We start from the raw sequence: 72,089 nt of genomic DNA on the forward strand, positions 1-72,089 counted from the left end.
GCTGTATATAATGACACTTCACTAATTAACGATGTTGCCACTAAAGCATATGATCTGGACCACACAGACTCAAAGGAGACCTGTGCCTGGTGGAACCTACTGTGTCAGCTGTTGGGATGGCTAAAGTCTATTGGGCTGGACATTCTCTCCATTCTGGCCATCATTCTTGGCATTTGTATTAGTATCCGAATCGCTTGGGCCCTTATTAAGAGAAGTTGTCAAACTTGTCCCGCATGACGCCGATGTAGAAAGGAGACAAGCCCAATATGGACACAGGAGGAAGGATTGACACCTACACTTTTGACTGATGGCAATTTAGATGTAGAAACAGAAAAAGAGTTTGCTCGACTTCAACGTATTAATATTTGAAGGTTATCATAAAATGATAAAAAGGGAGGAATGATAAGTTGGAAATAGATATAGTGACCATATAGAAAATGGAGCTTAGAATGTTAACTAAAATGGCTGAAGCACATTGGCTGTATTGCCCAGCATGCTGAGCAAAACAAATTGCTAACACAGCAACTTGTAAGGATCCTTGCACAGGCTGGGTAAACATGTCCAATCCCACAGATCTGAGAATGACATAGTACATAGCACTAGGTCAAAGGGCAGCCATCAGAGGAGTACTGGTGCCTTACGGTCTAGCTGTAACACAGTAATGAGGTTTGAATGTTTACATTTAAAAGCATCTCTGAGATTTGACTGTTATTTTGAAAAGCAAGAGAAAATAATGGGGACTAATGTCTGACTTTAAAGATAGTGTTAATATCTTAACCAGATGGCTGCTGGTGTCTGTGTGTTAGATTTAGAGCATTTTTGATGTGTAAGCTTACAATTAAGTATACTTTGATTAATATGCTTTGCGATAGCTTAATGACACGGGACTCTGTATTGCGTGAGAAGTTATGTATAAATGTAACAACTTTCCCTATCAACGGTGAGAGAATCCACTCTTTAGTACCCAGCGTGGTCTAAGTGGCTTTTCTCCCAGGATTGTTTGTATATTCGTATACTGACAGTCTTGAATAAAAACAGTGCTGTTGAAATGTGTTAATCAAGTGGTGGTTCTCTGTTCTTGGACAGGCGTTCACAGGAAGCCAGGTAACGTGGCTGAGCTTTCACACAACCAGCACCCACCCAGACCCATTCCCCCTAACACAACGGGCAATTTAGCATGGCCAATTCACCTGACCTGCACATCTTTGGACTGTGGGAGGAAACCGGAGCACGCGGAGAAAACCCACGCAGACACGGGGAGAACATGCAAACTCCACACAGTCTGTCACCTGAGGTGGGAATTGAACCTGGGTCTCTAGCGCTGTGAGGCAGCAGTGCTAACCACTGTGCCACTGTGCCGCCCACTCTCCAGACTTCCTTTACAAAGGCATATTCCAGAGGGGATGTCTCTACCCACTGCAGCGCCTTCGAGGGCAGCATGTGATGGTGCATAGAGTCAAGGTGTACATGAAGGATCTCACAAGTAAAGCCCTTCTCACCACCAGCCAAGTGATGTCTTGGCACTTGTTCAAAAGTTCTGGCGCTGAGGCATTCTGTCAAGTGACTGACAGTCTGCTCAGGTAACAACCCAACAGTATCCACCATCTCCTTTTCACATAGGGTCTCAAGGATGCTACATGCTACCACTTCCTGATGGACTTGTGGTCAAAGGTGTTTTTCTTTGAAAATTTCTCCACAAAGAACAGGTTTGACATGCCGCTGAGCACAGTCCCACCCTTTGCAACAACGGGCAGGTAGAGCCTTAGTACGTAGTGACACCTGTGTACCCAGGATCTGCGTTCAGCTTAATGCAACCACACAAAGGTGTCCATCAGGATAAGGGCAGCATTTGGATTCTGTGTGTATGTTCTCCCCCTCCCCCCATCCATCTTAACCCTCCACATGAAGTGGAAGATGGCTCAGATGACTGCAATGGCACAGGTTCAAAGAATGGGCCAGACCTGTGCCACATCCAACAATCAAAAGTATCTCATACCTGATGATCAGGTTTTTATTTGCAATGGGAAAGGGAAAGGAAGTTCTTACTCCTGATCCTAATGGCCTAAAGGATGGATTAAAGTGGGAAAAATACACCCTATGGAGAATTTGCGATCAATTTTAATTAGCACCTTGTTATAGCTTGTCTGAATGAACCTTTGCTCCTTTACATGACCCCTCATCCCTTTTGCTCTTTAATCTCTCCTGCCCTCCATCTGAACACACATGGTGGGAGAGGACAGCAATAGGTGAAGTGTAAACATAAAAACAGAAACAGAAAATGCTGGATATACTCAGCAGAGACTAAAAAATGCAGGTGCGGGTATCCAAGGTAGACAGGCAGAGGCCGGAAGAACACACGAAGCCAGGCAGCATCAGGAGGTGGAGAAGTTAATGTTTTGAGTATAACCCTTCTTCAAAACTGGGGATAGGTGTGGGGGAGAGGCTGGTGAGGTGGGAATAGGTGAACACAGGTAGAGGGTATAACCTGGTTGGTCAATGGGAAGAATGAATCCAGTCACCGCCCATTTTAATTCCCCTTCCCACTCCCTTACCAACATGACCACCCTTTGCCTCCTCCATTGCCACAACGAATCAGACCGCAAATTGGAGGAACAACACCTCATCTTCCACCTGGGCAGCCTACAGCGGAGGACTCAACACTGAGTTCTCCAATTTCACATAACCTCTCCCCCGACTCCCTTCCCAGCCCCTTCCCCTCCATTCCATTCCATTCCTCTGATCGATCTTTCCTTCCTGCCACAACCAGATTCGTTCCTCCCATTAACCAAACAGGTCGTACCCTCTACCTGTCTCCACCTATTGTAGCGGGTCCTGTTCCTGCTTTACTCCGCGCTGAGTCGGTATCTGACAGGGTGGCCACCTGCGCGTGTCTCGCACCAGCTGGTTCTAGGAACCGGGGAAATCCCACACTATGGGATTCCCTCTGGGGCGAGCGCTGAGTCAAAACTGCTGCAGGCTGCACAGCAAGTCTGACCCTTATATCACCCAGGTAACCCACTGCCACCAATACTCAGGCGATTCTCCCTTCCGTCAGTGGATTAATGGCCACCCCGTTGTCTACCCACTCGGGCAGTTTCCCCGGAAGAGAGAAAAGGACTGGGCTGTTTATGCCTGACCAGACCCAGTCCTGAGTGGACGGCTTCGAGGTGTCCCAGGAAAAACCCTAGATTCTTGACTCCGGAATTATGGCAAAGCCTTTTGAAACACCGTGACTTTACCAGAGGTCCGTGGTGAGGGTGCAATGGAGCAAACAAGACGCAGAGGGACAGTCCAACACCATTTTATTATCAACACCCACCAGAACCCGTAAGAAAGACAAACATTAGACACTATACAGTTTACTATGACTATGGGAACAAGATGCTAACGCACACAACGTAAGGCCTTACTTTACACAAGTTAGCAATGCTTATAACTATGACAGTGGAGAACCCCCTTTCCCACAAAGCCTCAACCACTGATATGGTTCTCGGAAAACGCCACGCTTCTGGGTAAGAAACTTACAGCCAGGCTTGAAATTGAGTGTGAGGGTGAACAGCAGACCTGTCCCAGCAGCCAGCGAAGAGAGAGGGAGAGAGAGATCTGTTCCAGCAGTCAGGAGAGCCCCCCGGAGAGAGCCCAGGTACCTCTGCAGTTATAGTCTGGAAATGCCCCCAGGGCACTGGCCATGTCCGATGTGTTTTCCACCTCCCTACTGTGCAGGTGAGATGACCTCCGTGGCTGTGTCCATTGTTTCATAATCTCTCCGTTTGCTAACACGGAGGTGCTAATGGCTCTCTTCTGTTCTCCTGAGCCTAGCCCAGACATCGTGACTCCAGGCTTTGTTGGCTTATCAGGCCTGCATAGTGGCCACTTCCCCCCTCCAATACACTTAGGTGTCTGGCTGATTCCTGCCAGAACACCTTGGGGGCTGGGCTCTCTTTTGTACAGGCACAGAGATAGCAGCCAGCTGAGCCTGCTGGGAAATCATGTCAAGCTTTCAGAAAAAGGTGGCTGCTCTGTCCATTTTAGCTGCTTTTCCCAGGTTCCACTGCTTGCTCCCTGCTTCTGTGTTGCCCGAAATTGCTACACTATCCCCACCTCACCACCCTGCCTCTCACACACATTATCTGCAGCACCCCCCACACCTACCCCCAGTCCTGAAGAAGTGTTACTCCCGAAACGTTGACTTCTCCACTTCCGGATGTATTCAGCAGGCCTGGCAGCATTAGTGGAGAGACATTGAGAGTTTATGATCTCCTCTTCTGGTGTTCCCAGTAGAATAAAAGTAGCAGTAAAGGTGGTAAGGTTGGAAAGGTGTACTGTTGGAGGCGTATAGAGTCGAGAGTGTAGTGCTGGAAAAGCACAGAAGGTAAAAACAATGACTGCAGATGCTGGAAACCAGATTCTGGATTAGTGGTGCTGGAAAAGCACAGCAGTTCAGGCAGCATCCGAAAAGCACAGCAGGTCAGGCCGCATCTGAGGAGCAGGAGAATTGACATTTTGGGCATAAGCCCTTCATCAGAAAGGGTTTATGCCTGAAACATCGATTCTCTTGCTCCTCTGATGCTGAGTGACCTGCTGTGCTTTTCCAGAACCACACACTCCACTCTGATCTCCAGCATCTGCAGTCCTCACTTTCTCTTGGAGGTGTTGAGTACAAATATAGGGATATGATGATGAAACTGGATAAGCCATTGGTGAGGCCACAGCTGGAGTATTGTGTGCAGTTCTGGTCACATTAGAGAGAGGACATAATTGATCTGGAGAGAGTGTAGTTAAGATTTACTAGACTGTTGCCAGGTTGGAGAATTGTTGCTATGAGGAGAGATTGGAAAGTTTGGCGTTGTTTTCTTTGAAACAAAGATGACTGAGGGGTGACATAAAGTCATAGAGATGCACAGCACAGAAACAATCCCTTCAGTCCAATCCATCCATGCCGACCAGATATCCCAACCCAATCTAGTCCCACCTGCCAGCACCCAACCCATATCCCTCCAAACCCTTCCTATTCATATATCCATCCAAATGCCTTTTAAATGTTGTAATTGTACCAGCCTCCACCACTTCCTCTGGCAGCTCATTCCGTACATGTACCACCCTCTGTGTGAAAAAGTTGCCCCTTAGGTCTCTTTTATATCTTTTCCCTCTCACTATAAACCTATGTCCTAGTTCTGGACTCCCCCACCCCAGGGAAAAGACCTTGTGTATTTACCCTATCCATGCCCCTCATGATTTTATAAACCTCTACAAGGTCACCCCTCAGCCTCTGACGCTCCAGGGAAAACAGCCCCAGCATGTTCAGCCTCTCCCTATAGCTCAAATCTTCCAACACTGGCAACACCCTTACAAATCTTTTCTGAACCCATTCAAGTTTCACAATACCCTTCCGACAGGAAGGAGACTAGAATTGTACGCAATATTCCAAAAGTGGCCTAATCAATGTTCTGTACAGCCGCAACATGACCTCCCAATGTCTGTACTCAATACTCTGACCAATACAGAAAAGCATACCAAACGCCTTCTTCACTAGTCTATTTACCTGAGACTCTACTTTCAAGGAGCTATGAACCTGCACTCCAAGGTCTCTTTGTTCAGCAACACTCCCTAGGACCTTACCATGAAGTGTATAAGTCCTGTTAAGATTTGTTTTCCCAAAATGCAGCACCTCTCATTTATCTAAATTAAACCCATCTGCTACTTCTCAGCCCATTGGCCCACCTGATCAAGAACCCATCGTAATCTGAGATAACCTTCTTCACTGTCCACTACACCCACAAGTTTAGTGTCATCTGCAAACTTACTAACTATACCTCTTCTGCTCACATCCAGATCATTTATATAAATGACGAAAAGTAGTGAACCCAGCACCGATCCTTGTGGCACTCCACTGGTCACAGGCCTCCAGTCTGAAAAGTAACCATTCACCACCACCCTCTATTGTCTACCTTCAAGCCAGTCCTGTACCCAAATGGCTTGTACTCCCCGTATTCCATGAGATCTAACCTTGCTAACCAGTCTCCCATGGAGAATCTTGTCGAACGCCTTACTGATGTCCATCTAGAACACATCTACTGTTCTATCCTCATCAATTTTCTTTGTTACTTGTTCAAAAAATGACTGAGATATACAAAATTGTGAGGGGTGAAGATACACGGAGGAATGTGTTTCCCTTAGCTGAAAGTTCAAAAACCAGGGATCATAGATTCACGCAAAGTGGCAAAAGGACGAGGTCATGTGAGGAAAAACGTTTTTACACAGTTGGTGGTGGGTGTCTGGAATTCACTACTCCTGAGTTGGTGATGGAGACAGAAACCTCAAATAATACCTGGATCTGCACCTTGAGTGCTGGAAGCTGCAGGGCTGTATGCATGAAGGAAGGGCATTGGGGTGTCTTTGGGTCAGCATGACAAGATTGGTCAAACGGCCACCTTCTTTGCTGGATCATTTCGATGGTTCTATGAAGTGTAGGTATTAAAGGTGTGTGTAAACAGCAGAAAATGCGGCAGCTCTCCTGAGACATTCCTGATGAAGGGCTCATGCCCGAAACCTCGATTTCCCTGCTCCTTGACCTGCTGGCTTTTCCAGCGCCACACTTTTCAATCCCGATCTCCAGCATCTGCAGTCCCCACTTTCTCAGAGCTCTCCTGAGACCAAACCCATGAGATATGTCTGGCAAATGAGGTGGAGCTTAGGGTTAATTGAGATGGAGGAAACAGTTCAGAGAACACTCTCATGCCCCAGGGTGCACCTCCATACCCAGGGTACACCCCCATGCCCCAGGGTGCACCTCCATACCCAGGGTACACCCCCATGCCCCAGGGTATAGCCCCCATGCCCCAGTGTACATGTCCGTGCTCCAGGTTACACTTACCTAGGATACACCCCCAAGCACCAGGATACACTCACCCAGGGCACACCCTCATGTCCCAGGTGACACTCACCCAGTGTACAATGTCATGCCCCTGGGTTCACTCATACAGAGTGCACCACCATTACACCTGGAACACCCAGACAGGGATACCTCCATCCCCTGGGCACACTCACCAGGGTACAACCCCATGCCCTATGGTACACTCACCCAGGATACATCCTCATGGTCCACGGTACACCCCAATGCCACATGGTACTCTTACCCAGGGTACGCCTCCATGCCCCAGGGTACACTCACCCAGGGTTCACTCCCATGACTCAGGTGACACTCACCCAGCGTACAATGTCATGCCTCTGGGTACACTCATACAGAGTGCACCACCATGACACCTGAACACCCATGCAGGGATACACCCATGCCCCTGGGTACACTCATACAGAGTGCACCACCATGACCCCTGGAACACCCACACAGGGATACCTTCATCCCCTGGGCACACTCACCAGGGTACAACCCCATGCCCTATGGTATACTCACCCAGGATACATCCTCATGGTCCAGGGTACACCCCAATGCCACATGGTACTCTTACCCAGGGTACCCCTCCATGCCCCAGGGTACACTCACCCAGGGTTCACCCCCATGCTCCATGGTACACTCACCCAGGGCACACCCTCATGACTCAGGTGACACTCACCCAGCGTACAATGTCACCCTGGGTACACTCATACAGAGTACACCTCCATGACACCTGAACACCCATGCAGGGATACACCCATGTCCCTGGGCACACTCATCCAGGGTACATCCTTATGGTCCCCGTGTACCCTCACCCAGGGTACACCCTCATAGCCCTGTGTACACTCACCCAGGGTACACCCTCATAGCCCTGTGTACACTCACCCAGGGTACACCCCCATGCTCCATGGTGCACTCACCCAGGGTACACCCCCATGCTCCATGGTACACTCCCATGTCCCAGGGTACACCCCCATGCTCCATGGTGCACTCACCCAGGGTGCACCCCCATGCTCCATGGTGCACCCCCATGTCCCATGGTGCACCCCCATGTCCCAGGGCACAGCCCCAATGCTGCTCAGTCTCAGGACTACATCTCCCAGAATCCGCCGCGCGGCGCATGTGCGGAGTGTCTCCGGGAGGAAGATGGCGGCGGAAAGCGAGGCCGAAAGCAGTTTCCGAGACTTGGTACCGGGGGGAGAGACAGCGGGGGGGGGGGGGTTAGTGGGGGACGAACACCAGCACCGGGAGGAGGGAGGCCTCACTGGGGGCAGTGCACCCCCCAGCCCAGGCCGAGCCGTGTCCCCCCCCCGGGATGGTGTTGGCCGGGGGCCCCGCTCTGGAAGCTCGTGCTCCCCAATAAACCCGTGAGACTATACCCGGGGGCGGCGTGATATTTACCTTGTACCCCCCAGTGATGAGGGTGTTTACCCCAACCCCCCCCCCCGGGCGGTGAGGGTGTTCCCCCCCCGGGCGGGGGGGGTGTTCCCCCCCCCCCCCCGGGCGGTGAGGGTGTTCCCCCCCCCCCCCGGGCGGTGAGGGTGTTCCCCCCCCCGGGCGGTGAGGGTGTTCCCCCCCCCCCCCGGGCGGTGAGGGTGTTCCCCCCCCCCCCCGGGCGGTGAGGGTGTTCCCCCCCCCCCCCGGGCGGTGAGGGTGTTCCCCCCCCCCCCCCCCGGGCGGTGAGGGTGTTCCCCCCCCCCCCGGGCGGTGAGGGTGTTCTCCCCCCCCCCCCCGGGCGGTGAGGGTGTTCCCCCCCCCCGGGCGGTGAGGGTGTTCCCCCCCCCCCCCCCCCCCGGGCGGTGAGGGTGTTCCCCCCCGGGCGGTGAGGGTGTTCCCCCCCCCCCCCCCCCCGGGCGGTGAGGGTGTTTCCCCCCCCCCCCCCCCGGGCGGTGAGGGTGTTCTCTCCCCCCCCCCCCCCCGGGCGGTGAGGGTGTTCCCCCCCGGGCGGTGAGGGTGTTCCCCCCCCCCCCCCCGGGCGGTGAGGGTGTTCCCCCCCGGGCGGTGAGGGTGTTCCCATGCCGTGTGACCATGTGACGGTGTATAATCTGTGTCTGTTCCCCCAGGGAGTCACCGAGGTTCTCTGTGAGGCCTGTGAGCAGCTGGGATGGAAATGCCCCACCAGAATCCAGAAGGAAGCTCTGCCCGTCGCTCTGCAAGGTGGGTCCCATTGCTTCATCTCTACACGGTCACATCACACCCGCTTCCTAATTGCTTCATGTTTACATATTTGAACTCTCCATTTGCTTCTTTAAGTGAACACTAATGATCCTGTGTTTTTTCTCTGAAATCAGGGATGATTTTATTTGGTGTTCCTGGCCCAATATTAATTAATATTATTGAAACATTTAGCCATTCATTGTGAAATTGCTCCTTCTAGGCTCTGGCTGTGCACCACTGACTGCTCCGTCCCGACCTTAACAACAGTTGACTCCACCTTGGCTGGAAAGAAGCTGATCTGTTTTGAAATGGTGATAAGTATTCACAGAGGCTCAACTAAACTAATTCCTGGAATGAATGGATTGCCTGTTGGGGAAAGGCTAGACAGGATAGGCCTGTGGTCTCTGGAGTTTAGAAGAGTCATAGAGATGTACAGCACTGAAACAGACCCTTTGCCCCAACCCATCCATGCCGACCAGATATCCCAACCCAATCTAGTCCCACCTGCCAGCACCTGGCCCATATCCCTCCAAACCCTTCCTATTCATATACCCATCCAAATGCCTCTTAAATGTTGCAATTGTACCAACCTCCTCACATCCTCTGGCAGCTCATTCCATACACATACCACCCTCTGTGTGAAACAGTTGCCCGGTTGGTCCCTTTTATATCTTTCCCCTCTAACTCTAAACCTGTGCTGGACTCCACGACCCCAGGGAAATACTTTCTCTGTTTATCCTATCCATGCCCCTCATAATTTTATAAACCTTTATAAGGTCACCCCTCAGCCTCTGACGCTCCAGGGAAAACAGCCCTTATTCTGTTTTCAGCTTATTCAGTGCCTCCTTATAGCTCAGACATTCCAACCCTGGCAAGACCGTTGTAAATCTTTTCTGAACCCTTTCAAGTTTCACAACATACTTCCGAAAGAATTACACTCTGTTGGAGAAATTACCCAATTGAACAGCGACCACACGATTTCAGATCGGGTGAAATTGACAAGCTGTTTATTACAAGCAATATTACTGAAAGAGAAATTGCCGAGGCTGACACAGAAGTGACTGTCTGTACAGGTAGATCAAAGGTTCTCTTCCCTGAGCAGTGGGCCCAGGCAGTTTTATTGGGGTACAGTAATGTGGTGTGAGTTACAGGACAATCAAGAGTAAAACACTATCATTGGGAGGACAATCAGCCGTCCGGTAGCAGTAATCAGTCCGTGGTTGAGTTAGGAGATCCCGATCATCTGCAAGAGTAGGTGCTAATGTCTCTCACCCTGGCATCAATGGGTTTCCATTGTGGTTAGTCCACAAGTGAGGTATCTTGGTGCCTTTCAGTCTATGCATCCTTTGTGGAGTTCCAGTATGTGTGAGGAGTGAGGCTGCCCCTAGGGAATCGGGAGCAGTTGTGCTTACTGAGGGCGAGGAAGTCTATTGTCAGTCTGTCTCGGAAAGTGTATTCCCCAGTCTGGAATGGGCTTGAGTCATCTCCGGTTTGCTGCCTTGTGTCTTAGTTAGCCTGTTTGGTCAAGGCTAGGCACTCTGGGTAGTTTCTGTTGTGGCTGAGGCAGATATGGTTCCTTATGCTCTTTGTGGCCGTGCTGTGGGAGGACAGGGAAGCGGATTTTCTTCCACAGGATATGAATAGGAAAGATTTGGAGGGATATGGGCGGGGTGCTGGAAGGTGGGATTAGATTGGGTTGGGATATCTGGTTGGACCGAACGGTCTGTTTCCATCTCTATGACTCAAAATCAAGAGGCTATTCTTGTACAATTTTGAGTTCCTTTACACATCAGGTGACAAGAATGTGGAACTGAGAGAAATGAAGCTTCACAGTCAGAACTTTGTTGATTATTTGAGACTGGGGCATGTGAAAAGACTTGGAAATAGCCTGCTTTGTGATCACTCCATGCAGATTCCCTGCACACACGATATGATGTTAGGACTGGGGAAAATGAGTACTGTTCTGCAGGAAACATTTGAAACAAGACTGAATTAAATTAATTGTCAGACAATGTCTGGATTGCTGCATTTCTGCACATACATGTTCTTTGCTTCGCCCTCTGGTAACTTTGCCCATAAACACATCCTGAGCTGAAAGGCTCATAATGACCAAGAGATGGTCATTCAGTCATTGAATCTGCCTGTCTTGTCACTTAGGTCACCATTGGTAATGTATCTCAATCAGTCCGTTTTAATTGGACAAACCTTCATATTCTGCTCATGAGAAATTCAGAACAGCAAAAACAATGGTCTGTGGATCATAGAATTTTAAATGGAAAAAAGAAAATGCTGGAAATGCGAGTAGATCAGGCATTGTTTGTGGATTGGAATCTGAGTTAATGTTTGTGACTTTATATAGGAACTGATTTAAGGTGATGACAGAGCTTTGATCTGAAATGTTAACTTTCTCTCCACAGAAATCTTATCATTTGTTTGAAATTTTCAGTTCTCTGCCCTAATTGTTGAGGGGGAGAATGGGGCAGGTTCTCACTGCCCTTTGAGTAAAGAGGGGCTTCCTGGCATCATCCCAAATGGCCCGACTCAGAATATAAGCTTCAGCCTCTCCTTGTTCAGTAACTTGGGAAGGCTAGTGAGAGACCTCAGGGTGTGTCCACACGTCCCTGAAGGTGGCATGTAGACAGGCAGAGAAAGTGGTAAAGAGCGCAATTGGAATACATTCCTTCATTGGGTGAGGATTGATACAAGACCAGGGATGTGATGGTGGAACTATATAAGATACTGGTTAGGCTACTTCTGGAGTTTTGTGAACAGTTTTGGACACAATTGCTTGAATGCGTGTGTCAGGGAGATTTATAAAACTGCTGTGCTTTGTGCCTGAGTAGCAATAAGGAGAGATTGGACAGGTTTGGGTTGTTTTCCTGAGAAAGGAGGAGGATGAGGGGTGACTTTGAGGTCCAAAAAAAATGATGAAGGGCTTTGATAAAGTGGACAAGAAGGACTGGTTTTCCGTGAGCAGAACATTCCAGCGCAGTACAGGCCGTTGGCTCTCGATGTTGCGCTGACCTGTGAAACCAATCTGAAGCCCATCTAACCTACACTATTCCATTCTCATCCACATGACTATCCAATGACCATTTAAATGCTCTTAAAGTTGGCTAGTCTACTACTGTTGCAGGCAGTGTGTTCCACACCCTTACTACTCTCTGAGTAAAGAAACCCACCTCTGTCATCTGTCCTATGTCTATCACCTCTCAATTTAAAGCTATGTCCCCTCGTGCTAGCCATCACCATTCGAGGAAATAGGCTATCACTGTCCACCCTATCCAACCGTCTGATTACCTGATATGTCTCAATTAAAGCACCTCTCAACCTTCCTCTCTCCAAGGAAAACATCCTCAGTTCCCTCAGCCTTTCCTTATAAGACCTTCCCTCCATACCAGGAGAAAGTGAGGACTGCAGATGCTGGAGATCAGAGCTGAAAATGTGTTGCCGGAAAAACGCAGCAGGTCAGGCAGCATCCAAAGAGCAGGAGAATCGACGTTTCGGGCATGAGCCCTTCTTCAGGAATTCCTGAAGGAGGGCTCATGCCCGAAACGTCGATTCTCCTGCTCTTCCCTCCGTACCAGGCAACATCCTAGTAAATCACCTCTGAACCCTTTCAAAGCTTCCACATCCTTCCTCTAATGTAGTGACCAGAACTGTACGCAATACTCTGCGGTCACACCAGAGTTCTGTACAGCTGCAGCATGACTTCAAGGTTCCAAATTCAATCCCTCTACTAATAAAAGCTGGCACACTACTTGCCTTCTTAACTACCTTATCAACTTGGGTAGCAACTTTCAGGGATCTATGTACACGGACACAGAAATCTCTCTGCTCATCTACACTATCAAAAATCTTACCATTAGTCCAGTACTCTGCATTCCTGTTACTCCTTCTAAAGTGAATCACCTCACACTTTTCCCATTAAACTCCACTTGCCATCTCTCAGCCCAGCTCTGCAGCTTATCTATGTCCCCCTGTAATCTCAGCACTATCCACAACTCTACCGATGTTAGTGTCACCTGCAAATTTACTAACCCATCCTTCTATGCCTTCATCCAGGTCATTTATAAAAACGACAAACAGCAGTGGCCCCAAAACAGATCCGTGTGGTACACCACGAGTAACTGAACTCCAGGATGAACGTTTCCCATCAACCACCACCCCCTGTCTTTCAGCTAGCCAATTTCTGATCCAAACTGCTAAATCACCCTCAATCCCATGCCTCCGTATTTTGTACAATAGCCTACCATAGGGAACTTATCACATGCCTTGGTGAAATTCACATACACCGCATCCACCTGTTTGGTCACCTTTTCAAAGAACTCAATAAGGTTTGTGAGACACGACCTACCCTTCACAAAACTGTGTTGACTATCCCTAATCAATTTATTTCTCACTAAATGACTAAATCCTATATCATATAACCTTTTCCAACACTTTCCCACAACTGAAATAAGGCTCACAGGTCTATAATTGCCAGAGTTGTCTCTACTCCCCTTCTTGAACAATGGTAAAAATCACACAACACCAGGCTATAGTCCAACAGGTTTAATTGGAAGCACACTAACTTTCGGAATGTCGCTCCTTCATCAGGTGGTCATCACCTGATGAAGGAGTGTTGCTCTGAAAGCTAGTGCTTCCAATTAAACCTGTGACCTTAACCTGGTGTTGTGTGATTTTTAACTTTGTACACCCTAGTCCAACACTGCATCTCCAAATCTTGAACAATGGGACAACATTTGCTATCCTCCAGTCTTCTGGCACTATTCCCGTAGACAATGATGTGGGCGGCAAGGTGGCAGTTGGCGGCACGGTGGCACAGTGGTTAGCACTGCTGTCTCACAGCGCCTGAGACCCGGGTTCTAATCCCGACTCAGGCGACTGACTGTGTGGAGTTTGCACGTTCTCCCCGTGTCTACGTGGGTTTCCTCCGGGTGCTCCGGTTTCCTCCCACAGTCCAAAGATGTGCGGGTCAGGTGAATTGGCCATGCTAAATTGCCCGTAGTGTTAGGTAAGGGGTAAATGTAGGGGTCGGGTTATGGGTGGGTTGCGCTTCGGCGGGTCGGTGGGGACTTGTAGGGCCGAAGGGCCTGTTTCCCCACTGTAAGTAATCTAATCTAATAAAGATCAAAGCCAAAGGCTCTCTAATCTCCTCCTTGGTTTTCCAGAGAATCCTCAGTTAAATCCCTTGTGGCCCAGGGGACCTATCTATTTTTACACTTTCCATAATTGCTAAAACCTCCTTGTGAACCTCAACAGTGGCACGGTGGCACAGTGGTTAGCACTGCTGCCTCACAGCGCCAGAGACCCGGGTTCAATTCCCGCCTGGGCAACTGTCTGTGTGAAGTTTGCACATTCTCCCCGTGTCTGCATGGGTTTCCTCCGGGTGCTCTGGTTTCCTCCCACAGTCCAAAAAAAATTGGCCATGGGAAATTGCCCGTAGTGTTAGGTGGAGGGGTAAATGTAGGGAAATGGGTCTGGGTCGGTTGCTCTTCAGAGGGTCGGTGTGGACTTGTTGGGCTGAAGGGCCTGTTTCCACACTGTAAGTAATCTAATCTAATCTAATCTAGTCTAGTATCCTGTTTGTCAGTATTCTCCCTGCCGCCACTTCCTGGTCAGTAGGAGAATGAGCGGGGAGGTGAGGGTAACGGTTTCCCACCGAGGGCGATGAGTCTGGGATTTGCTGCTTGAGACTGAAACTCTCCGCTGGTTGACAAAGGGAACCTGGATCTGACCCTGAGGTACTGGGGCCTGCAAGGGGAGGGGGATGAGAATAAGGAGCTCGGTTATTCAACTGGCGCAGACATAGAACATAGAACAATTCAGCGCAGAACAGGCCCTTCGGCCCTCCATGTTGCACCGACCTGTGAACTATTCTCAGCTCATCCCCCTACACTATCCCAAAATCATCCATGTGCTTATCTAAGGGTTGTTTAAATCTCCCTAATGTGGCTGAGTTGACTACATTAGCAAGGTAGGGCATTCCACACCCTTACCACTCACTGTGTAAAGAAGTTGCCTCTGACAACTGTCTTAAATCTATCACCCAGGTTAGCTGAATGACCTCTTTGTGTAGTGAAACCTTTCTGTGGTTTGTTCTGGACTCTCTCTTGCCTTCACTTGAGGAAATTATTTCCCTGTGCAGGTGTATCTGTGCGTGGTAAGTTGTAGCAGTGTTTGTTAATGCTGGTTTTATCATAAGCTCCAGTCGCCGTAAAAGTTTACTCCTCACAAGGAGAATTTTACTGACTGGTTTCCTGAGTTTCCACAGCGTTATCCTTCCTTCTCTACTGGGACGTTAACTTCACAAATCTAATTTAAATCTAGTGCCAGTCTGTGTGTCAGGCCCTGTTTGATCCTGTCCTCCCCGCTCTCTTTCAGGACGGGACATTATTGGACTGGCTGAGACGGGCTCTGGGAAGACAGGAGCTTTCGCTCTCCCAATCCTGCAGGCCCTCTTGGAGAAGCCCCAGCGACTGTTTGCCCTCGTCCTGACGCCAACTCGGGAGCTCGCCTTTCAGATCTCGGAGCAATTTGAAGCTCTCGGCTCTTCCATTGGAGTGAAATCCGGTGAGTACTGACTTGATTCAGGCGATGACGGGGAATGAGATGTGGGGTCACCTGAATTTTAATCAGATGCTGTGGTTGAGTGGCGAGGTTCTCGCATGAGGCATTGATGGGTAATTTGATTACAGCTGAAAATGTGTTGCTGGTTAAAGCACAGCAGGTTAGGCAGCATCCAAGGAATAGGAAATTCGACGTTTCGGGCATAAGCCCTTCATCAGGATTAAGCCTAACTCTAATGCAGCACTCGCTAACTCCAATTAACAACTGTCCTGATCTAAAAATTATTAATAACTAAAGATAACTACAGACCAAACCTGACTCCCTTAATTTAAAATAATGAAATATGGAGATTGAGTGATAACACGAGAAGCAATCCTTGCACTCCACCACACATAGAATCATAGAGATGTACAGCACGGAAACAGACCCTTCGGTCCAACCCGTCCATGCCGACCAGATATCCCAATGCAATCTAGTCCCACCTGCCGGCACCCGGCCCATATCCCTTCAAACCCTTCCTATTCACATACCCATCCAAATGCCTCTTAAATGTTGCAATTGTACCATCCTCCACCACATCCTCTGGCAGCTCATTCCATACACGTACCACCCTCTGTGTGAAAAAGTTGCCCCTTAGGTCTCTTTTATATCTTTCCCCTCTCACCCTAAACCTATGGCCTCTAGTTCTGGACTCCCCAACTCCAGGGAAAAGACTTTGTCTATTTATCCTATCCATGCCCCTCATAATTTTGTAAACCTCTATAAGGTCACCCCTCAGCCTCTGACGCTCCAGGGAAAACAGCCCCAGCCTGTTCAACCTCTCCCTGTAGCTCAAATCCTCCAAAATCCTTGTACATCTTTTCTGAACCCTTTCAAGTTTCACAACATCTTTCTGATTGGAAGGAGATCAGAATTGCATGCAATATTCCAACAGTGGCCTAACCAATGTCCTGTACAGCCGCAACATGACCTCCCAACTCCTGTACTCAATACTCTGACCAATAAAGGAAAGCATACCAAACGCCGCCTTCACTATCCTATATCCCTGCGACTCCACTTTCAAGGAGCTATAAACCTGCACTCCAAGGTCTCTTTGTTCAGCAACACTCCCTAGGACCTTACCATTAAGTGTATAAGTCCTGCTAAGATTTGCTTTCCCAAAATGCAGCACCTCACATTTATCTGAATTAAACTCCATCTGCCACTTCTCAGCCCATTGGCCCATCTGGTCCAGATCCTGTTGTAATCTGAGGTCACTCCACCCTTCAGGCACTCTGCGTGTATTCATGATGAAGGACTTTTGCCCGAAACGTCGATTTTACTGCTCCTTGGATGCTGCCTGAACTGCTGTGCTTATCCAGCACCACTAATCCAGCAATCTGAGGTAACCCTCTTCGCTGTCCACTACACCTCCAATTTTGGTGTCATCTGCAAACTTACTAACTGTACCTCTTATGCTCACATCCAAATCATTTATGTAAATATCCCATTTAATAAGATTGTGTTTATTTAGCACATTCTTTGGTTAAAAGTACCCAAATGTTTTGGGGTTTGACTGAGTGGTTTGACCTCAGTGTGATGGTGAGGTTCTGCTTTCCATGATAATCTGAAAGATTGTCTTTCTTTTTGCTTACAGCGGTGATAGTGGGTGGAATCGATATGATGTCACAAAGTCTCGCTCTGGCAAAGAAGCCTCATGTTATTATTGGTGAGTGTTTACATCGCCTCCACTTGCCGAGGTCACTGCTCTCTGTGGTGGAATGCTGTAGCTCCATACCTGCCCTTTACTCATGTGCATGTACCAGGGCAGTCGGCTCTGGAATGCTTCATGCTGAACCTCCTCCTGTTTGACTGTAATAAGACCATACACACAGGAACTGGAGGCGGCCCTTTGGCCCCTCCAGCCTACTCCACTATCCAATAGGATTATGGCTAATCCATGACATTGCTCATGTCCACTTTCCTGCCGTCATCTGTAACCCTTGATTCCCTGACTGGTCAAGAGTCTATCTCAGCCTTAAAAATCCCACAGCTTTCTGTGGCAAAGAGTTCCAAAGACACTCCATCCTCTGAGAAAAGAAATTCCTCCTCATCTCAGCCTTAAATTCGCACCCTTTATTCTGAGATCATGCCCTCTGCTGCTAGACTCTCTCATGAGGGAAATATCCTCTCAGCATTGCCTTTGTCAAGCACCTTAAGGATCCTGTATGTTTCAATGAGATCATATTCTAAACTCTAGAGAGTAGAGTCCCAACCTGTTTAACTTTTGCTCATAAAATAATCCCTCCATACTGAGGATCATTGAGTGAATCTTCTCTGAAATGCCTCCAATTTAATACCTTTCCTTAAATCCTTATCTTCCCTTGCCTGCCAAACTTCAGAGGTATGGTCAGAGGTAAAACCCTTGCAGCTCCTGTCTCCTTCCAGTCCTGCCATTCCATCTAACCCTAAACCAGACACTGAGGTCAAAAGGAGTATCCAGCCCCCAGACCTGAGTGAGGTCAGCTACCAGTTTCTGTGGAGAGAGCCTGGACTCCGGTTCTGTGTCAGTGTGATCTGTCCGAATGAGCCTGTGAACCACGATGACTGTCTTTTCAATTCCTTTATGATGGAGTGCAGGAAGTGAGTGTTGGAGGTGGATTGTAACTGGAATATTAATGATTGTGGTTCTTATCTTCATATTTGTCATGTACCTGGGAATTGGTATGCCTGGTGTTTGAGAGTTTGGTGGTGATTTCTTTGCTGCTGTGAAGGTGGGAGACACTGTTCGTTCATCCATATGTTTTATTAGAGTGTTCATGGGGAATGCTAATGGACTGTGGGCTGGGAGCAAGGTGAGGTACCTGGTAGTGGGGAGGTGGAATGTTGCACTCCCCTCGCCTGATGTTTAAGTATATGCTTCCCGACAGGAATCATAGCCTCCTGTTCAGGAACTGTTTGCTTGTTCTGAAAAACGCAGGATTGCTGAGCCCTGTTGTGGTAACAAATCCCATCTCCCTGACCCCAGAGAACAGCTAACAGGATGAGGGAAGAATAGACCTTCCTTGTGTCTCTTGAGGCCCGTGGTACTGAGCTGGACACAGACTCTGGTGACCTCTGCCCAGACAGATCTCCCACAGCAGCCTGTGACCCTGGTTGATAAGGTAGACACTGGACAGATTAGTTTAGTGATCTGGGACAGCTTTGGACAGGTTACTGAAAGCAAGTTATCCTGGTTAACTAGGAAGACATTGGATAAGATAGCCTGGTTAACAGGAATGACACTGACCAGGTGAAGCATTTTATCCAGGAGAACAGTGAACTGATTACTCCAACTATTTGGAAGGACACTTTTTTTTTCTCTTCACTGAAGGGATGTGATCATTGTTGGCGAGGCCAGTATTTCTTCTGCACCTTATTGCCCCTGAGGGGATGGTAGGTGCCCCTGAGGGGATGGTAGGTGCCCCTGAGGGGATGGTAGGTGCCCCTGAGGGAGTACCCACGGTTTTATTAGGGGGAGAGTTTGAGGATTTTGACTTGGCAATATTGAAGAAAAGGTGATATACTTTCAAGTCAGGATGGTCTGTGGATTGCAGGGGAATGTACAGGGGGTAGTGTTGCCATGGATCTGCTGCCTTTATCCTTCACGATGGCAGAGGTTGTGGGTTTGGAAGGGGCTGACTAAGGAGCCTGGGTAAGTTACTGCAGTGCAGCTTGTAGATGATACACACTGCTGCTCCTGCAAATCAGTCACGATGGTCAAATGGGCTGCTTTGTCCTGGATGGTGTGAAGCTTCTTGAGTGTTGTTGGAGCTGCCCCCATCCAAGCAAGTGGGGAGTATTCCATCACACTCCTGACTTGTGCCTTGTAGATGGTGGATAGGCTTTGGGGAGTCAGGAGGGGAGTTACTCACTGCAGGATGCTTAGTCTGTAGCCTGCTCTTGTAGCCAATGTATTATGTGGCTGACCCAGTTCAGTTTCTGGTCAGCGGTAATTCCCAGGATGTTAATAGTAGGGGATTCATTGATGGCAATGCTGCTGAATGTTAAGGGGAGATTCTATCTTGTTGAACAGGGTCATTGTGTGTCACACGTGTTACTTGCCACTTGTCAGCGCAAGCCTGGATATTGTCCTGATCTTGTTGCATTTGGACTTGGGCTGCTTCAGTATCTGAGGAGTTGTGAATGATGCTGAACATTGTGCAATCATCAGTGAACATCCCCACTCCTGACCTTAACGATGCAGGGAAGGTCATTGATGAAGCAGCTGAAGGTGGTTGGGTCTTAGACACCCTGAGGGACCCTGCAGAGATGTCCTGGAGCTGAGATGACTGACCTTCAACAACCACACCCATCTTCCTTGTGTCTGGTATGACTCCAGCTAGTGGAAAGTGTGCCCCTGATTCCCATTTATTCCCAGCTTTGCTCTGGCTCATTGATGCCGCCCTCGGTCAGGTGGTGCCTTGCTATCGATGGGAGCCTCTTTCAACTCAGCTCTAGGATTCAGCTTTTCTGTCTGTGTTTGAATGTTGAGTGGCCCTGGGGGATCCCAAACTGGGCGTCACTGAGCAGGTGCTGCTCGATGGCACTGTTGATGCCACCTTCCATCACTTTAGAACATAGAACAATACAGCGCAGAACTGGCCCTTCGGCCCTCGATGTTGCACCGACCTGTGAACTATTCTCAGCTCGTCCCCCTACACTATCCCAAAATCCTCCAAGAGTTTATCCAAGGATTGTTTAAATCTCCCTAATGTAGCTGAGTTGACTACATTAGCAGGTAGGGCATTCCACACCCTGACCACTCTCTGTGTAAAGAGATGATGACTCTGTATTGCTCAGGTTGCATTGTGAAAAGAGCCCAGACTTTTCCATGTTGGCTAGCTGCCAGTTTTATCCTGTACTGGAACAGCTTGGCTAAAGGCTTTACAAGTTGTCAGTGCTGCTGTGGGAATATGATCAGGGATTACATCCTTTGCAGTATCCAGTCCCTCCAGCTGGTTCTGGCTGAAGCCTGGCATCTCTGGGGACCATTGGAGGAGGATGAGATGGATCATTCACTCAGCACTTTGGCTGAGGATTGTCTTCTGCTTTGCTGTGTTGGGCTACCCCAGCACTGAGCATGGGGATGTTTACGGAACCTTCTCCACCTGTTAACTGTTTAATTCTACACCATCATTCACTGGTTACCACTGGCTTACTCCAGTTACCCAGGAGAACTCTGCACCAGATTAAAGATATTGTGGACCATGTGGATAAGATGGTAAAGAAGGCATATAGCGCGCTCGATTTTATCATAGTGTCATAGAGATGTCCAGCACAGAAATCGACAGGATACAGAGCTGGGCTAAGATGTGGCAGATGGCGTTCAACCTGGATAACTGCAAAGTGATTCATTTTGGAAGGTCAAATTTGAATGCAGAATACAGGGTTAAGGGCAGGATTCTTGGCAGTGTGGAGGAACAGTGGGATCTTGGGGTCTGCATACATAGATCCCTCAAAGTTGCTATCCAAGTGGATAGGGTTGGTAAGAAGGCAAATGGTGTGTTGGCTTTCATTAACAGGGGGGTTGAGTTTAAGAGCCGTGAGGTTTTACTGCAGCTGTATAAAACCCTGGTTAGACCACACTTGGAATATTGTGTCCAGTTCTGGTTGCCTCATTATAGGAAGGATGTAGATGTTTTAGAGAGGGTGCAGAGGAGATTTACCAGGGTGCTGCCTGGACTGGAGGGCATGTCTTATGAAGAAAGGTTGAGGGAGCTCGGGCTTTTCACACTAGATAGAAGGAGGAAGAGAGGTGACTTGATAGAGGTGTACAAGGTAATGAGAGGCATAGAGTCGATAGCCAGAGACTTTTCCCCAGGGCAGAAATGGTTCTTACGAGGGGTCATAATTTTAAGGTGATTGGAGGAAGGTATGGGGGAGATGTCAGAGGTAGGTTCTTAACACAGAGAGTGGTGGGTGTGTGGAATGCACTGCCAGTGGTGGGAGTAGAGTCAGAGACATTGGGGACATTGAAGCGACTGCTGGACAAGCCCATGGACGGCAGTAAATTGTGTGTGTATGTTAGGTTGATCTTCGATTAAGATAAATGCTCAACACAACATCATGGGCTGAATGGCCTGAACTATTCCGTACTGTTCTAAACTGACCCTTTGATCCAACCCGTCCAAACCAACCAGATATCCTAACCTGATGTAGTCCCATTTGCCAGCATTTGGCCCATACCCCTCTTAAACCCTTCCTATTCATGTACCCATCCTGATGCATTTTAAATGCTGTAATTGTACCAGCCTCCACCCCTTCCTCTGGCAGCTCATTCCATACACGTACCACCCTCTGTGTGAAAAAGTTGCCCCTTAGGTCATCAGTCGAGGCATTGAGTGTAAACTGTATAAGACTTTATTTGGTGTACTGTGCTAGTTCTGGTCTCCACAGTGTAGGAGGGATGTGGAGGTTTTGGAGAGGGTGCAGAAGAGATTTACCAGGATGTTGTCTGGATTAGGGTGAATTAGCTGTCAGGTGAGGTTGGAAAAATTTGGATTGTTTTTGCTAGAGTGTCAGAATCTGAAGCTCTGACTGATAGAGGTTTCTGAAATTGCTGGAGTCTTTTGCCCAGGGTGGAGATGTCAAATACTCGGGGGGCATAGGTTGAAGGTGACAGCAAGGAAGTTTAAAGGAGCTGTGTGAGAAGGTGGCAGGTTACCCTGGTTATCCAGGAGGACACTGCCTGGTGTTAACGATGTGTACTCTCTTTACCAGCTACCCCAGGCCGCCTGATTGATCACCTTCAGAACACCAAGGGCTTCAATCTGCGAGCGCTCAAATACCTGGTGATGGATGAGGCAGACAGGATTCTCAACATGGATTTCGAAACTGAGGTGCGTGAGCTGGGATATTCAGATTTTCTCAGGTTTGTTTTGTTATTGCCTAAGGTGAGTGAGGTGTCCACAAGGACAGAGCAAACATGTTGATTCCTGGAAGGTGGTGGAGCAGAGATTGATGCTCTCTCTGTGACAGTAACGTATTCCCAAAGACCCTCTGAAAATACCGGTGTGCTCAGGCACCCCAATTCATTACCAAATCCACTGACGCCCCCAGGAAAAGGATGATATCTAGTTCTCACTGTTGCTAGGACATTCTCTGGCTGTTGGTTGTGGAATCTTGATATGCACATTGGTTGCCTGGTCATAGAGGCATAGATAAGTACATCACAGAAGTAGACTCTTTGGTTTAATTTGTTCAGACCGACCTAACCTAATCTGATCTAGAGACGAGTTGAGTGGTGTTGGAAAAGCACAGCAGGTCAGGCAGCATCTGAGGTGCAGGAAGATGGACGTTTCAGGCAAACTGTTGGCGCACTGTAGTTTGGTGCACTGACCTCTATACTGCTGAAGCCAGGCGTTAATGCAAAGACACCTCCTACCGTCCCCTTGACCATGACGTCACCCCCTACAGCCAAACCATCATCTCCAAGATCATCCACAACCTCATCACCTCAGGGGATCTCCCCCACACAGCTTCCAACCTCGTAGTTCAGGAATCCTGCACCACCGATTCTACCACCTGACTACCCCGGCCGACCCATCGTCTCGGCCTGCTCCTGCCCCACCAGATTCATCTCCACTTCTCCATCTACCTCGATACTGTCCTATTCCCACCCCCCCCCCCACCCCTCCCCCCCCACCCCATCATTCCCGGAACTCCCCACATACATTCGAGACACCACCCACGCCCTCCACCTCCTCTAAGACTTACATTTCCCTGGCTCCCAACACCTCTTCACCATGACATCCAGTCCCTCTACACCTCCATCTGCCATGACCAGGGCCTCCAAATCCTCTGTTTCTTCCCCTCATAGAGATGTACAGCATGGAAATAGACCCTTCGGTCCAACCCGTCTATGCCGACCAGATATCCCAACCCAATCTAGTCCCACCTGCCAGCACCTGGCCCATATCCCTCCAAACCCTTCCTATTCATATACCCATCCATGTGCCTCTTAAATGTTGCAATTGTACCAGCCTCCACCACTTCCTCTGGCAGCTCATTCCACACATGTACCACCCTCTGTGTGAAAAAGTTGACCCTTAGGTCTCTTTTATATCTTTCACCTCTCACCCTAAACCTGTGGCCTCTCGTTCTGGACTCCCCGACCCCAGGGAAAAGACATTGCCTATTTACCCTCTCCATGCCCCTCAAAATTTTGTAAACCTCTATCAGGTCACCCCTCAGCCTCCGACGCTCCAGGGAAAACAGCCCCAGCCTGTTCAGCTCTCCCTATAGCTCAAATCCTCCAACCCTGGCAACATCCTTGTAAATCTTTTCTGAACCCTTTCAAGTTTCACAACATCTTTCCGATAGGAAGGAGACCAGAATTGCACGCAATATTCCAACAGTGACCTGACCAATGTCCTGAACAGCCGCAACATGACCTCCCAACTCCTGTACCCAATACTCTGACCAATAAAGGAAAGCATACCAAACGTCGTCTTCACTATCCTATCTATCTGCGACTCCACTTTCAAGGAGCTATGAACCTGTACCCCAAGGTCTCTTTGTTCAGCAACACTCCCTAGGACTTTACCATGAAGTGTATATGTCCAGCTAAGATTTGTTTTCCCAAAATGTAGCACCTCATATTTATCTGAATTAAACTCCATCTGCCAATTCTTGGCCCATTGATCCATCTTGTCCAGATCCTGTTGTAATTTGAGGTCACCCTCTTCGCTGTCCACTACACCTCCAATTTTGGTGTCACCTGCAAGCTTACTAACTGTACCTCTTATGCTCGCATCCAAATCATTTATGTAATTGACAAAAAGTAGAGGCCCCCACCAGTACCCTTCCACTGACACTCTTATTCGTTTAGCTGAACTGGTGCTCACCCTCAACAATTTCTCCTTCCAATCCTCCCACTTCCTTCAGATGAAGGGTGTAGCCATGGGCACTTGCATGGGCCCCAGCTCTGCCTGTCTCTCTGTCGGCTGTGTGGAACAATCCATCTTCCATAGTTACGCTGGCGCCATTCCCTACCTCTTTCTCCGCTACATCAATGACTGCATTGGCGCCACCTCGTGCTCCCACGAGGAGGTTGAACAGTTGATCAACTTCACCAACACATTCCACCCCGACCTTAAATTCACTTGGACCATCTCTGACCCACCTCTCTCCCCTTCCTGGATCTCTCCATCTCCATCAACGATGATCTACTCAACACTGACATTTTCTACAAGCCCACTGACTCCCGCAGTTATCTGGATTACACCACCTCCCACCCTGCCTCCTGCAAAAATGTTATCCCTTATTCCCAATTCCTCTGCCTCCACCGCATCTGCTTCCAAGGGGACCAGTTACACCACATGACCTCCTCCTTTGAAGACCAAAATTTCCCCTCCCATGCGGTTGAAGCTGCCCTCCAATGCATCTCATCCACATCCCGCACCTCCGCCCTCGAACCCCATCCCTCCAACCATAACAAGGACAGAACTCCTTTGGTCCTCACCTTTCTTCCACCCACCAACTTCCGCATAAACCTCATCATCTGCCGACATTTCCATTACCTACAAATGGACCCCACCACCAGGGATATATTTCTGTCCCCATCCCTATCCGCTTTCCACAAAGACCATTCCCTCCATGACTACCTGGTCAAGTCCATGCCCCCCAACAACCCACCCTCCCATCCTGGCACCTTCCTTTGCCGCCTCAGGAATTGCAAAGCCTGCACCCACACCTCTCCCCTACCTCCATCCAAGGCCCCAAAGGAGCCTTCCACATCCATCAACGTTTTACCTGCACATCCACCAATATCATTTATTGTATTCGTCGCTCCTGATGCGGTCTCCTCTACATTGGGCCTTCTAGCAGAGCCCTTCAGGGAACACCTCCGGGACACCCGCACCAATCAACCCCACCGCCCCGTAGCTGAACATTTCAACTCCCCCTCCCACTCAGCCGAGGACATGCAGGTCCTAGGCCGCCTCCACTGCCGCTCCCTCACCACCCGATGCCTGAAGGAGGAACGCCTCATCTTCCACCTCGTAAAACTTCAACCCCAGGGCATCAATATGGACTATACCAGTTTCCTCATTTCCCCTCCCCCCACCTTATCCCAGTTTCAACCTTCCAGCTCAGCACCTCCCTCATGACCTGTCTCATCCATCAATCTTCCTTCCCACCTATCCATTCCACCCTCCCCTCTGACCTATCACTTTTACACCTATTTCCATCCACCTATTGCACACTCAGGTACTTCTCCCCCAGCCCCACCCCCCTCTCATTTATCTCTCCACCCCTGAGGCTCCCAGCCTCATTCCTGAAGGAGGGCTCCAGCTCAAAACGTCAATTTTCCTGCCCCTCGGATGCTGTTCTGACCTGCTGTGTTTTTTCAGCACCACTTGAATGTTGACTGTAATCTCCAGCATCTGCAGTACCCACTTCTGCCTAACCTAATCCAGTCCCATTTGGCAGCACCCAGCCCATATCCCTCTAAACCCTTCCTATTCATACACCTATCCAATGTTGTAATTGTACCAGTCTCCACCACTTCCTCTGGCAGCTCATTCCTTACATACACCACCATCTGCATGAAAAAGTTGCCCATTAGGTCCCTTTTAAATCTTTTCCCCTCTCACCCTAAACCTATTGCTCTCTAGACTGGACTCATCCACCCAGAGGAAAAGACTTTGTCTATTTATCCTATCCATGTCCCTCGTGATTTTATAAACCTCTATAAGGTCACCCCTCAGCCTCCAGTGCTCCAGGGAAAACAGCCCCAGCCTGTTCAGCCTGTCCTTGTAGCTCAAACTATCCAACTCTGGTGACATCACTGTAACTGTTTTGTGAGCTTTTCAAGTTCACAACATTCTTCCGGCAGGAGGGAGACCAGAATTGCATGCAATATTGTGAAAGTGGCCTAACCAATGTCCTGTACAGCTATAACATAACCTCCCAATTCATTTACTCAATAAAGGAAAGCTTACCAAATGCCTCCTTCACTGCCATTCCACTATGAACCTGCACCCCAACGTTTGTTCGTTCAGCAACACTCCCTAGTGTATACACTCGCAAGTGTATAAGCCCTACTCTGATTTGCCTTTCCAAAATGCAGCACCTCACATTTAGTTAAATTAAACTCCATCTGCCACTCCTCAGCCCATTGGACCATCTGATCAAGGTCCTGTTGTAATCTGAATTAACCTTCGTTGCTGTCCACTATGAAATTGTAACCTTAACCCTAACCTTGTCTCCCACATTAGTTCAGAAATATCTCATTAGCTGTAATACATGCCCCAAGATCAGGAAGGGTTTTGAATATAAATACCAGTTCATCTTTGCTGTGGAAGTGTTCAGAGGGAACATCAAAAAAAAACCTGCTGAGTCAATATGAAGCACTGAGCTGTGGGAGGCAGGGGGAATTAACCTGTCATCTGTACAGCAGCCAGCAGATGGAGCCATTGCCTAAGAAGCAACAACCCGTCAAAGACAAAACTCTCAGATTATTCTGTGTGTCAGTTCCAACTCCTTTCAGATTGTGTGAAGTGAGCAAATATATTTTAATGGAAGATTTAAAAGAAACAGTCCATGTTCTGGTGCTCACAGCTACTCTCTCCCCGTTAGTTATGATATTTTGGAATTGTTCTCTGTCCTGTGATTCATTGTTCATGCCAGCCCACACCTTATTTTGCAGGTTGACAAAATTCTCAAAGTGATTCCAAGGGAGCGGAAAACCTATCTGTTCTCTGCAACAATGACTAAGAAGGTTTGCTGCAGAACTTTTATTTAATATATCTGTGTGTGTGTGTTGGTGGGGGGGGGCGGTGTGGTCACTGTGGAGCCTGATGAGTGGTGGTGTGTTTCCAGGGGGTGGTGGGGAACAGGGAGTTACTGTTATGAGCAGCAAGATCCACTCTCTGATCTGTGCTGAATGAATTGCTTGCAGTGTCTCACTGCCATAGCAAATACAGAAATAGAAGGGTATCCAGGAGTTCTAACACACCTCTAGCTTCATTCCTGAAGAAGGGCTCATGCCCAAAACGTCGACTCTCCTGTTCTTTGGATGCTGCCTGACCTGCTGCGCTTTTCCTGCAACACATTTTCAGCTCTGATCTCCAGCATCTGCAGTCCTCACTTTCTCCTAAAAGATTTTAACCTACTGTGAATCCTCTTGCATGGATGCCTTCCTTGAATAAACTCTCCTCCTCCCTCCACAAGGATTTCAGTGAGTCCCTCTCTCACTGCACCCCCCCCCCAGGTCATCATCTCTGCACAGAGGCTCTTCAGCCACGTTCTCAAACAGACTCGCTACCACAGCCACATCTCCCTCCTCAGCAGCTGCCTACGGAACAACTCCTGAAGAAGGGCTCATGCCCGAAACGTCGATTCTTCTGTTCCTTGGATGCTGCCTGACCTGCTGCGCTTTTCCAGCAACACATTTTCAGCTCCAGTGTTGCTCAGATTAACAAGTCCATTCTGAGTCAACGTCATTGAGTCATACAGAATGGAACATGGCCAAAAGAGAAAATGCTGGAAAATCTCAGCAGGTCTGGCAGCATCTGTAAGTCACCCTGCTCTCTGGACTATAGCTCCTCTCGCCCTGTGTCCTGTATGGGCTCTATCCCTTTCTCTCAGCCCGAGCTTTGACAAAGGGTCAGTTAGACTCGAAACGTCAGCTCTTTTCTCTCCTTACAGATGCTACCAGACCTGCTGAGATTTTCCAGCATTTTCTCTTTTGGTTTCAGCAGATTCCAGCATCCGCAGTAATTTGCTTTTATACGGAAACCGGCCATTTGGCCCAACTCATCCAGCATCAGTCATCCTCAATTCCTGCAACTCATCCATGTTAAACAGGTTTCCTAATTTGAACTAGTCCCATTTTCCTGCGTTTGGCCTATATCCCTCTAAATCTTTCCTATCCATGTATCTGTCCACATGTCTTTTAAATGTTGTAATTGTACCAGCCTCCACCAGTTCCTCTGGCAACTCGTTCCATACACATACCACCCTTTGTGTGAAAAAGCTGCCCTGCAGATCCCTCTTAAATCTTTCCCCTCTCATCTTAAACCTATGCCCTCCTGTACCATGGGGGAAAAGCTGTGGCAGTTCAGAGCGGTCTATTATGAATTGAAAAGCTGCTTCAGTATTTCAGGCTGAAATTGGTCCTCCCTCGCTCTCCATCAGGTACAAAAGCTCCAACGAGCAGCACTGAAAGATCCCGTGAAGTGTGCTGTTTCAACCAAGTATCAGACTGTGGAGAAACTGCAGCAGTATTATGTGTTTATTCCCGCAAAGTTCAAGGTAACGACTGTCATTGGAGCGCTGGAAAACTGCTGCATTATCGGATAAATGTAAATGATTATCGCAGATACTTCCTTTAAATTAGCTCTTTGCCAGCTTCCTTTCAAATCCAAGTCCCACCTTTCTGATGAGATCTTCTGAAGGTAGGAAAGGGTAATGGGGCAGCTCTGTGAGCACAGGATGGGACAAGCATAATTGCAGGAATAATCTTACATCAGATACTGTAGGTTCCATGCGGATAGGGTCTGCAGGAATGTCTGAGACCTGAAGCAATGTGATGGATATATTAGCTAAGGGTTAATTGGGTGTGAATTGGTTAGATAATCATGGGTTTTTGTGGTGTGTGGTAACTGAAATAAAGATCTCACTGGTGATTGACTTTGGAGGCAAGAGGAAAGTTCACTTGAATCATCCTGTGGAAGAAGGAGGGACTTTATGAGGCAAAGTTTAGTTAATTTAACCTGTACCCGCTTAAAATTGCAAGAATCAGAGGTGACCTGATTGAAACATGAACATTTTTAGGGGTAGATCTGGAGAGATTGTTTCCAATTGAGGGAGGCCGGTGGGTGTAATGTTGGAATAAGGGTTCACTCTCCGAATTTTAATCTGAAAGAGAATCAAGGATTATAGGGAAAGTAGACTCAGAGATGAGGAATTTCTTCTCCCAAGAGCAGTGAAGGTTTGGAATTCTTTAGGCAGGTTAGTGGAATTGAGGATGATCAAATCAGCCATGATCTCATTGATTGGTGGAGTAAACTGCATGGGCCGAATGGACACTGACTCAATCTTTGCCCCCTCAGATGGGTCTCCTGGGCCATAAGGGCTGCCTCCAATGCCAGCATATTTCTCTTCAGATAAGGACACTTAAACTGTTGAAAGTATTTTTAATCTGATCAGGCTAATGTCTTGTATCTTTTTTGCAAGGCCTTCCTATTTTTACCGTTCACTCCCTTGGGAATGAAGACCAGCATTCAGTGCAGGGTGCACTGCCATTTCACTGTGTTGCAGCTTTCTGTAATCTTTTTCCACTTATATAATGGAAAAGATTTTATTTTAGTGTGAATCACTTTCCCTAAATTGTATGAGTGCACATTTTAAAAATTATACCTGAGCCTATTTTTAAAGGATATCTGCTTATTTCTCAGTCTTGGCCTTAGTAAATGTAATAATGTTTCACACAAGATGGAGTTGAGAGAAATTGCAGGATTTTGTTCACAGTGGCAGCATTTCGCTAGAAGTGATCACATAGCAACTTATAGTAGCCACAAGTGTCATGACAACAGCATGTAGTTCTGTGGGCAGAGCTGAGTTCCCTACACAAAAGAAGCTGGAGAGTTTTATAAAGTGTACATGATTGGAAGCTCTTGTTTCTAAGTTGTAGGGTTGTTTCAAAGTTTGCTGCTTCTCTCTGTAGGATTGTTACTTGGTTTCCATTCTCAATGAGCTGGCTGGAAATTCCTTCATCATCTTCTGCAGCACATGTAATAACACCCAGCGGACAGCGCTGCTGCTGCGCAATCTCGGCTTTACTGCTATTCCCTTACATGGCCAAATGAATCAGGTGGGCTGCTGCTTTTTGTATGTTCTCACTGTTGTTCTGTGGTTAAAAAGCTATTCACTGACTTTCTTTACAAATTACAGAACAAACGATTGGGAGCTTTGAATAAATTCAAAGCGAAGTCTCGGTCGATCTTACTGGCCACGGACGTAGCGAGTCGCGGCCTTGATATTCCACATGTGGATGTAGTTATCAACTTCGATATTCCTACCCATTCCAAGGTAAGTTTTCCAGAATTGGAATGGGGGAACCAAACGGAGCTAAAGGCACCTCAACCTGTTGAGTAGCTGTGGGCTGCCTACATTTCCCTGTCCTGGAAGATTTCATGAATGGTCTGTTGGTCACTATGCTGAATAAACTGATGCCAACCTGTGCACTGTACACAGTGCTGACCCACTGCACCCGAGAGTGCAGAGAAATACCAGCCAGAGATTGTCCTCGGGCTCTCATGCAAGGTCAGGACAGGATCTGCTGCAAATGTGTTGCTGGTCAAAGCACAGCAGGCCAGGCAGCATCTCAGGAATAGAGAATTCGACGTTTTGAGCATAAGCCCTTCATCAGGAATAAGAGAGAGAGAGCCAAGCAGGCTAAGATAAAAGGTAGGGAGGAGGGACTAGGGGGAGGGGCGATGGAGGTGGGATAGGTGGAAGGAGGTCAAGGTGAGGGTGATAGGCCGGAGTGGGGTGGGGGCGGAGAGGTCAGGAAGAGGATTGCAGGTTAGGAGGGCGGTGCTGAGTTGAGGGAACCGACTGAGACAAGGTGGGGGGAGGGGAAATGAGGAAACTGGAGAAATCTGAATTCATACCTTGTGGTTGGAGGGATCTGCTGTCATGTTCAGGCTTCAGAGACTCAGCACTGGAGCTTTCCAGTGAAGAGGGGAGGTAGCAGCTTCTGACAGGGTTCACTGACTCTACCCTGGGCATTTCCCCCGCTGTCCCAGCCCATCATCCCTGACCAGGCTCCTTCCCCACACACATCTCTGGGCTAGGCAGCTGCTCTTTCCTGCCCGTGCCCTGGGTTTAGCTGCCTGTTGTTTCTCTTTCAGGATTACATTCATCGCGTGGGACGGACGGCCAGAGCAGGACGGGCAGGCAAGTCCATCACCTTCGTTACCCAGTGAGTTCCACTTTCATTCTCGAGTTTCCATATTCCAGCTTCCCGTTCACTCCCTGCTGCCTCTGCTACAGTGTGCCAGACTGACTGGGGATCCACCCTGATTAGTTCCTCTGCGAATGTCACTCAACCCCGTTAATGCAGGGCAGTTGTTGTTTGAAGAAAGTGAGATTTTCGAAGCATCCCGCACAGTAACCTGTCAGTAAATAAACAGCCTGCAATCAGATTGCTGCTGCATCCTGGGAATCCAGACTCTGATTTTCACTTGTACTTTATTAAGTCTCAAATCAAGTAAATTGGAGCATGAGAAGGTTCTTAAGGAATCTGGTGTGATCCCAGTTTGGTAGTCTGACCTGGGACCAATAAATTTTTGAGATTTGAGGATTATTTCAGACTGTCGAGGTAGTTGTGACAGGTAGTGGCTTGGGGCAGAGCTGAAGATGCATCATCTGAGCTTTCAATTCGCCTTGTGGGCTAGTCTCGTGAACACTGCAGAATTTCTTGACTGAACTCAACCCCCCCTACCCCCACAGGATCCACAATGCCCAATGCCCTTCATTGCTGTGCCCAAATTAGTCTCATAAGCTTGGACAGAGGGTGACTGGCTATTCGACGATATGAGCAGCAGAGTTGAGTTCAGTCTTTCCTGCCCCTGCTCCAGCGGAGCTGAGGGAGACCGCAGTCAGTGCACAGTGTTCAGGAACACAAACTGTCGTGTTTCTTGCTCCTGAATACAGATGGATTGATGGCGTCTGGACTATGTCTGTTATTTAATCACGGAACCCATCTCTTTCTGCTCTCTGTGCCTGGATTCATTCAGTCAGCTGCTGGAAAGGGCCGCCTGTCGGCTCCTTGTGATCTATTCATTGCTGATGTTAAACAGCAGTTATGGAGTTGACCAAAACACAGCCACTGCTTCCAGTCACAGAGGACCTGTGCCCCACCCTGCCCCAGGATGCCCCCTCAGTGACTTGCCTTCTGCTGATAAACTGAACAAAATCACAGTCTAATCTGCCTCTTGTGCTGATGCCATGTGGTTCCAAAGGCTCTGACTCAGATTGTAGAGTGCAGTACCTCACAGGATTGCTACTGATTCCAGGTTTAACAGTTTATTTTACCCTCCATACACTCGGTTGCCATGGGGAGCAGAGGTTGCTGCTGAGGAGGGGACAGTGTTGACTGTGGTCAGCCTGGCCCCAGCTGGTCTGCAGTTAGATCCCACATTACAAATAACCTAGCAGTGTGGTGGGAAAGTCTTGCAACTTCTGTCACTCCCCATCAGGGAGACCTGTATTTATATAGTGCCTTAACTGACCTCAGGATGTCCCAGAGCACTGAGCACTCAGTATTGTAGTCACGATTCCACTGTAGGGTACGGGTAGCTGATTGTTACAGAATGCTGTGAGGGCGTTCCCTAAGATTGAGGTGTTAAACTGTTAAAGCTACACAGCAGGATGTCTTGTGGGCCAAACAGGCGAAGTAATATGGGACAGATGGGGCTAAGCAATCCTGCACCCAGTGGCTCTGATCTCAGCTCTGCAGTCATACAGTCATAGAGAGGTACAGCACTGAAACAGACCCTTTGGTCCAACCCGTCCATGCCGACCAGATATCCCAACCCAATCTAGTCCCGCCCGCCAGTACCATATCCCTCCAAACCCTTCCTATTCATATACCCATCCAAATGCCTTTTAAATGTTGCAATTGTACCAGCCTCCTCCACTTCCTCTGGCAGTTCATTCCATACACGTACCACCCTCTGCGTGAAAAAGTTGACCCTTAGGTCCCTTTTAAATCTTTCCCCTCTCACCCTAAACCTATGCCCTCTAGTTCTGGGCTCCCCCACCCAGGGAAAAGGCCTTGCCTTTTTACCTTACCTATGCCCCTCATAATTTTATAAACCTCTATAAGGTCACCCCTCAGCCTCTGACACCCCAGCCTGTTCAGCCTCTCCCTATAGCTCAAATCCTCCAACCCCGGCAACATCTTGTAAATCTTTACTTTGAACCCTTTCAAGTTTCACACCATCCTCCCAATAGGAAGGAGATCAGAATTGCAAGCAATATTCCAACGGTGGCCTGACCAATGTCCTGTACAGCTGCAACATGACCTCCCAACTCCTGTACTCCTGATCCATCCAACTGTAAATGCTTGTGGACAGTAAAACAACTAACAGGAGTTGGGGGCTCCCTAAATAACCCCATCCTTAACAGTGGGGGAGGCCAGCACATTGGTGTAAAAGTCGAAAAGTGTGGTGCTAGAAAAACACAGTATCTGAGGAGCAGGAGAGTCCACGTTTCGGTTATAAGTCCTTCATCAGGAATGTGTAAAAGACAAAACTGTGATATAAGCATCCATCTTCAGCCAGACGTGCTGAACGGATGATCCATCTTGACTTCCGCCTGAAGTTCCCAGCATCAGCCAATTCTGTTCACTAGCCATGATACCACGAAACAGCTGAAGACACTGGATAACACACAGGCTCTGAGCTCCGAAGACATTCTGGCAATACTGACGGTTTGTGCTCCAGAGGAGGCTCTGCCCTCCTGGCAAACTGCCCCCAGATAGATACAACGCTGGCATCTCCCTGGACAGGTTCAACGCTGGCATCTCCCTGGACAGCTACATTGCTGGCGTCTGCCAAATGATGTGGAAGATTGCCCAGTAGGTCCCCTGCACAAAAATCAGGGCGGGTTCAAGCGGACAATTATTGCCTCATTAGTGAATCAAAGATAGAGTGATGGAGGAGTTATGGACCGTTCTGTTGAGTGTAGCTTACTCAGCAATAACCTGCCCATTGGAACTCCGAATCCACCAAGACAGCCACCTGCTGACTGTGCTGCACACAGACAATGGGAGGCCATGGTATAGTGACATCGTTGTTGGTCTAGAGTTAATGCCCTGAGAATGTGAATTCAAAAATGATCTGGAATTAAAAGTCTAATGATGGCAATGACACCTTGTTGTAAAGTGCCTTGTTTAGGGAAGGAATCTGTCATCCTTGCCTGGCCTGGCCTACATGTGACTCCAGTCCCACAGCAATGTGGATGATTCTCAAATGGCCCACCAAGCCACTCCGTTGCATCAACCTGCTATATTGTATCCGAATAAATGGGACCAGTTGGCACTGACCTAGACACTGAAGGGAGAATTGCAACCATAGCTTAGCCAGTCCTGCAGGGTCTTCCTCACTAACGTTGAGGGGCTAGAGCCAACATTGGGAGAACGGTCTCACAGACTAGTCAAGCAATAGCCTGACACAGTCATACTCACAGAATCATACCTTACAGACAATGTCCTGGGCACCACCATCACTGTCTCTGGATGGGTCCTGTCACATTGGCAGAGGTGGTGACATTATAGTATATAATCAGGATGGCGTTACCCTGAGAGTCCTCAACACTGACACCAAGCACCGTGAGGTCTGATAGCATCACATCAAAAATGGGCAGTGGAACCAATGTCACCACTACTCCATGGTGAGTGTCACTTAGAGGAAGCACTGAGGGTGCAGAATGTACTCTCACTGGGAGCCTTCCCTGTCCATTACCCAGGGGGGCATATCAGGGCGACTGACCAAGTTGGTTGGGTCCTAAACTGTCATACGAGGAAGATAGCAGCCAGAGCCTGGTTAATGTACCTTTTGACATTTGGCACCCCCAGTGTGGCACTCCCTCAGCGCTGACCCCCCCCCCCCCCCCCCCCCCCCCCCAAACAGTGCGGTGCGCCCTCAGCGCTGACCCTCCGACAGTGCGGTGCTCCCACAGCGCTGACCCCCCCCCCCCCCGACAGTGCAGCGCTGTCTCAGCGCTGACCCTCCGACAGTGCTCCACACCCTCAGTGCTGACCCCCTGACAGTGTCCTGCTCCCACAGCACTGACCCTCCGTCAATGCGGCGCTCCCTCAGCGCTGACCCCACCCCCCCGACAGTGCAGCGCTCCCTGAGTGCTGACCCTCTGACTGTGCTCCACTCCCTCAGCGCTGGCCCTCCCTCAGTGCTGACCCCCCGACAGTGCCCACTCCCTCAGCGCAGACCCTCTGAGCGGGTTAGCTGGCTCACAGCTCGAGTGTGTGCTGCTCTGGCTGCAGTGTTTCCCAGGCTCGTAACATCGGGGGACCCACTAATGACTGCAATGTCACCGCTGCTGTTTGCACCCAGATCTCCTTTTGATCAACTGACTGAGGTGAGGGCAGCTCGTGACTTCCCCAGGCTCCCAACTGAACAAAGTATAGATTAAATAGAAAACAAACTGGGAGACTGAACAAAGTCTGTAATTTACTGCAGTCAGTTACTGCAGTGAGCCGCAGCCCTGCCAGCTATAGGTTCAGCCCCTATCGTGGCTGCAAGCTGCACTGGGTGACTGGGCGGGAGTCAGGACTGGAGTAAACAAAACAGCAGCTTGTTTTACAATGGAAACTTCTATTTCTTCACAAGAAAGACCCCCAAGCAGCCCCCCACTCTCTGAAGTCCTTGATTTCACACTGTGGCTTGGCCTTGTTAATGTGCAAAGCCAGGCGGCTGGTTACTGAATGAGGTCAGTTTGTTTCTCTCCCTGGTATTTCTCACAGCAGTGCGATGTACTCACCAGCAACATCATTGCCACGTTTTGGCTTTTTTTTAATTTAACCTGTTTTTCTGCTCGGCCTGTTTGGAGATGTTAATACACACCTCTGGAACAGGTGGGACTTAAACCTGGGCCTCCCACTCGAGAGGTGGGGATGCTGCTGGCACTGTACCACAAAAGGCCCCATAATGAGAAATTCTGAATGTTAAAGGAGCCAGAGCAGAAACCGAGTTAATCTATCTCCTGACATCCGGTCACCCAGGGTTCAGGCCTTTAGGTATTTGATAGCTTGTGGCTGGGAATGAGTTGGATTTTATCTCCGAGTTGGAAGGCAGTGCAGTTTGATTGCAGGAGCCTGAAGTTTGTGCAGTACCCTGTTTGATGCAGAGCTGAATTCACACCCATGCTGTTGTCAAGACCACTTGTTTCAAACACGATGTAGCTGCCCTTCCCTCGTCTCATCTCTTCTGACTCCTCACAATTGCCTTGAGTGCAGCTGAGTTTCCGGTTTATTGAAGTTTGACAGTGAGACTAGCTGGGGGGGGACCGGCCGGGGGGAGACTGGCTGGTTCCTGACGGCATGGGTTAGTTGTGCCTGGGATGTATCAATGCTCTCGTTCTCTCTCGCTCTCTCTCTCTCTCTCTCTCTCTCTCTCGCTCTCTCTCTCGCTCTCTCTCTCTCTCTCTCTCTCTCTCATTCATGGAACTGATTTTCACAACTCAGTGGGTGGAACTCCAGGAGCTGAAAGACGACAACTCGCACCGATAAAGCATTTTTACCGCAGTGAAACAACCCAAACACTTCACAGCAGCAAATGACAAACAGAATTTGACACCGAGTTGTGGGTCACAGTGGTGGGAAGGGTGACCAAATGCTCAGTCAAAAAGGCAGGTTTCAAAGAATATCTGAACGGAGGAGAGCAAGGCAGGGAATCTTTCCAGTAAGGAGAGTTTTCCACAGCAAGGGAACAGAATGAAGCCTCCAATGAAAGTTCACAGAACTGATATCGAGAGTGAGGGTGAGGACCAATAGTCCACTGAGATTGGAAGAATCATTGAAACATGTTAAGTTCTCAATTGGTTTACAGGATGGTATTCCCCCCAAAGCTGGGGAATATAGGACATGATGTCACATTCTCAGACTAAGGGGTTGGCTGCTTTTGATCAGAGGTGGCCATGCTCAGCTGCTGAGTGTATTCAAGGTGGGGTCAGGCACAAACCAACTGGGATCAGCATCATCTCACTGATTCACAGAGCAGACTCCGAGGGAATGACAGGCAATGTTATACTCCAGAAGATGACTCTGTTTAAACAGAATCCTTGTTCACACTTTTAATGTGAACTTTATTTTGGTTAGACAGACTCCATTAAGCTCTTTTGGTCTGGTAGCATCCATGGAGAGAAATCAGAATTAACCTTTCAGTTTTAAGGTAGCATCAGTCGACCTGAAATGTTAACTTTTGATTTCTCTCCACAGATGCTGCCAGACCTGCTGAGTTTTTCCAGCAATTTCTGTTTTTGTCTGATTTAGAGCATCTGCAGTTCTTTCGGTTTCCACACACCCACCCATCCCCCTCACACACCCACCCACCCACTCACTCTGTCCCTGTCACGTGCATACTCTCACACTGTCACACATGCGCGCGCACTCTCTCTCGCACTCTCACACGCACAAACTCATTCACACTCTCACACAATCATGCACACTCTCACGCACGTGAGCTTTCACCCACTCACACTCACGCTGTTGTGCACTTGCATGTTCTATCGCGCGCTCTCGAACTTGCTCTCACTCACAAGCTCCTAGTGTTTTTAGAAGTGACTCTTAACTGATGAACCCCAGTTATTTGATGGATCAACTGTTAGATAATAGATATTTTCCATCTCTCTGTAATGTTGGCAGTTAGTTGTTGATGTGATGAGCAGTGGTTTTCTGCTGCACTTTGTTATTGATGTGCTGATGTCGTTGTCAGGTACGACGTGGAACTGTTCCAGAGGATTGAGCACCTGATCGGGAAGAAGCTGCCAGCCTTCCCCACGGAGGAAGAGGAAGTGATGCTGCTGGTGGAGCGAGTGTCAGAAGCACAGCGATTCGCTCGCATGGTATGAAGAATTCTCATTTCAATCCCATGCTTGGCAATACCATTGTATGTGTAAGGGAGGAGGAGGATAATCCAATCAATCAGCATTCCTCAGTCTAGGTCCCCTTAATCAGCTTTAGCCCAGACCTCTTAGATCTGTCTTCCCAGTGTAACTCCGAAACCTGGCTACATGCCTGTGTCTGTATTCCTGTTTTCTCATTGCCTACAATTGGTACCAAGCTCAGTATACAGTGCTTTGGCCTAAAGTTTTAATGTAAGGTCAACATTCTATTGAAGAGGCAAAAACCAAAGACTTATTACATGCTTGCTATTAGGTTTGTTTTAACATGAGCAGCTTTAATTGATTCAATCTGTGGAGGAAGATATTGTGCCTCTTCTCGTGGTAGAGTCCTGATAATTAGGTGGAATGTCATGACCCTGCTCGAGCTGCACTGAATCATTTGTTTTGTGGTGAATTTCATCGCTCTGCCCTGGAAGAATGTTAGCTTGTAAAAATATATCTTCAGCAGCACAATTTTTCCAAAGCATGGTTATCCTAAATAAGCCAAATCTCAAAGCTGCTGTAACTGTTTTGTGAAGAGTTTCGGTTGGGGCCTGCATTGTTTACAGCGAGTTGGAAGTGGTTGCAATCCCACAGTGGAAGTGGTTTGACTGACTGGAAGTTTCCATTGTGTAAATTATCTGCTCCTTATGAATTCTATCTGAATCATTGTTGTGTTAGAACTGTAAGTTCACAGAGTTGACCATTCCAAATGAATGACTATAATAATTTTGCAGTTTGCAGCAGCTCCAATATATTTTTACAAGAGAATGGAAACATTTTTTTTAACTCCCCCACCCTGGTTCTGAGCACTCAGCTCAGGATGAAGTTTAATTCCTCGGGATCTGCTCAGTTTATCTTGCTTCCTGTGGTGCTGCATTGAGCACGTGTTAAATGGATTGAAGAGGCAGGAAATTAGTCAAGTGTCCTGTCCCTAATCACTACCTTGTGACTGCTGCTCAGAGCTATGTCAGTGGATGTCAGGATTGGGTGTGATGGCTGATGCCTATGAGCACATGTCAGAATTCCACGTGTGAATGATCACAAGTGCGGGGTGCCTGAGGGTAGCTGGTGTCAGTGGAACTGAACCTCAGTAAGATGCAAAATCACAGAGAGAGAGAGAGAGAAAGAGCATGGACTCTTGTTTGTCTGCAACAACATTGAGTGCTGGCAGACAATTGAATCTTCTCCAGACCCTAGTGAGCTTGGTGATTTGTGAAATCATTGTTTTTTTTCTCTTAACAGCAGCCTTGGTATTCGGCTCTAGTGCCAAAGCAGAAATGCCTAGCTCTTTCTGGTTTATGTAAATTGTGCTGGGCTGTAGACTTTCTGGATTTGATCTAATTTAACTAGAGCAACATCATCTGCAGTCCAAGCCAGTAGCACCATCCTGTCTGGCCCAGGCTGTCATACCCCACCTCAGCTGCTTCAGCCTCCGCTGCCGTTCCCACTCCCTTTACCACGTGCTGGGAAAGTTCATTCTGGGACGTGGTGTACACAGGGTCCTTTATGTAATCTGGATCTGTCAGAAACCTTATTGGCACTCTGGTCAGGAGTCCTGCTGGTGAATTCATCCTCAATGAGACATCCCCCTGTTATAGATCGTGCTGCTGTGCCAAGTCAGGAATATCACAGCATTTCTTCAATGGATTAGAACCTTTGTGACCAAGTAGCTAAAGCTACTTGTTTTGATTATTAGTTAAACTGTGCATCTGATGTGGTATTGTGAAGAGTGTTTGTGCATGTGAGGTATGTGTGTGCATTGTGCGTTGTTGTAGTGTTTACCCCTCAGTGGTAGATGATGGGTTTGTGTTGGATATCTCACAAGGCTGCCGGTGAAACCCATTCACTGATGAATGGGACAGCAATGGTCCAGTGGTTAGCGCTGGGGCAGAAATGTTTTGTGATTTTCAGTGGGAATAAGATGTTACTTTTGATTGTGACAAACCTTACAGAGCCTCTTCTCCCCCCCCGCCGCCACCACACACACACACACACACACACACACACACACACACACACACACACACACACACACACAATATGAACAAGGGTTTGGGAATCAGCACAATGTGATTAAAGTTTGTGACATTGTTGGGACATTGCCAGTTGTTCATGTTCATAGGAACTTGGGGGCACCTTTCATACCTGCTCAGGCACATGGGATAGAACGATGGGATTCGGTGTGAACTTAATCATGTGGATTGTGAGGCTTGTGCTGTTTCGTTGTCTTGTGCATCTTTCAGGATTGACCTTAATGAGTGGTGAATATTTGTGTCTCTTGGTAACTGATCAGAGGCTATGCTGACCAGGACGTAACGCCACAATTATGGGCAGTTTACCCACTGCTCACAGGCAGTGTGGCTGAAGCCATTTACCCGAGACAGTGTTCCATACTGGAACCAATCGATGCATTAGGGTGTGTTGCAGATGTGACTGTTGGGGATCTAGGTGATTACTGCAACTCTGAATGTGTGTACTTGCAACAGGAACTGCGAGAGCAGGGAGACAAGAGGAAGCGCTCACGTGAAAATGCCGATGATGACACAGAAGAATCTTTGGGTATCAGACAAAAAGTACCAGGAGGTAAAGCAAGGAAAAGGCCACGTTAAAGAGCACAATGTGCTAAAATTCCTTTCAAATTGGATGTGACATTTATATATTATAAACTGGACTATAGCTGAATTCTATCAGTTTGATGCATCTGTGTAGATATCTGTTGTGAAGACTATAACTGATGAGAATGTGTCCTTTATGATGACATGCTCCCATTTATCCAGCAACTCAATGTTCTCTTTATCCGATTCCATTTCCTTCAGTAAATAGCAGCAGATTCTGTTACTATTTAAAACAAATGCTCCACCTGTAAAGTGTCATTTGAGAAATGTTCAAAACTGTACAAGTTTTAAAAAATTTCTTAAATAAATGCTGCAAATTCTATCTTGTTGCCATTAATGCTTCCATGGTCTTTGGATGTGCCAGATACAATATTTATCCAGCAGTGAAATTAAATAACACATGAAAACTGGTGTCTGCGAGTTATCCTGCGGTCTGCTTCTCTTGTTTACAGACCCTTTTAGGCTGCTTGCCTCCTTATCTCCCCAGCCCCATCTGCTCCTGCCTGACTTGGATCTCTTCTTGCTAATGTCTTTGACCACTTTGCCCCATTCTCTTGATTTTTCTTTCTAAACAATTGCCTTTCCCACAGTAAGATCTTTGTGTACCCCACCTCTTCAGTCACTTCCCTGATCCCCACTGCCCACTCCTAGTAATAATATAAGCATTGGAAACAGAAGCAGGCCTTCAGCCCATCGAGACTGTTCCACCATTCATTGAGATCACGACTGATCTGATAAACGTCAACTCCGCTTTCCTGCCTTTTCTCCACTTAAATAATATTCAGCTCCTCTATTCTTCCTGCCAACGTGCATAACCTCACATTTCCCCACTTTATATTCCATCTGCCAATAAAATGCCCCAATCAATGGGGACATAAATAAGGAAGGATATTTGTTTAGTTGCAGGCAGTTTGGTAAATTTCCCCAACTGCTGTCCTTGCCCACTGCAGATGCAGGGAAGCCAATGTGTACATGGAGTTGGAGCCAGGTTCTGCCTCACCAAGCCGCCCACACTTGGTGAGCAACTGAGACCAGTGTTCAATGATTCAAACATTGCACTGCTTGAATGTAATGTCCTGACAGGCACAGACTATTTGGAAAGATCTGCCAGTATTTCTGCTCCTCTTGTCTTCATCTCAGCTCCGTCATTATGTCCTTATCCAACTTGGCCTTTGTGCCACTCTATCACAACAGTTCCCTTTGGAAGTGTGTTCCACAATTGGGCGGCACGGCGGCACAGTGGTTAGCACTGCTGCCTCACAGCGCCAGAGACCCGGGTTCAGTTCCTGCCTCAGGCGACTGTGCAAACTCCACACAGACATTCTCCCCGTGTCTGCGTGGGTTTCCTCCGGGAACTCTGGTTTCCTCCCACAGTCCAAAAATGTGCAGGTCAGGTGAATTGGCCATGCTAAATTGCCCATAGTGTTAGGTGAAGGGGTAAATGTAGGAGTATGGGTCTGGGTGGGGATGGGTCGGTGTGGACTTGTTGGGCCGAAGGGCCTGTTTCCACACTAAGTAATCTAATCTAATCTATTCCTACTGTACCCTGCGTAAAGATGGTTCTCCTGAAATTCCTTAATGGAATTTCCAGAAGCTTCCAGTTGTGGATTCCTGCCACAAACTAAGACAGTTTCTCCACGTTGCCCTTTATTGCCTCTCTCTGTGGTTGTCCCCACCTTCTCTTTTTGGAGAGAGGTGTCCCAGCTGGTTGATATGCTGCTGATGGCTAGCCCTCTCAGGTCTGGTGAATCAATGATTGGAGGGTAATAGCGCTGAAGAGGTGTGATTGGGTGCGAGTTGGTGGGCGGAGGGTCTTCAGGATGGTAACTTGGTTGATGAAAGGGGGAGTTACACAATGGAACATTAATAACTGTGAACGTGACTCTGTCAGGAGCACAAGTGATGTCGTGATCTTGTCAAATGAGCTGTATGGAACGAGCTGCCAGAGGAAGTGGTGGAGGCTGGTACAACTGCAACATTTAAAAGGCATTTAGATGGGTATATGAATAGGAAGGTTTGGAGGGATATGGGCCAGGTGCTGGCAGGTGGAACTAGATTGGGTTGGGATATCTGGTCGGCATGGACGGGTTGGACTGAAGGGTCTGTTTCCGTGCTGTACATCTCTATGACTCTATAAATGCATTTGTTGAAAGAACAAGCAATCCAGAATAAAAGTGAATTACTTTTGTTTATTTTTATTGTTATCATATACAGACATCAGAAACTACAGCCTTTTGCTTAACAAAATAAGAAAATAAATTGCAATTATTTGAGCACAGTTTCTTCAGATACAACAAAGCAGTGATTGATTGTTATTGTCATGTGAAATTAATTTAACTAAAGACACTTGCCTCCCCTTGTCTGATCCACTCCTCCCCCACCTCCAACTCTGCTCCAAAACAGTTACTCACTTAGTTGAGAATGTCTTACTCCTTCAAACATTGTTGGACCATTTTCAAAAAGGAAAAAGTTTCATTTGTAAACCTTTTCCCAAGCATTTTATCCTCTGAACTGTTTTAACTTGTGATGAAAATGAGGATTGATACGAACAACAATAACCCTCCTGACTGGAATATGTTTAGTTTCTTTTTGGAAGGTAGAAGATTTTGCAGCCTTGGATCATAGCTTCTGAGAAAAAAAAATCAAAACTTCATTCCATTAAATTTCTGCAAAACTTTAAAATTGGAACAAAAGTGATTCAAAGCCAATGGCAGGGTTAGTTCTGAAACAACATTCTGATTCTCCTTGTCTGACATGAGAGTTCATTTCCACAACATGGAGACAATTTGCAACAACAGCAAAGATTAATTTACAAAAGAAAGCCTAAAATTCAGCTATGATACAACTGTACAGTCAATATTGCGGTTTGGAGCAATGAAGGAACTAAGTGCCTTTAGTGTTTAAATTATAATACATCTGTGCCTTAGACAAAAGTAAACATTAGTGTTGAGTTATGAGAGATGTGGGACAGTGTGATGGAACCCAGTCAACTCAGTCATCGAAGCTGCACAGGCGTGTGGGCTAGTTGGATCTCCGCCTGTGTGACATTATTACATAAAGACTTGTGTTGCTATGATATTATTGCACAAAGTAATTGCTAATGTGAATCTCCTCCTGGCTGCAAATGTAACAGTGGTTAATCTGTTTATTTCCTTTAATGCAGCAGCCAAAGAGGTTTGACAGAAATATAAATGTTTGGTGCAATAATTGAGTACCTGCTCAATTAGAACCTGCTCTTCTCCCGATGAAGGCATTGACTGGATCTAACAGCTCACTGTCCAGCGTGTGTACGTTTACACCACACAGAATATATTCACAGTGACTCAAGCATACTCCTCTTTAAAGAACTTCTTTCACTTTAAATCTTTTTGTTTTAATCGATTTGATCTGATTGTTACAGAATAATCCCTCAATTTCCCATTTGACCTCCTCCTGACTGAGATCTCACTGTGTTTCTGGTGGTTGGGTTGGAGATTACCTTGTTGGCTATTCGATACAAGGGTGTGGGGATGGATTGCTGGAAGAAGTAGAATAATGTAATTACTTTTTATATGAAGTTTATTTTAGCTGAATATAGAAAGCATTACATTTCATGTTGAAATCAAACATGAGCATGTTCGGTCCAACGTGCTCTATATAATGAACGCTGCTTCTATTCATGGTGAATAATGTTAATCATATTCACAGAGAAAAATTATTTTATATGTAAGCTGCTCTGTTCCCTTTGACAGGGACAATGTAAGAAGTCCATTCCTGTTAATAACAATAGGGACTGACCCAAATCTTTTCATGTGGACTTCAACTTGCAGCTGGAGAGGTTAGACTGATAATCCGATCCCCTGGGGTGAAACTCTGTTGAATAGCTGCCACAGATAACATAATGTTGAAGAAAAGGTTTTCTCAAAATGTTTTATTCCCCCTTTTTAAGACAATGTGAGCAAAAACAATGAGGTGAGGTAGACTCAGAACCTTGGATAGAATATTTCAGTTTTCCTTAATTATTTGTAAAACTAGCAGCATTGAAGGAAAAATGAAGATGGAAAAGGAGCAATTGTATTTGGGGAATAAAATCAGGCACATCAAGGGTCTGGAGGTAATTCAGAGAAACAGGGTGGTACATTCAAGTGGAAGGCTTCATTGCAGGGAACGTGAGCTAAGTAAGTTTGGGTAGGGAAGGAACTCCGTGGAAGTGAGTTGGGAATGAGTTAGTAATAAAAGACAGTCGAAAGGGGGTGAACAGATATGTGTTGGGGGGGGAGGGGGAGTCTTATTGAGATCTGTGGCAAAGTTTGATTAATCTTTAAGCTGGTGAGAAGCTTTTTGTCTGTTGGGTGTACTGAGGACCTTTTGAATTAGATTATGAGCAGCAGAACTAGATTGAAATACACTACTGAAGCTCTTCCTAAATTCTTGAGCAACATTGCAAGTTATGCAGCTTGATCAACTGTCTCTGACATTTTGTGTGGTGTAAAGTACTTTGATGTTAATAATGTTTCTGTCCGAATGTGTCATTATTAATAGTATCCAAAGTATTGTATGTAGGCGTTCTGAAATCCAATCCTGTCAGCCAGGTAGTCACAGGGATAGTAGGACTCGCATATCTCCCTGCGCTTCTCGTAAGGTGTCTTATAATAATATTCACGATGCCTACAATTAAAACAGATTAACATCAACATTAACATAATAAAGAGGCTGCAGGTTTAATCCTTAAAACAACTAGAATCTGGTTTGGTTGGGCTGCCAGAGTGCTCTCTGAATTGAGCATGAGTTTGGATTTTCCAGATTAATTATTTCACAGAAATAACCCCAGGGTCTGAATTGTTGGGTTCAAACCCCACTTCAGTAAGAATCAAAGTCATTGTCTGGCTGAGGAGTCTTTTCAGGAGAATTTCAACAATTTGTGGAGTGTGGGGGAACAGAGATATGAGATTTAATTAGGAAGCGTATTGGATAGGTTTGTTGGTGAAATCCATTCATAGTCTCACAGTATTTGCCTGATTTATAGGGTTATAATGGCATGGAAGAGGCCATTCAGCCAACAAGTCAATACCAGCTCTTGGGAGTATAAGCCAATTAGTTGTACTGTCCCACTCTACCTCCCAGCTTTATTTCCAGAGCACTTCCCCAGATTTGCCTGAGATTTCCCAGGAATTGGTGTTACAGATGGTCAGTGCCACAGGGTTCAACAGCTGGGAAGGTGTGGGGAATGGAAGAGGTGTTAGGATCTCAGGGTGGGTAGGGTAGGTGAGGTTGTTCACCCTTCCCTCCCCATTTCAGCTGTTGTTGCTAATTAAACACAGTTGCTCCAGAACCTTGACCCAACAAGAGATGTATAGAACATAGAACATAGAAAAATACAGCGCAGTACAGGCCCTTCGGCCCTCGATGTTGCGCTGACCAAATCCTACCTAACCTACACTAGCCCAATAACTTCCATATGCCTATCCAATGCCCACTTAAATGACCATAAAGAGGGAGAGTTCACCACTGCTACTGGCAGGGCATTCCATGAACTCACAACCCGCTGCGTAAAGAATCTACCCCTAACATCTGTCCTATACCTACCACCCCTTAATTTAAAGCTGTGTCCCCTAGTAACAGCTGACTCCATTAGCGGTAAAAGGTTCTCAGTGTCTACCCTATCTAAACCCCTAATCATCTTATACACCTCTATCAAATCTCCCCTAAACCTTCTTTTCTCCAATGAGAACAGGCCCAAGTGCCTCAGCCTTTCCTCATACGATCTTCCTACCATGCCAGGCAACATCCTGGTAAACCTCCTCTGCACTTGTTCCAATGCCTCCACATCCTTCCTATAGTATGGCGACCAAAACTGCACACAATACTCCAGATGAGGCCGCACCAGAGTCTTATACAACTGCAACATGACCTCAGGACTCCGGAACTCAATTCCTCTACCAATAAAGCCCAGTACACCATATGCCTTCCTCACAGCACTATTTACCTGGGTGGCAACTTTCAGAGATCTGTGTACATGGACACCAAGATCCCTCTGCTCATCCACACTACCAAGTAGCCTACCATTAGCCCAGTAATCCATCTTCTTGTTACTCCTACCAAAGTGAATGACTTCACACTTAGCTACATTGAATTCCATCTGCCACCTTTCTGCCCAGCTCTGCAACTTATCTATATCCCGCTGTAACCTGCCACATCCTTCTTCACTGTCCACAACTCCACCGACCTTTGTGTCATCCGCAAACTTGCTCACCCAGCTTTCAAGCCCCTCCTCTAGATCATTTATAAAGATGACAAACAGCAACGGTCCCAAAACAGATCCCTGTGGTACACCGCTAGTAACTGCACTCCAAGATGAACCTAGTCCATCAACTACTACCCTCTGTCTCCTTCCAGCCAGCCAATTCCTAATCCAAACCTCTAATGCACCCTCAATGCCAGTCCTCCGTAGTTTTTGCATTAGCCTACCATTGGGTACCTTATCGAAAGCCTTGCTAAAATCCATATACACCACATCTACTGCTTTACCCTCATCCACCTCCTTAGTCACCTTCTCAAAGAACTCAATAAGGTTTGTGAGGCACGACCTGCCCTTCACAAAACCATGCTGACTATCCTTGATCACATTATTCCTATCCAGATGTTCATAAATCTTATCCCTTACAATTCTCTCTAAGACTTTGCCCACAACAGAAGTGAGACTCACTGGCCTATAGTTACTCGGGCTGTCCCTACTCCCCTTCTTGAACAAGGGGACCACATTCGCTATCCTCCAGTCTTCTGGTACTATTCCCGTTGACAATGACGACATAAAAATCAAGGCCAATGGCTCTGCTATCTCCTCCCTAGCTTCCCAGAGGATCCTAGGGTAAATGCCATCAGGCCCAGGAGACTTATCTATTTTCATCCTTTCCAGAATTCCCAAAACCTCTTCCCTACATACTTCAAGGCCATCCATTCTAATCACTTGTGACTCAATATTCACACCAGCAACAGAGTCCCGTTCCTGAGTGAATACTGACGAAAAGTATTGATTTAGTGTCTCACCAATCTCCTCCGCCTCCACGCACAACTTCCCACTACTATCCTTGACTGGACCGATACCTACCCTAGTCATCCTTTTATTCCTGACATACCTATAGAAAGCCTTTGGGTTTTCCCTAATCCTACCAGCTAAGGACTTTTCATGTCCCCTTCTCGCTGCTCTTAGCTCTCTCTTCAGATCCTTCCTGGCTACCTTATAACTCTCAATCGCCCCAACTGAACCTTCACGCCTCATCCTTACATAGGCCGCCCTCTTCCCTTTCACAAGGGATTCCAATTCCTTATTAAACCACGGCTCCCTCACAAGACCCTTTCCTCCCTGCCTGACTGGTACATACTTATCAAGGACACTCAATAGCTGTTCCTTGAACAATCCCCACATCTCATTAGTGTTCTTCTCCTGAAGCCTGTTTTTCCAATCCACGCATCCTAAGTCATGCCTCACCGCATCATAATTTCCCTGCCCCCAGCTATAACTCTTGCCCTGCAGTGCACACTTATCCCTCTCCATCACTAAAGTAAAAGTCACCGAGTTGTGGTCACTGTCCCCGAAGTGCTCACCTACCTCCAAGTCTAACACCTGGCCTGGTTCATTACCTAGAACCAAATCCAGTATAGCCTCACCTCTTGTTGGCCTGTCTACATATTGTGTCAGGAAACCCTCCTGCACACATTGGACAAACACCAACCCACCTAACGAACTCGAGCTATAGATTTCCCAGCCAATATCTGGGAAGTTAAAGTCCCCCATAACAACCACCCTGCTACTTTCACTCTTCTCCTGAATCATCCTCGCAATACTTTCCTCTACGTCTCTCGGACTATTAGGAGGCCTGTAGAAAACTCCTAACAGGGTGACCTCACCTTTCCTATTTCTAAGCTCAGCCCAAACTACCTCAGATGGCAAGTATTCCTCCATCGTCCTTTCCACCGCTGTAATACTATCCTTGACAAGCAATGCCACACCTCCCCCTCTTTTACCCCCATGTCTGACCCTGCTAAAACATTTAAACCCTGGAACCTGCAACAGCCATTCCTGCCCCTGTTCTACCCACGTCTCTGTAATGGCTACAACATCGAAGTCCCAGGTACCAACCCACGCTGCAAGTTCACCTACCTTATTTTTTATACTTCTGGCATTGAAGTATACACACTTCAAGCCACCTTTCTGTATCCCGATTAATTCTTTGACTTGTAAAGGGATATATAGTGAGAGTCTCTCAGACCTGACGCTGGGGTGTAAATATGGGCAGTATGTTCTTTGGATGTTGACTCTTGGCAACAGATGTTGGACTGAAAGCAGTGAGGTGAAGTATTGTTTAAAATGGCAGCCCTGTTGTAATTCTGAACTGACTGACTGACTGGCCGTGCCCATTGCCAACAGTGACCTGGCACAGGCCAGGAAACAAACTGCAGCCACTTCATTCCTCAGCAGATGGACTGCACGTTTTTGGGAAGTGATCAGAGACATTCTTGAGGTGAGCAAGGCAGTGTTTCTGGGGGCAAGCCAAGGTAAGTGTTCCACACAGCTCCCAGTTTCCAAGAATCAGCTTTAGAGCATGTCCTGCCCACCGTCCACCCAAACAAGGCCCAGTGACCAGGAACACTCACCTGGGAAATGGGGATTCGGAGAAGTGAGAATGTGACACTGCTGCTCTCATCCTCACAGGACATTTTAGAAACCAGCAGCTATTGTTCATGATGCCTCAGTTTAAATCAAATTAAATGGCCTCAGTTTTTTAAAAACTTTGAGCCTGCTGGTCAATGATTAGTCCTACCTCTAGTGCAGATACCCAGCATGTCTTCATTGTGAGCTCCCTGTCTGTATTAGTCTGTGTCGTCCTGGCCAAAACCTCCATATTTTCACCACTTAATCTGTTGACCACTCCACTGACAAATGCTGGTCCCCCAAAGTTTACAATGTAAAACCTCACCTCCCCCCACCCCATTTTAAATAACCATCTGGCCTCTTCCTTTCTCATTTTCAGAGCCAGACTCTCCTCCACACCCTCGATTGCACCCACTTGACAGCCTCTCAGCTTTTTGGCTTTTACGTAGATACATGCAAAATAAGAGGACCAGGCCATTCAGCCCTTAGAGTCTGTTCTGTCATTCAATGTGATCAGAGCTGACTGTCTTCCTCTGATCCCCCTCATGCAGACTGGAGTCCCCTCTTAAAATCAACTCCACTTCAGTCTCCCTTTAATCCTCTAACCTTACCAAACCTTTGGCCATCTCTCCTCATCTCAGACTGTCTCTGTTGCCAACGTCCTGGATGTGAAACATTTTCACACATCAGTGATAAACATTTGGTGCTGAGTGTAGTGGAGTCCAGTGCGGGTACATCATTATAAACAACCCATTGAGGTAAGAACTAATTGAATGACCTTTCATAGTATTCCTGAATTGACCTCCTGGACCTCTTCACAACAGAATCAGCTTCATGTTTTTCAAGAAAAGGACCTGGAAAAAAGGTTGTGGAAATGACAGCAATGTGAGAAAATGGAGGGCTGGAGAGTCAGAGTGTTATCAAGACCGAACCCTGCACACTACCCCCCTCCTTCAGCCCATTCCGCACGTTCTTTGATTAACAATATTTATAATTTTAAAAAGGCAGTCTTTATTTATTTTCAAAATTGACAAACCTTTCCTGTTGCTGTGATTGCTTTCTGATAAACCTGGAAACATCAGTTCATTGTGCTTTGCAAGAAACCAGATGTTGGTGGATGCACAGATTTGAATCTGAGGGCAGGGATGGTCACCCGGAACATATAGGCTGGGAAGGCGGGATGGTCTGGGTGGGAATTGGAACATGGGTCATGGGGGACTGGTCGAGTTGGGAGTGGGGGTGGTTGCTGGGCTTGGAAGGAGCTAGACATTTGGGAAGTGGGGGCTGTTGGGTAGTTGGGGCTCGGGGAGCTATGGAAGCAGGATCCCACTGATTCAATTCATCTGTCACAGGATAGGACTGTCTGCTTCCTGGGGCTGAATTGAACTGTTCTCAACAAAAGCGAACACTGACTGTCTGGCTCGGGGAGGAATTTATCCAAAATTGGGAGACTACTGGCTGCAATTCATTGTCTCCTCCCTTTTTAGTCATTCAATAAAACACTCTCCTTGTTGACATTCTTCTATTCGGTGGTTTTACATTTTCAAAGGCCGTTATATCGCAACAGCTGGGAGCCAGATGTCGTTTCTTCCATTAGAAACCATTAAACTGTGAGACCAGTCAGCATTCAACAGAACTCATTTAATAAATCTCATCTGTCAACCTGGCAATAAAGAGCGAGTTGACACCCCTTAAGCGTCCTCTGAAGGTTAGCAGTGAGATTCCCCTCTCAGTTGCTGCAGCAGTTCGGCCTGTTTCTGTCCCTAATGTATGGCTTTCAGCTTGGACACTGACTGGGCCTCAGACCACAGCCTAGTGGGGTCACTCAGCCAGGGATCTCCTCATGATCGCTGGGCTCCTTTGGCCTGGGAACCATTTGCAGATGGATCCGGGTGAGTGTCTGATTTTAAAACGTTAATGGCTGAACTGGTTCCCAGACAAATTGATGTGGAGGAAAGCGAGAAGTGTTGAATTGGGAAGGGAAGGTGACAAAATGTAGATCAGGAACAATGATCACCAGGAGAGCGACATCTGAATTCTGCACAACATAAAAGGACCCAGTATCTTTGGGCCTGTTTGTTTGGCCATGTCCTATTTCATCTGATTCTGAATCAACAGTTGAAAGATGGGAGTTGTCAATAAAGAATATGTTCTAAAATAACAGCACGAACATTGTACTCTGACCTGTTTTAAGTTTTTTGTGGGTCAGTCATTGGGTAAACCGGGACTTGTCTCACTTACCTCAGTATTGCTGTCTAACTCTTCAAGGGCAGTGGATTGGGATTAACAATTTACTGAGTGCATTGTGACAGTATGCGAACCACTAACATGGCAGTATCTGTGACACACCATTTTCATGAGGGAATTAACGCTGTTACAGAGAGCAATCAGCTCAGGATAGCAGGGATAGACAAAATGGTTTGGATAGGAAGCTTCAGACTGTCACGTTCAACACAGCTGAAGGCATAGGCTCCAATGACAGAATAATGCTAATGAGTATTGCTCGGGAGGCCAGGATTGGCACAACCAATGAAAAACACAGGCAGCAACTGAGGATCATCTTTAACATTAGTATATAACATGGGAACCTAATTAGAGGGGCTGAGATTACCCCTCAGCCACACTCTCTGGCCTCCTGGATCTTCAGATACAGGAACAGTGAGCTGAGCCCTGACTCCGGGCTCTGCGTTGACCTTCAATCCAAGGCCAATGGATCCAAACAGATTCCCAACCATTAGTACAGTTGTCAATAGATTATTCAGCAATGATTGTTAGAAACAGGAACAGATTAAAATAGAAATATTGATACCTTGACCCTCTGAGTGACTCACTCTTTGTGCAGAATCTAGAACAGAAAGAAGAGAATTTCACAGGAGAGCCTCTGTGTCCCGTTATCAGGGCTTATGCTCGAAACGTCGAATTCTCTATTCCTGAGATGCTGCCTGGCCTGCTGTGCTTTGACCAGCAACACATTTGCAGCTGTGATCTCCAGCATCTGCAGACCTCATTTTTTACTTAAACCTGTCCCTCCTGTTTTAATAAAATTTAAATCTGTAATTGTGACATGTTGTTGAAAGATGGGGATAAATACCTTTAGTATCAGGCCCACTCTCATTCTCCGTTGAGTCTGAAACAGAGGGAACAGGATTTTAGTTTCCAGAGCACATGTTCCGATATCCAAATGATTTTCAATGATCCCCCTCCCACTGTAAACCCTCCCCCCTCACTCCGCACTTGGGCAGGGGACAGTTCCTGCAGTGAGTTGAAGCAGAATGACAGAGCATTGAGAACACGGAAACAATGAACTGCTGTGTGCTGGTATTTATCCTCAACAAGAACCTCCTCCTATACCTCTTTATCTCACAATCTTCACATTCCCTTCTATTCCTGTCAGCAGCCTCCATTCCCCACTGGATTTTTCTGCAATTGTCGAACAGTTGTACCCGAGATCTGGGCTCCCACTGAACGGAAAGGAGTTTCTCTCTGTGAACCCGGTCAAACATGAGTTTTATTGTACTGGCCTGTGTCAGGGACTAATCCTCAATCACCTGTCTCCCAATGAACTGAACCTGAACCTGTTCAGTCTATGCTGATTGTTCTAACCTCCCAGTTCCAGGATTACCCTGGGGAATGGACACTGTGTGCTCTCCAATGCCTCTATTTCTCTGGGGAACATGGAGATGGGGACCTTGTGCGGATGATACCTGGGGCCTGACCACCAATTCCTCACGGGACACCGAGGATGGACAATAAATACTGGGCCCAGTCTGCGACACCCGTGTCCCATGGAGAATATAAAGTCAGTCGGATAACAAACCAAACTGTGTAGTATTGATACATCAATACTGACTGAGACCCCCAGTTTGGTGTCACCAACAAATTCTGAAATTGTATTTCTGATTCCTGAGTCCATGTTGTTTCTGTAAATGGTGACCAACAGTGATCCCAGCACTGATCCCTGAGGAAGATCACCTCCCACATTGCTGCCAGTCTGTGTAACACGCTTTTACCCCCACTCTGTTTTGTAACCAGTTTGCTCTCCATCCTGCTCCTTGTCCCCTGCCTCCACGTGTATTTGAATCATTTCAATAAAGAGCTTGTTAATCCTCATGGACCCAGCTCCCATATATTAGTGCAGTCAATAATGTCCCACACAGAGAGATCTACAAACCATCATCTCGTCCTGAAGCGATCTCTTGGATTTTCCTTTCTTTGCTTTCTTTGGAATCTGAAATGGAAACAGGTTTTTGATGATCAAATGGAAAATGAGTGTGAAATGTTCACAATTGAAAAGTGTGTCCCTGTCACATGTTGCTTTTTGCTCACACTCACACATTGCAGCAGCCACTGAATGGTTCAGCTCACCATCAGCTGCATTCCCATCGCTCGAAGGGCCAGCTCAGAGTTGGATTGGGGTCAGCTCATTTCACTAGGAGACTGTGGGTTCAATCCCAGTGTCTCCAGGTGTGAGTGTGAGTCTCTTACTGCCCAGGGCTGAGACTGTCCCTAAGATGGTTTTTCAGATACAGGAATAGTGAGCCAAGCACTGCTTAGAGGCTTTGAGCTTTGACTTTCCATTCCAGGTCAATGGATCCAAGCAGCTCCCAGAGCCATTAGTACAATCATCACAATCATCACTAGGTTATTCACAGTGATTGACAGAAACAGGGACAGATTAAAATAGAAACATCGATACCATGAGCCTCCGAGTTAATCGTTATTTGTGCAGAATCTCAGAGAGAATATCAGTTCCCCAATCCCAGGAGAGCCTCTGTGTCCCACTATCAGATTGGGTTTAAACCTGCCCCATCTGTTTCAATTCTGTTTAAATCTGTAACTGTGATGTGTTGTTGAAAGATGGGGATAAGTACCTTTAGGATCTGGCCCACTCTCATTCTCTGCTGAGTCTGAAACAGAGGGAACAGGATTTCAGTTTCCAGGCCGCACAATCCAATATCTGAATGGTTTACAATGATCTCCCCCCACCTGCCCCCACTGCAAACCGACACTCAGCACTTGGGCAGGGGACAGCTCTTGGTATGAGTTGAAGCTGAATATCAGACCAGTACTTAGTGAATGGATCCTGAGAGCAGAAACATAGAGGACTGGGTCCTTACATTTGTCAGAGGGACGTTGTTGGCTGCAACTGTTTAAGACGGGAAATCTGGACACTTGGAAAAGGTCAGGATAATCCCAATGGTGTTACTGCGCACATGGAACGTATCCAGCCCAATGTGTCTGCACCCCTCTCCAAAAAACCAACATGGCCTCGAGGCCTTCTCCTGCCTTTTCCTATTCGCCTCACACATTTCTGTCTGTTGAAATAATCATCCCTTGAATGCTTCAGGGAGAGTCAAGAATTTGAGACAGGGAAATGATGTTTAACAAATTAACTGGAGTGTGCTGAGGGAGAAGCAAGTGCTGTGGATAATGGGGAGGTGCTGGATGTGCTGTTACCGGGATTCCCGAGGCAGGTGATAAGCTGCAACCTCAAAGGTTTTTGGAACTGAAAAGCTCATGTTAGGGCTGGCACGGTGGGTTGTTGGTTAACACTGTGTCTCACTGTGCTACGGTCCTGGGTTTGATTCTGGCCTTGTGTGTCTCTCTGTGTGGAGTATCCACATTCTACCTGCGTCTGCTTGGGTTTCCACTGGGTGTTCTGTTTTTCTCCCACAGCCCAATGCGGTGTAGGCTAGGCCGAATCGGCACGGTAAATACGGGGTAGGGTGGGATACTGTTCAGACTCAATGGGCGAAGAGACCTCTCTCTTGACACGAGGGATTCTCTGATCCTATGTAGGAGGTAACAGACTGGCATCGATAGGCATTTGGCTCAGGAAGTTGAAATATAGTGCCAGTGTCAATGGGTCATTTCAGGTTGGTATAATGTAATGATGAGTGGTATATCACAGGGATCAGTGATGGAACCTCAACTTTTCACAATTTTTAGAAAAGACTTGGATGGAGGGAGGGATGAGATGGTGATGAAATTTGCTGCTGAGTTAAAAGCGTTTAGGAAAGGGAGTCATGGAATGGACATAACAAAGGAAGTTAAAAATCACACAACACCAGGTTATAGTCCAACAGGTTTGTTTGGAAGCACTAGCTTTCAGCATGTTGCTCCTTCACCACTGACACCTGAAGAACAACCACCTGATGAAGGAGCAGTGTTCTGAAAGCTAGTGCTTCCAATTAAACCCGTTGGACTATAACCTGGTGCTGTGTGATTTGTAACTTTGTACACCCCAGTGCAACAGGGGTCTGAGACACCGAGGGATCTAAGTGTCAATGTGGATAAATCCAAAAATGATGGTGCGATGGTGCAGCAGGTAAATAGTGAAGAGAACACAATGTTCCCGTGAAATGTGAAGGAAATTGAGCATAAATGTCTGGATAAATACCAAACCGTATTGGAGAAACTCAGCAGGTCAGGCACATTCCGTGGAGCGATAAACTGAGCTAAATGTGTTGAAACCCATCTGAGTGTTCCTCATTATCCCATTTCCCTCAATTCTGTTTCTCTGTCCATAACTGCTGTCAGACCTGCTGAGTTTCTCCAGGACTTTCTATTTGCTGTTTTGTAACCAGCTTGCTCTCCATCCTGCTCCTTGTCCCCTGCCTCCACGTGTATTTGAATCATTTCAATAAAGAGCTTGTTAATCCTCATGGACCCAGCTCCCATATATTAGCGCAGTCAATAATGTCCCACACAGAGAGATCTACAAACCATCATCTCGTCCTGAAGCGATCACTTTGATTTTCCTTTCACCGCTTTCTTTAGAATCTGAAATGGAAGCAGGTTTTTGATGATCAAATGGAAAATGAGTGTGAAATGTTCACAATTGAAAAGTGTGTCCCTGTCACATGTTGCTTTTTGCTCACACTCACACACTGCAGCAGCCGCTGAATGGCTCAGCTCACCATCAGCTGCATTCCCATCACCTGGAAACTGTAGGTTGATTCCCAGAGTCTCCAGGGTGAGTGTGTGTCTCACTTCCTGCCCGGGACTGAGACTGTCCTGAACCCACATTCCCTGTTCTCCTGGCTGTTCCGATACAGGAACAGTGAGCTGAGTACGGACTCTGGGCTCTGAGCTTTGGCTTTCCGTCCAAGGCCAATGAATCCAAACAGCTTCCCAGAATCATTAGTACAATCATCACAAGATAATTCAGCAGTGATTGATAGAAACAGGGACAGATTAAAACAGAAATATCAATACCTCGAGCCTCTGAGTGACTCGCCCTTTGTGCAGAATCTGGAATCAAAAGAAGAGAATATCAGTTCCCCAGTTCCAGTACAGCCTCTGTGTCCCATTATCAGATTAGGTTTAAACCTGCCCCATCTGTCTCAATGCTGTTTAAATCTGTAACTGTGATGTGTTGTTGAAAGATGGGGATAAGTACCTTTAGGATCAGGCCCACTCTCATTCTCTGCTGAGTCTGAAACAGAGAGAACAGGATTTCAGTTTCCAGACCGCACAATCCAATATCTGAATGGTTTACAATGATCTGCCCCCACTGCAAACCAACCCCACACTCATCACTTGGGCAGGGGACAGCTCTTGGTATGAGTTGAAGCTGAAAATCAGACCATTACTTAGTGAATGTAACCCTATTATTCCAAAATTAATGAATCCTGAGAGCAGAAACGTAGAGGACAGGATCCTTACATTTGTCAGAGGGAAGTTGTTGGCTGCAACTGTTTAAGACGTGAAATCTGGACACTTGGAAAAGGTCAGGATAATCCCAATGGTGTTACTGCGCACATGGAACGTATCCAGCCCAATGTGTCTGCACCCCTCTCCAAAAAACCAACATGGCTTCGAGTCCTTCTCCTGCCTTTTCCTATTCGCCTCACACATTTCTGTCTGTTGAAATAATCATCCCTTGAATGCTTTAGGGAGAGTCAAGGATTTGAGACAGGGAAATGATGTTTAACAAATTACCTGGAGTGTGCTGAGGGAGAAGCAAGTGCTGTGGATAATGGGGAGGTGCTGGATGTGCTGTTACTGGGATTCCCGAGGCAGGTGATAAGCTGCAACCTCAAAGGTTTTTGGAACTGAAAAGCTCATGTTAGGGCTGGCACGGTGGGTTGTTGGTTAACACTGCTGTCTCACTGTGCTACGGCCCTGGATTTGATTCAGGCCTTGTGTGCCTCTCTGTGTGGAGTATCCACATTCTCCCTGCGTCTGCTTGGGTTTCCACTGGGTGTTCTGTTTTTCTCCCACAGCCCAATGCGGTGTAGGCTAGGCCGAATCGGCACGGTAAATACGGGGTAGGGTGGGATACTGTTCAGACTCAATGGGCGAAGAGAACTCTTTCTTGACACAAGGGATTCTCTGATCCTATGTAGGAGGTAACAGACTGGCATCGATAGGCATTTGGCTCAGGAAGTTGAAATATAGTGCCAGTGTCAATGGGTTATTTCAGGTTGGTATAATGTAATGATGAGTGGTATATCACAGGGATCAGTGATGGAACCTCAACTTTTCACAATTTTTAGAAAAGACTTGGATGGAGGGAGGGATGAGATGGTGATGAAATTTGCTGCTGAGTTAAAAGCGTTTAGGAAAGGGACTCATGGAATGAACATAACAAAGGAAGTTAAAAATCACACAACACCAGGTTATAGTCCAACAGGTTTGTTTGGAAGCACTAGCTTTCAGCATGTTGCTCCTTCATCATTGACACCTGAAGAACAACCACCTGAGGAAGGAGCAGTGTTCTGAAAGCTAGTGCTTCCAATTAAACCCGTTGGACTATAACCTGGTGCTGTGTGATTTGTAACTTTGTACACCCCAGTGCAACAGGGGTCTGAGATACCGAGGGATCTAAGTGTCAATGTGGATAAATCCAAAAATGATGGTGCGATGGTGCAGCAGGTAAATAGGGAAGAGAACACAATGTTCCCGTGAAATGTGAAGGAAATTGAGCATAAATGTCTGGATAAATACCAAACTGTATTGGAGAAACTCAGCAGGTCAGGCACATTCCGTGGAGCGATAAACTGAGCTAAATGTGTTGAAACCCATCTGAGTGTTCCTCATTATCCCATTTCCCTCAATTCTGTTTCTCTGTCCATAACTGCTGTCAGACCTGCTGAGTTTCTCCAGGACTTTCTATTTGCTGTTTTGTAACCAGCTTGCTCTCCATCCTGCTCCTTGTCCCCTGCCTCCACGTGTATTTGAATCATTTCAATAAAGAGCTTGTTAATCCTCATGGACCCAGCTCCCATATATTAGTGCAGTCAATAATGTCCCACACAGAGAGATCTACAAACCATCATCTCGTCCTGAAGCGATCACTTGGATTTTCCTTTCTTTGCTTTCTTTGGAATCTGAAATGGAAACAGGTTTTTGATGATTGAATGGAAAATGAGTGTGAAATGTTCACAATTGAAAAGTGTGTCCCTGTCACATGTTGCTTTTTGCTCACACTCACACACTGCAGCAGCCACTGAATGGCTCAGCTCACCATCAGCTGCATTCCCATCGCTCGAAGGGTCACCTCAGGGATGGATTGGGGTCAGCTCATTTCACCAGGAAACTATGGGTTGAATCCTGGAGTCTCCAGGGTGAGGGAGAGTCTCACTTATAGTTTACACTCAGATTTTTTAAGAAATATCTGTAATCCATTTTCTTCTACCTAAAGTCAAACTCCTCATTCCCACTATCCTGAAACCTCTGAATCCTGGAAATCCCTCCCGAACCACACTGGGTGGTCCCAAGACACACTTTATACCATTTAAAGCTGGAGAAATTCCCAGGACCTGATCAGACATTCCCCAGATCTCTGTGGGCCGCTCAGGAAGTAATTGCTGACACCCTTGCTGGGATATTTGTATCATTGATAGTCACATGTGAGATGCCAGGAGACTGGTGGATGGGTATCGTACTGCCATCGTTTAAAAAAGCTGGTAAGGAAATGCCAGGAAACTACAGACCGGTGAGCCTGATGTCAGTGGTGGGTGAGTTATTGGAGGGGATCCTGAGGGATAGGATTTACATGTATTTGGAAAGGCAGGGGCTGATTAGGGATAGTCAACATGGCTCTGTGCGTGGGAATCATGTCCCACTATCTTGATTGAGTTTTTTGAAGATGTGACAAAGACGATTGGTGAAGGTAGAGGAGGAGATATTGTCTGTATGAAGATCAATAAGGCGTTCGACAAGGTTCTGTTTGGTAGACTGGTTAGCAAGGTTAGATCCCATGGAATACAGGGACAGTTTGCCATTTGGATACAGAATTGGATCGAAGGGAGGAGACAGAGGGTGGTGGTGGGGAGCTGCGTTTCGGACTGGAGGCCTGTGACCAGTGGGGTGCCACAAGGTCCGGTGCTGGGTTCCTGCTTTTCCTCATTTATATCAATCGCTTGGATGTGAATATAGGAGGTACGGATACTAAATGTACTGGTGAGACCAAACTGGTGGTGTAGTGTGACGACCTTGTGGTGTGTCGCTGAACAAAGGGAGCTGGGGGGAATGAACAGAGTTCCTTGAAATTGGAGTTGCAGGCAGACAGGATAGTGAAGGCGGCATTTGGTATACTTGCCTTTATTGGTCAGTGCATGGAGTGTAGAGGTTGGGAGGTCATGTTGTGACTGTACAGGACATTGGTTAGGTCACTTTTGGTATGTTGTGTTCAATTCTGGTCTGCCTTCTATAGAAAGATGTTGTGAAACTTGAAAGGGTTCAGAAAAGATTTACAAGGATGTGGCCAGGTTTGGGGGGGTTTGATCTATAAGGAGAAGCTGAATAGGGTGGGGCTGTTTTCCCTGGATTTTCGGAGGGTGAGGGTTGATGTTATAGAGGTTTGTAATAATATGAGGGGCATGTATATGCTGAATAGGCAATGTCTTTTCCTCAGAGACGGGATTCTGAACCTCGGGGGCATAAGTTTACTGTGAGAGGGAAAAGATGAAAAAGGGACCTATGGGGCAACTTTTTCACTCAGAGATTGTTACGTGTATGGAATGAGCTGCCAGAGGAGGTGGTGGAGGTTAGTACAATTGCAACATTTCAAAGGCATTTGGTTGGGTGCATGGATAGGAAGGGTGTAGAGGGGACATGGAGCCAATGCTGGCAAATGGGATTAATTAATCTGGGATATCTGTTGGCATGGTGATTGGACTGAAGGGTCTGTTTCTGTGCTGCACATCTCAGTGACTCGAACAGTTACAAATGAAGAAGGCAGCTCACCACCACTTTCTCATGGGACACCGAGGATGGGCAATAAATACTGGGCCCAGTCTGCGACACCGGTGACCCATGGAGAATATAAAGTTAATCCGATAACAAATAAGAATGTCTCATAATGGTTCATCAATACTGATGAAGACCCTCAGTTTGGTGTCATCAACAGGTTTTGAAATTGTATTTCTGATTCCCCAGTCCAAGTTGTTTCTGTAAATGGTGACCAACAGTGATCCCAGCACTGATCCCTAAGGAACACCACTTCCCACACTCATCCTAGTCTGAGTAATGTGCTTTGAGCATCACACTGTGGTTCGTAACCAGCTTGCTCTCCATCCTGCTCCTTGTCCCCTGCCTCCACGTGTATTTGAATCATTTCAATAAAGAGCTTGTTAATCCTCATGGACCCAGCTCCCATATATTAGCGCAGTCAGTAATGTCCCACACAGAGAGATCTACAAACCATCATCTCGTCCTGAAGCGATCACTTTGATTTTCCTTTCACCGCTTTCATCGGAATCTGAAATGGAAACAAGTTTTTGATGATCAACTGGAAAATGAGTGTGAAATGTTCCCAATTGAAAAGTGTGTCCCTGTCACATGTTGCTTTTTGCTCACACTCACACACTGCAGCAGCCACTGAATGGCTCAGCTCACCATCAGCTGCATTCCCATCACCAGGAAACTGCAGGTTGAATCCCAGAGTCTCCAGGGTGAGTGTGAGTCTCACTTCCTGCCCGGGACTGAGACTGTCCTGAACCCACATTCCCTGTTCTCCTGGCTGTTCCGATACAGGAACAGTGAGCTGAGTACGGACTCTGGGCTCTGAGCTTTGGCTTTCCATCCAAGGCCAATGAATCCAAACAGCTTCCCAGAATCATTAGCACAATCATCACAAGATAATTCAGCAGTGATTGTTAGAAACAGGGACAGATTAAAACAGAAATATCAATACCTCGAGCCTCTGAATGACTTGTTCTTTGTGCAGAATCTGGAATAGAAAAAAACAGAATTTCAGTTCCCCAATCTCAGTACAGCCTCTGTGTCCCATTATCAGAACAGTTTTAAACATGTCCCTCCTGTTTTACTGATATTTAAATCAGTAACGGTGATGTGTTGTTGAAAGATGGGGATAAATACCTTTAGTATCAGGCGCACTCTCATTCTCCGCTGAGTCTGAAACAGAGAGAACAGGATTTCAGTTTCCAGAGCACATGCTCTGACATCCAAATGCTTTGCAATGATCCCCCTCCCACTGTAAACCCTCCCCCCTCACTCAGTACTTGGTCAGGGGACACCATCAGAATCGAGTCCTAGTTGGAAATGCACACAGTATTTCGAGGAGAGAGACTGGCCATTCAATCCAATGCTGCCTGCGGGGATTTACCTGCTACACAATTTCCTTTAAACACTCTTCATTCTTCTCTTCCATTTCTATGGTGTGTTTAGCCAGCTTCTTGTGAAATCTGTTGATATTATTGACCTTAATCGCTCTGACTGGGAGCGAGATCCACATTCTGATCATTCTCTGGATAAACACATTTCTCTGAATTCTGTCTTGCATTTATTACACAAAATGTTGTATTTGATGTTGCCACAGGAACAGATATCAAGCCCCCGTCACCATATTAAGGTGTAATTTGTTGGTTGAGTCCTCAGTCAGGTCACACTTTAGTCCTCAGTCTCTCAGCTACAATCTTCACTGAGCCCCTGAAGCTGATCCTGACTTTGTCCTGTCTTGTTATTGCACCCATCCACATCTGCATCACTCCTCATTATTATCCAGCCCCTGTTCCTCTCTACATGGCGTGTCCCAGGTTTCTGTTCGATAGAACAAAGCCAATCTCACAACTGGTTTGTAGATGCTTCCTTTCACTTTCAGTGAACCCTTCCTGTCAAATAATGTTCCCCGGACCCTCCTCCGAATCCTCCAGACCAGACTGAACCCATTGTTTAACTTCCATTTCCTGCTTCCATCGCATGGCACCACAGGCCCCAATGACATGAAGCTGTTGATTTAGTGCCAGTCTGCTCCCAGAATCTTCACTCTGAACCTCTTTCCTCAGCTCAAACTGACCGTCCATCATGTGTGCCGTCGGTCTCCTGACTGTCACCGCCCTGTCACCCAGAGCTTGCCTCCTCTTCTCTAGATGTTCACATGTTCCCCTCATCCCTCCCATCCAGCTCCATCGGCTGGGCAGCTGGTTTGTGATGGAAAGTGATGCCAACAGTGTGGGTTCAATTCCTCCACCAGCTGAGGTGACCAAGTAGGTCCCTCCCTCTCAACGTCTCCAACTGCCTTTGGTATGTAGACTCTCAGGTTAAACCACCTTGAGCCTTCTGTCTCTAATGAGAGGCTAGCCCTTGGGTCCTCTGGGATTATGGCATGTTTCCCAACAATATAACCTCACAAGTTACTGCAGTATGAAGTTCATCTCTTGTATCCGGCCCCTCTTAAAGTTTGAAATTCCACACAGTTTCTGACACCAATTTTTGTTTCTCCAAATGGTGATCTACAGTGATCCGTGCATCGATCCCTGAGGAACACCACTTCCCACATTTCTCCCAGATCTGTGTAAATCGCTTTCACCCCCCCCCCCCACACAGTGTTTGCTGTTTTGTAACCAGCTTGCTCTCCATCCTGCTCCTTGTCCCCTCCCTCCACGTGTATTTGAATCATTTCAATAAAGAGCTTGTTAATCCTCATGGACCCAGCTCCCATATATTAGTGCAGTCAGTAATGTCCCACACAGAGAGATCTACAAACCATCATCTCGTCCTGAAGCGATCACTTTGATTTTCCTTTCACCGCTTTCTTTAGAATCTGAAATGGAAACGGGTTTTTGATGATCAAATGGAAAATGAGTGTGAAATGTTCACAATTGAAAAGTGTGTCCCTGTCACATGTTGCTTTTTGCTCACACTCACACATTGCAGCAGCCACTGAATGGTTCAGCTCACCATGAACCACATTCCCATCACCTGGAAACTGCAAGTTGAACGCCAGAGTCTTCGGGGTGAGTGTGTGTCTCACTTCCTGCCCGGGACTGAGACTGTCCTGAACCCACATTCCCTGTTCTCCTGGCTGTTCCGATACAGGAACAGTGAGCTGAGTACGGACTCTGGGCTCTGAGCTTTGGCTTTCCGTCCAAGGCCAATGAATCCAAACAGCTTCCCAGAATCATTAGTACAATCATCACAAGATAATTCAGCAGTGATTGATAGAAACAGGGACAGATTAAAACAGAAATATCAATACCTCGAGCCTCTGAGTGACTTGTTCTTTGTGCAGAATCTGGAATAGAAGAAAACAGAATTTCAGTTCCCCAATCTCAGTACAGCCTCTGTGTCCCATTATCAGAATAGGTTTAAAGCTGTCCCTCCTGTTTCAATGATATTTAAATCTGTAATTGTAATGTGTTGTTGAAAGATGGGGATAAATACCTTTAGTATCAGGCGCACTCTCATTCTCCGCTGAGTCTGAAACAGAGGGAACAGGATTTCAGTTTCCAGAGCACATGCTCTGACATCCAAATGCTTTGCAGTGATCCCCCTCCCACTGTAAACCCTCACGCTCACTCCGCACTTGGTCAGGGGACACCATCAGAATCGAGCTTTAGTTGGAAATGCACACAGTATTTCGAGGAGAGAGACAGCCCATTCAATCCAATACTGCCTGTGGGGATTTACCTGCTACACAATTTCCTTTAAACACTCTTCATTCTTCTCTTCCTTTTCTATGGTGTGTTTAGCCAGCTTCTTGTGAAATCTGTTGATATTATTGACCTTAATCGCTCTGACTGGGAGCGAGATCCACATTCTGATCATTCTCTGGATAAACACATTTCTCTGAATTCTGTCTTGCATTTATTACACAAAGTGTTGTATTTGGTGTTGCCACAGGGACAGATATTACGCCCCTGTCACCATATTAAGGTGTAATTTGTTGGTTGAGTCCTCAGTCAGGTCACACTTTAGTCCTCAGTCTTTCAGCTACAATCTTCACTGAGCCCCTGAAGCTGGGTCCTGACTTTGTCCTGTCTTGTTATTGCACCCATCCACATCTGCATCACTCCTCATTATTATCCAGCCCCTGTTCCTCTCTACATGGTGTGTCCCAGGTTTCTGTTCGATAGAACAAAGCCAATCTCACAACTGGTTTGTAGATGCTTCCTTTCACTTTCAGTGAACCCTTCCTGTCAAATAATGTTCCCTGGACCCTACTCCGAATCCTCCAGACCAGAGTGAACCCATTGTTTAACTTCCATTTCCTGCTTCCATCGCATGGCACCACAGGCCCCAATGACATGAAGCTGTTGATTTAGTGCCAGTCTGCTCCCAGAATCTTCACTCTGAACCTCTTTCCTCAGCTCAAACTGACCGTCCATCATGTGTGCCGTCGGTCTCCTGACTGTCACCGCCCTGTCACCCAGAGCTTGCCTCCTCTTCTCCAGATGTTCACATGTTCCCCTCATCCCTACCATCCAGCTCCATCGGCTGGGCAGCTGGTTTGTGATGGAAAGTGATGCCAACAGTGTGGGTTCAATTCCTCCACCAGCTGTAGGAGATATTGTCTGTATGAAGATCAATAAGGTGTTCGACAAGGCTCTGTTTGGTAGACTGGTTAGCAAGGTTAGATCCCATGGAATACAGGGACAGTTTGCCATTTGGATACAGAATTGGATCGAAGGGAGGAGGCAGAGGGTGGTGGTGGGGAGCTGCGTTTCGGACTGGAGGCCTGTGACCAGTGGGGTGCCACAAGGTCCGGTGCTGGGTTCCTGCTTTTCCTCATTTATATCAATCGCTTGGATGTGAATATAGGAGGTACGGATACTAAATGTACTGGTGAGACCAAACTGGTGGTGTAGTGTGACGATCCTGTGGTGTGTCGCTGAACAAAGGGAGCTGGGGGGAATGAACAGAGTTCCTTGAAATTGGAGTTGAAGGCAGACAGGAGAGTGAAGGCGGCATTTGGTATACTTGCCTTTATTGGTCAGTGCGTGGAGTGTAGTGGTTGGGAGGTCATGTTGTGACTGTACAGGACATTGGTTGGGTCACTTTTGGTATGTTGTGTTCAATTATGGTCCGCCTTCTATAGAAAGATGTTGTGAAACTTGAAAGGGTTCAGAAAAGATTTACAAGGATGTGGCCAGGTTTGGGGGGGTTTGATCTATAAGGAGAAGCTGAATAGGGTGGGGCTGTTTTCCCTGGATTTTCGGAGGGTGAGGGTTGATGTTATAGAGGTTTGTAATAATATGAGGGGCATGGTTATGTTGAATAGCCAAGGTAATTTCTTCAGAGATGGGATTCCGAACCTCGAGGGCATAAGTTTCCTGTGAGAGGGAAAAGATGAAAAAGGGACCTAAGGGGCAACTTTTTCACTCAGAGACTGTTACGTGTATGGAATGAGCTGCCAGAGGAGGTGGTGGAGGTTAGTACAATTGCAACATTTCAAAGGCATTTGGATGGGTGCATGGATAGGAAGGGTGTAGAGGGGACATGGAGCCAATGCTGGCAAATGGGATTAATTAATCTGGGATATCTGTTGGCATGGTGATTGGACTGAAGGGTCTGTTTCTGTGCTGCACATCTCAGTGACTCGAACAGTTACAAATGAAGAAGGCAGCTCACCACCACTTTCTCACGGGACATCGAGGATGGGCAATAAATACTGGGCCCAGTCTGCGACACCGGTGACCCATGGAGAATATAAAGTTAATCCGATAACAAATAAGAATGTCTCGTAATGGTTCATCAATACTGATGAAGACCCTCAGTTTGGTGTCATCAACAGGTTTTGAAATTGTATTTCTGATTCCCCAGTCCAAGTTGTTTCTGAAAATGGTGACCAACAGTGATCCCAGCACTGATCCCTAAGGAACACCACTTCCCACACTCATCCTAGTCTGAGTAATGTGCTTTAAGCATCACACTGGGGTTCATAACCAGCTTGCTCTCCATCCTGCTCCTTGTCCCCTGCCTCCACTTGTATTTGAATCATTTCAATAAAGAGCTTGTTAATACTCATGGACCCAGCTCCCATATATTAGCGCAGTCAATAATGTCCCACACGGAGAGATCTACAAACCATCATCTCGTCCTGAAGCGATCTCTTTGATTTTCCTTTCACCGCTTTCATCGGAATCTGAAATGTAAACGAGTTTTTGATGATCAAATGGAAAATGAGTGTGAAATGTTCACAATTGAAAAGTGTGTCCCTGTCACATGTTGCTTTTTGCTCACACTCACACACTGCAGCAACCACTGAATGGCTCAGCTCACCATCAGCTGCATTCAGAGTCTCCAGGGTGAGTGTGTGTCTCACTTCCTGCCCGGGACTGAGACTGTCCTGAACCCACATTCCCTGTTCTCCTGGCTGTTCCGATACAGGAACAGTGAGCTGAGTACGGACTCTGCGCTCTGAGCTTTGGCTTTCCATCCAAGGCCAATGAATCCAAACAGCTTCCCAGAATCATTAGTACAATCATCACAAGATAATTCAGCAGTGATTGATAGAAACAGGGACAGATTAAAACAGAAATATCAATACCTCGAGCCTCTGAATGACTTGTTCTTTGTGCAGAATCTGGAATAGAAGAAAACAGAATTTCAGTTCCCCAATCTCAGTACAGCCTCTGTGTCCCATTATCAGAATAGGTTTAAAGCTGTCCCTCCTGTTTTACTGATATTTAAATCTGTAACGGTGATGTGTTGTTGAAAGATGGGGATAAATACCTTTAGTATCAGGCGCACTCTCATTCTCCGCTGAGTCTGAAACAGAGAGAACAGGATTTCAGTTTCCAGAGCACACATTCTGATATCTGAATGGTTTTCAATGATCCCCCTCCCACTGTAAACCCTCCCCCCTCACTCAGTACTTGAGCAGGGGACACCATCAGAATCGACCTTCAGTTGGAAATGCACACAGTATTTCCTTGGGTCCTCTGGGATTATGGCATGTTTCCCAACAATATAATCTCACAAGTTACTGCAATATGAAGTTCATCCCCATTTTCTTGTCCTTCGCACAGTTTGAATCTCCATCGAATTTCAACACCAAATTGTTTCTGTAAAGGATGATCCTCAGTGATCCCAGCACTAATCCCTGAGGAACTGTTTTTGTTATTTTGTAACCAGCTTGCTCTCCATCCTGCTCCTTGTCCCCTGTCTCCAGCTGTATTTAGATTACTTTAGATTACTTACAGTGTGGAAACAGGCCCTTTGGCCCAACAAGTCCACACCGACCCGTCGAAGCGCAACCCACCCAAACCCCCTACATTTTACCCCTTCACCTAACACTACGGGCAATGTAGCACGGCCAATTCACCTAACCTGCACAGTTTTGGATTGTGGGAGGAAACCGGAGCACCCGGAGCCCACTCACGCAGACACCCGTGAAGAATTATTTCAATAAAGAGCTTGTTAATCCTCATGGACCCAGCTCCCATATATTAGCGCAGTCAATAATGTCCCACACAGAGAGATCTACAAACCATCATCTCGTCCTGAAGCGATCACTTTGATATTCCTTTCACCGCTTTCTTTAGAATCTGAAATGGAAACAGGTTTTAGATGATCAACTGGAAAATGAGTGTGAAATGTTCACAATTGAAAAGTGTGTCACTGTCACATGTTGCTTTTTGCTCACACTCACACATTGCAGCAGCCACTGAATGGCTCAGCTCACCATCAGCTGCATTCCCATCGCTGGAAGGGCCAGCTCAGGATTGGATTGGGGTCAGCTCATTTCACCAGGAAACTGTGGGTTGAATCCTGGAGTCTCCAGGGTGAGTGTGAGTCTCACTTCCTGCCCGGGGCTGAGATTGTCCTGAAGCTGCACTCTTGGGTCTCCTTGCTCTTCAGGTACAGGGACAGTGAGCCGAGAACTGATTCTGGGCTCTGAACTTTGCCAAGGCCAATGGATCACCAGGTATTTCCTGTGGTCTAAGACCACACAGGACCAGGCCAAATACTGTCCCATCATTCGACTCTCAATCATCGGTGAAGTGATGGAAAGTGTCATCAATAGTGCTATCGAGCAGCACCTGCTCAGGAATAACCCGCTCAGCGACGCCCAGTTTGGGTTCTGCCAGGGTCACTCAGCTCCTGACCTCATTACAGCCTTGGGTCAAACATGGACAAAAAGCTGTATTCCAGAGGGGAGGGGAGAGGGACAGCCTTGACATCAAGGCTGCATTCGACCAACTGTGGAGTTCGACCAAATCTGGGGGCAATGGGTATCGGGGGGCAAACCCTCCAGTGGTTAGAGTATAAGCTGGCACATAGGAAGATGACCATGGTTGTTGGAGGTCAGTTATCTCAGCTCCAGGACAGCTCTGCAGGAGTTCCTCAGGGTAGTGGCCTTGGCCAACCATCTTATGCTGCTTCATGACTGACCATCACAAGGTCAGAAGTGGGAATGTTTGCTGAGGATTGCAGGATATTCAGCCCAATTCATGACTCCTCAGACACTGAAGCAGTGCCTGTACAAATGCAGCAGGTTCTGGACTGTCTCCAGGTTTGGGCGACAAGTCGATGCTGACAGTTGCACCACACAAATAGCAGGCAATGACCATCTCCAATTGGAGAGAATCTCATCACTGCCCCTTGGCAGCACACATCAGGAATCTGGTGGAATATTCCCCACTTGGCTGGATGTGTACAGTTCCAAAAACACTCAAGATGCTCAACATCATCCAGGATAAACCAGCCTGGCTGATTGGTACCATATCCACAAACATTCACTTCCACCATCACCAATGCTCAGTAGCAGCGGTGTGTACTCGCTACAAGATGCACTGCAGAAATTCACCAAAAATCCTCAGGCAGCACCTTCTAAACCCACGACCATTTCCATCTAGAAGCACAAGGGCAGCAGTTACATGGGAACACCACCCTCTCTATATTCCCCTTCAATCCACTCACCATCCTGACTTGGATATACATCGCCCTTCCTTCAGTGTCATTGGGTCAAAACCCCGGATTCCCTCCCTGAGGACATTTGGATCTATCTACAGCACATGGACAGCAGTGGTTCAAAAAGGCAGCTCACCCCCACCTTCCCAAGGGCTGACTGGGGATGGGCAATAAATGCTAGCCCAGCCAGGGACACACATGGCCCCTGAGAGAATAATCAGAAGATTCAAAAATCTAAACACCTCTCCAGTGTTAATGCAATTGTCAATGGATTAATCATTAATTATGTGGTAGAAATAGGGACAGGTTAAATAGAAATATAGACCCCTTGAGTCTCCACATGACTCACTTTTATGAAGAATCATGAACAGAAAGAAGAGAATTTCAGTTCCCCAATCCCAGGAAAGTCATTGCATCTTGAGGTTGGAATTGCTTCTCCTGAGAATTGGGTTCAATTTCCCCCTCACCCTCCTCACACACAAACTGAGCTCTCGTCTAAAGTATAGTTCACACTCACACCGTGACTCCTAGCTTTGGATTAGGCAATTGTTCACTCACTGGAATTGTGGTTGTTTCTGTTCCACTTTGCAATCTCATCCGATCCTGAAACAGAAAGAAGAGAGTAAGTGTTGTCCACTGAAGATTATACTTGAAAGAGAAAGATTTGAGAACTGATGACATCATTGATTTCACAGTAATCGGGGGGATGGGGCTGGGAGTGAGGGATTGTGTATGTCCCACACTGACCCCATGCTGACCTCTCCTGGGTGATGGGACTGGTTTGGTTTGGACTTTGTTCCTGAGACATCACCTCAGGGTTCAAATAATCCAGAATCTCAATCCAGAACCTGGACTGGATCTGGAGGGACCGTCCGGGTCTGCGCTGGGATTGGATTGGAATCAAGTAGCAGCAGACACGAACCCCATTTGGAAGAAACAGTGACCAGTCAGACCGCGGTCTCTGGTTAATTCCTGACTCAGGATGATGTGATACTGAAATCTCTGTGAGGTACCTGCTGTCTCTGAAGAGTGACTGTCCTTCTGGGAGGATCAGAGATAGAATGAAGAGAATTTCAGTTCCCCAATTCAAGGAGAGTCTCTGTGTCCCATTATCAGAATTATTTGAAAAGCCCTTGTTTTACTGATATTTAAATCTGTAACGGTGATGTGTTGTTGAAAGATGAGGATAAATACCTTTAGTATCAGGCTCACTCTCATTCTCCGCTGAGTCTGAAACAGAGGGAACAGGATTTCAGTTTCCAGAGCACATGCTCTGACATCCAAATGCTTTGCAGTGATCCCCCTCCCACTGTAAACCCTCCCCCCTCACTCAGCAATTGGTCAGGGGATACCATCAGAATCGAGCTCTAGTTGGAAATGCACACAGTATTTCGAGGAGAGAGGCAGGCCATTCAATCCAGTACTCTCAGCTGGGATTTACCTTCTACACAATTTCCTTTAAACGCTCTTCATCCTTGTTTTCCCCAGTTTGTGTGCTTTTCCAGCTTCTTGTGAAATCTGTTGATATTATTGATCTCAGTCGCTCTGACTGGGAGTGAGATCCACATTCTGATCATTCTCTGGATAAACACATTTCTCTGAATTCTGTCTTGCATTTATTACACAAAGTGTTGTATTTGGTGTTTCCACAGGAACAGATATCAAGCCCCTGTCACCATATTAAGGTGTAATTTGTTGGTTGAGTCCTCAGTCAGGTCACACTTTAGTCCTCAGTCTCTCAGCTACAATCTTCACTGAGCCCCTGAAGCTGGGTCCTGACTTTGTCCTGTCTTGTTATTGCACCCATCCACGTCTGCATCACTCCTCATTATTATCCAGCCCCTGTTCCTCTCTTCAAGGTGTGTCCCAGGTTTCTGTTCGATAGAAGCTGAAAATGTGTTGCTGGAAAAGCGCAGCAAGTCAGGCAGCATCCAAGGAGCAGGAGAATCGACGTTTCTTCAGGAAGGGCTCATGCCCGAAACTTCAATTCTTCTGTTCCTTGCATGATGCCTGACCTGCTGCACTTTTCCAGCAACACATTTTCAGCTCAGATCTCCAGCATCTGCAGTCCTCACTTTCTCCTCACACATTGCTTTTTGCTCACACTCACACATTGCAGGACAGCTCTGCAGGAGTTCCTCAGGGTAGTGGCCTTGGTCAAACATCTTATGCTGCTTCATGACTGACCATCACAATGTCAGAAGTGGGAATGTTTGTTCAGGATTGCAGGATATTGAGCCCAATTCATGACTCCTCAGTCACTGAAGCAGTGCCTGTACAAATGCAGCAGTTTCTGGACTGTCTCCAGGTTTGGGCGATAGAACAAAGCCAATCTCACAACTGGTTTGTAGATGCTTCCTTTCACTTTCAGTGAACCCTTCCTGTCAAATAATGTTCCCCTGAACCCTCCTCCGAATCCTCCAGACCAGACTGAACCCATTGTTTAACTTCCATT

At 47.0% G+C, this 72,089-nt stretch overlaps 1 protein-coding gene across 1 annotated transcript; it reads left to right on the forward strand.

Moving 5' to 3' along the window:
• Positions 1–8,017: 8,017 nt before the first annotated feature.
• On the forward strand, positions 8,018–41,172 carry ddx47 (DEAD (Asp-Glu-Ala-Asp) box polypeptide 47). The gene is made up of 12 exons (XM_060849286.1): positions 8,018–8,080; positions 8,956–9,049; positions 15,437–15,625; positions 17,259–17,330; positions 22,364–22,482; positions 27,294–27,365; positions 28,784–28,900; positions 30,315–30,461; positions 30,542–30,679; positions 31,504–31,574; positions 38,110–38,239; positions 40,768–41,172. Exons 1-12 carry the CDS (start codon positions 8,039–8,041, stop codon positions 40,888–40,890), a joined length of 1,314 nt encoding a protein of 437 aa, XP_060705269.1. The 5' UTR covers positions 8,018–8,038; the 3' UTR covers positions 40,891–41,172.
• The last annotated feature ends 30,917 nt before the right edge of the window (positions 41,173–72,089 follow it).

Source organism: Hemiscyllium ocellatum, chromosome 33 (genome assembly GCF_020745735.1).
Source record: "Hemiscyllium ocellatum isolate sHemOce1 chromosome 33, sHemOce1.pat.X.cur, whole genome shotgun sequence".
Lineage (NCBI taxonomy): Eukaryota > Metazoa > Chordata > Chondrichthyes > Orectolobiformes > Hemiscylliidae > Hemiscyllium > Hemiscyllium ocellatum.

What these genes read in the sequence shown, in the direction of transcription:
- ddx47 (XM_060849286.1), top strand. Translation starts at nt 8,039, where the DNA reads ATGGCGGCGGAAAGCGAGGCCGAAAGCAGTTTCCGAGACTTG. An exon ending in TTCCATTGGAGTGAAATCCG is followed by an intron (nt 15,626 to 17,258) that starts GTGAGTACTGAC and finishes TTTTGCTTACAG; the next exon opens with CGGTGATAGTGGGTGGAATC. An exon ending in GAAGCCTCATGTTATTATTG is followed by an intron (nt 17,331 to 22,363) that starts GTGAGTGTTTAC and finishes TCTCTTTACCAG; the next exon opens with CTACCCCAGGCCGCCTGATT.